At 43.8% G+C, this 68,803-nt stretch overlaps 1 protein-coding gene across 5 annotated transcripts; it reads right to left on the bottom strand.

Annotated features, from left to right (window-relative positions):
- Window positions 1–19,762: 19,762 nt before the first annotated feature.
- Window positions 19,763–60,556, bottom strand: map7d1a (MAP7 domain containing 1a). Of its 5 annotated transcripts, none has more exons than XM_076736692.1 (19): window positions 60,111–60,556; window positions 46,147–46,353; window positions 42,030–42,098; window positions 41,260–41,280; window positions 37,769–37,932; window positions 37,423–37,534; window positions 34,687–34,791; window positions 33,229–33,351; window positions 32,967–33,112; window positions 32,498–32,628; window positions 31,219–31,457; window positions 29,821–30,076; window positions 28,694–28,874; window positions 27,898–28,002; window positions 25,953–26,003; window positions 25,803–25,863; window positions 24,271–24,355; window positions 23,636–23,874; window positions 19,763–20,750 (listed from the first exon to the last, which is right to left on the bottom strand). In XM_076736692.1, the coding sequence occupies exons 1-19, from the start codon at window positions 60,178–60,180 to the stop codon at window positions 20,740–20,742; spliced, it is 2,376 nt and encodes a 791-aa protein (XP_076592807.1). In that variant the 5' UTR covers window positions 60,181–60,556; the 3' UTR covers window positions 19,763–20,739. The 5 variants fall into 5 exon arrangements, with proteins under 5 accessions (XP_076592807.1, XP_076592808.1, XP_076592810.1 ...); XM_076736693.1 differs by having other exon boundaries at window positions 23,636–23,871; XM_076736695.1 differs by lacking the exon at window positions 34,687–34,791.
- Between the last annotated feature and the right edge of the window lie 8,247 nt (window positions 60,557–68,803).

Raw genomic sequence — 68,803 nt, 5'->3', positions numbered from 1 at the left:
GGCTCAGTCCCGTTGAGGGCAGTTTGTGATCTGCCACATCAATAAAAAACATTACAAGCTCACCTCTCAGGGGCTGTTTGTGTGTGAGGTGAGAAGACGAAGACCTGACCTGCTTTCACACCTTTTTTTTCCTTTTTTTTTTTTTACAAAGATGCTAACACAGGTGCTGCATACCTTCTATCTGTGTTCTTCCATGGATAAAATTAGTACCTGTGAAAATCCACTCAACCTTTGGTGCCCTATCATCCTGAGCTGCCACTCAGTATTACAGGCTGTCATCGGTTTCGCTTACAGTTAGCGTTCCATTGGATCACTGGTAACCTGAGAACATAATCAGAAGACAGGCAGCAGAGAAAGAGGCTACATATTCCGTCATAAAACGTGCATATGGCATCCTGACACTTGAGAGGCTGCTCAGCTTTTTCTTTACCTTATTCTCACCCTGTGGTGGCGTGAGAACAGCATTTACTTGTGCTACAGAAACACGTGCATATAATAAAAAGCGTGGGTGGCAAAGAAAGCTCGAGTAGGGGCTTATGCAATCGTAGGGTTCAAATAAAGTTCAAATAAGCATATTCTAAGCTTATTCTGTTAATTCAGGATGGCATTTTTTTTTCACTTAAGGTCATTTCTAGTGCTAGAAATATATTGCTTTTACAGCTGTGAAATGTATATGGGGAAGTTGACATCATATGAATCATATTTATTTGTTGATCTTTTCCTGTCGGCATTTATGGGGCTGCATTTTTTTTTCAAAGGTCATCTCCTTAGCTGTAACTGAATCATAGCAATGAATGGATGGTGTATTTTATGTCCTAGAGGTAGAGGCTCAGGGCGTATCGCCAGGCTTGTGGTTACTTTTGCCAGCTGAGTAACAAAGTGAGTCGGGACACCGCAGTTCAAATTCATGGAGCTGAATCAAAGCTTACTTAGACTACTGGCCTCTACGTGGCCGGAGACAGACACACCAAGCAGCCCCCATGGACTTATTTACTAGAAAAGTACATTTTCAGATGAAGAGATGCAAGTAAGAAATGTGAAAACTGTTAAAATTGACTTTCATTTGATTGGACCATTTATGGCATTTACGGTTAAAATCTTGAGTGATTACAGCCTGAGTTTCTCTTCATTTTATGATGTAATATAACTACTATGCTTGTTAGTTCTTCTGGACTTGGAGAGACTTTAACTGATCATATTATTCAAAGCTGAAGAACTTTACCCCCTCTGTTCTGAAAATTACACAATACACTGTTTGAGAATAGCAGCCCTCCTGGACTGAATAAAATTGAATGGTTGGTTCATTAAGTGGAGGCAGATGCCTCCTGCAGGGGTTCATATCAACATATCAAGTCGTATCCACAAGCAGGAACAAACTACGCAGTGAAAGTAAAAACTCTTGCAAACAAAAGCAATAAATTCCAAGTAATTAAATAAACACAGAAAAATTGTGCTGCTTTTAGCTGTCTCCAAAAAAGGCATTCAGGAAATGGAGGGCAACTGAGGAATGCTTTGGAAGACCACAATGAGTCACTTTTGGTAAAAGAAAAACACCCCACCACTGCCGCTTGTGTAGAGGCAGAAAAATGTCAGTATACATCTTCCTCTGCCACATGCTGCTTGCTTTCATACATGTTAAAAATATTTGAGCACATGCACCAAAAGGCTCTGGATATTTGGCACATCAGTACCAGAGAGACTCTCACACACGAGCCGTGGTCCTGAGCTGCTGCTGCCGAACCCTGTGGATCCATTTAACTTGGGGCAGAAATGATCATAATACTTGTGGCCGGGACACGATGACTTTTCGAAAGCTCTGCCTGACAAGGCACGCTGTGTTTCTCCTCCACTGTCTGGACACAAGATGCCTCTCATTGGCCTCACAGCTATAGGAGTGGTGAACTGTAGGCCTTTACAGCCTGCTGACAAGTGCTAAATTTTTCCCACTCGACATGAAATGGCAGGATGAAAGAAGGTCAGGCTGAGAGGCTCAGCATTCACTCATTCATCATTGTGTCCGCCTCAGTTGAGCCAGGCCTTGCTTTGAGAAGTCTTTGAATTACTCAGCTAGCAGGTACTCTATCATTTACAAAACTTAACAGCTGATCCAGGCCCTTATAAGGAAGCTTCAACCACATTCCAAGCATATTTTCTCATGTACCTCTAGTAGCATCTCGTCATGCAGATATTGAAGTAAATTAAAGGATATGTTTACAAAAAACAACAACGTTAATGAGGTAAAACATGAAATATATTGTCTTTGTACTGTTTTCTATTGAGCATATTTCATAAATGTTTCGCAAATTCTGTTTTATTTGTTTTACACGGTGTGCTAACTTCTTTGGAATCGGGGTTGTAGCCTTCTGACAGTTTGGCCACTAGGAGTGCTAGTGAGCAGCGGTTTTGTGATTGGTCCCCATTGAAGTTGAAGTCACCAAATTTTTGAAGTGTCCATGGGCAATGCCCTAAACCCCAAATTTCTCCTGGTGGTCACGTCTGTGTGGTAGCTATCGGTTTGTGAGTTTTTGTGTGAATGAGCAAAAACCTTGCAAAGCACTTTGGATGAAGTTTATATGCAGGCGACATGCTGCTCATTCCTGCCGCCAGTTTGACACTGTTCCATTGATTGACAGTTGAGTGGCAGTAATGTGCCAACGAAGACGAGGAGGAAGGAGACTGCAAAGTGACAAACATGGATGTAAACAATGCACAAATTAAGGCTTTGCAAACATGTTACTAGGAAGGAAATTAATTCAACGCTTTTTCAGGCCTTTTAAATCTCTTGCCACATCAGGCCCAACTGATATCTGTTGGTCTTCTCAATCGTGGGACTCTCCAGGACACGCATATTCAAACTGTCTCACTGTCATCTTGTCTTTTGCAAAACCATATTGTAATAACCGTGGGAATTGTCTTAAATTTACATTGCGTTAGATGCTTTTGATGCAACAATTTCAAATTTCAGTTTCTGATGCTGTGAGCACCACTAATTTCCATTTACCATTGCTGTATTGGTGTGGCAGGATATCTCTCAGAATCTGGGCAGATTCATCTCTGCATGGCTTAATTTGTGTGAGCCAACCCTTTAATCCTTGTGGTTTTCTTTAGACATTCAACTTTAACATTCCCCTTTCAAAAAATCACAAATCAGAGGCTCTCCAGGAAGATGCTCTTCCTCCACAGTGTCTACCTTTGAACTTGCATTTTAGCTCAAACTCATTTCGACTTTTTCCGCTGTCATCAATAGTCTTTGGTGTTGCTGTTCCATTTGCTTTGGCTGTGTGACTGTTGCATGTGGCTGCTCAGTAAGGACAGACTGTGACCTGAAGATATAACTGAGGTTTGTTTCTGCAGTGTAGACCTCAGGAGTTATTTCACAGCCAACACAAAGTGGAATGAACAGGAAGGTATGTGCCAACTTAGCCTCTAACTCACATATTTTATACTATGTCTGCCACAGAGTTAATGAAGTTTGCCCTTTCCACTCCTGTGGAAGGAGCTTTGCAGTTTGCTCTGCACGTGTGCTCCTTTCTAGTAATGTCCTCCTTTAAATGTGCAATAACACAGAGTGATATTCAGGGACTGTCCAACAAACCCAGCCTTTGGCTTCTTCCTGCCGAGCAGCTGTACCGGTGCAGTAGAGCTCCTTTCTTAATGGTGTGTCAACAGTAGCTTGTGAAGAAGCGGAAAATTTTACTTATTCACATTTTGCACACACATTTTCAGCCAGTTTAAATATTAAAGCCAGTGACCAGCTGGTCACAAGCCCACTTCTCAAACTTTGAGGCCCTGATGGGATGCTGAACGATTTGCCAGGATATGCCAGAGCACAACTCGCAACTGAAACCACAGAGACGTTAGTTTCAGCTGACTGAATTTCTGACCCTGAGGCTGCATGTAAGCACCATGTTAGAACTGACAGAGCTCCGTCTCTGTCCCCATAAAGCCACATAATGTTGTGCAGACCACCCTCACTGATCTGAATGTGATTCTCTCGTGTCACTGGAAGACTGATGTCATTTTCTGTAGGTCGTCTAAAACATTAACCCTTTGGGTGAACTGTATTGTGCCTGTTAAACAAGGCCAGTGCCTCCATGGCTGACAACATAGCAGCTAACTGTAGGTGGAGACTGACACAAGTAAACAAAAACTAATGATCTAAAAAGAATCCATTTAGTCAGCAAAGAAAACAAAATCTGGTCTGAATAATCTCTTTGGAGGAGGTGCTCCAGTCCTGCTCCTGCTCTGTGAGGAGCAAAATGTCAGAAAAAGAATGTGAAAACTCCCATGTTGAGTGTTAAGTTAAGTGTCTCATCAACCAGCTGATATTTAAGTTGATATTTGGCTGGAGAGTACAGGAATTGATTTATTTCCTAAAGTAACTGTTGCACTCTAACTCCTCTCTGTCTCTCGAGGCCTTTCGCTGGCTGCTGATGACAGAAATCACCAACGAGGCACAAGCTGTGGTTTGTTAGGACAGAAGGAAAGCAGCGGCTTTAATTAATCTCACATGTCTGAGTGTTATTATGGAAGATCTGGCAGTGTGTATCCATGGCTGAACGGGTTTGTGGCAAATAATCCTCTACATGATTCAAGATTCTGGTGAGGCTGGACCCACATGCTCTCTAAGGAAATGTGTTTGTCAGTTGGATGGCTTCAAAGGCGTAAAACGGTTAGGTGATTCTGGTTATGCTGTACATCATTTGAAATAACAGGGCTTTTGAAGTGAAAGCAAAGTTCAAAGATGAGAAAAAAAACATTGTGGGGACGATTAAAAGACAGAGATGAAATGTTTTCCTTGTTCTTAAAATTGTGATGTTAACATCGCTTTTCACCAACAGCTGAAGGGAGTTTCTAAGTATCAGGCGTGTTACCAGAATAAGATGACCAGACTCGTAATTGTTTTTCAGCGTGTTTAACCCCAGAGGAGAGCACCACAGTTAATGAGTGAGGTCTGTGGGGAAATCAGCATATCTGCAATGTGTCACACTGTCACACAAACACCAACACTGCAGCAAGAACAAGATGTTCTTTTTGAAATCGAAATCATTGTTTGCTTGTTTTAAGCCATTCATGCCTACTTTAAGCTTCGCTTTGCGGAAAATACAGTTTTCATCCACATTTTGACATGAAGTGATTTAAGTGTAAATGTATTTTGCAAAGTCTTCTGGCCACTCTTCTTGTCGTTGTAATTATTAGGATTTTTCTGTCCTTCATGACCTTCATCAGGATGTAAATCAGTGTTTTTGGTACTATTATTAAACATGGGAAAGGGATCCATTCTTTCACTAGGCCGGGCTCAGCCTCAGTCATCATTTAGCTTATTTCTCTTGAGGAAACATATTAAATCAAATAGGTTGTGTTGTTCACTGGAGGAGCTCTTGAGATAATTGAATATCCAAACATATATCAGGATATTATCAGAGCCCAGCAGATCAAAAGACATTTTCTCAAGTGTATATCTAAAAGACGGCGGTGTGCTTTGAGGTTGTCTTTCTCGCCAAAATTCTTTTCACATTACAAAACGGAAAAATGTAAAAACTGTTCTTCAAATACTTACTTAGATAAAAAGAGTAAAAAGCAGAGTAGATGTGGACTGTGGAAGCAAAGCGAGCTCCTGTTCCTCTAACAGGAGCTCGGTTTGCTTCCAGTCTTCACATGTTCGCACCCAGAGTGGCCGCGACAATCCAGCAAGTGCGTTAACCTAATCACAGTGATGGTGGAAGGTCGTTTTAATCGAGAGCAGGCAGGGCATCTGAGAGATGTACAAAAGAGCCCAAATATTCAGTTTGGTGATCAGCTCTTTTCCTGGAGCGGCTCCAATCCATTGCAATGTGCCAGAATCCCATCTGGGTTTGATTCCCTCTCACACTGTGTTACTTAACCGAAAATAATTGTTGCCCGGAGACGTGCAGCCTTCACTGAAAGTAAATACATATGGCAAAAAAAAAAAAAAGGTACTCTTTTGCGTCAGATGTAGGGTAATTCCAAAATAATACCTATTCCTGAGTCATAATACATTGTTTTGAGACTAATTAACACCTAATTTGGCAGCTAACGATGGAACACTAGATAACCAGTGTGCAGTCAGGCTGTTTCGTGTGTTTCCTTTGCTTGGATTTAGAAATGTGTAAACTTTAAAATAAAATAGCAGCAGTCAAAAACATCCATTAAAATCTGATAGAAGTGTCTCCTGGCTGTATTACACAGTTGGATTTGACTCTTTTCTAATTATTTTCACATTTCAGTTTGGACAGAGTCTCTTGGGAAAATGGCCTAAATATATTTGTGTGGATGCAAAAGGTTTGTTTGTTTGCTGCAAGTGAGTCGGCTAACTGAACTAATGCTAATTTGATGTCTTTCATTAGTTTTTGGAGCATAAACTTAGGAAAGATGATGATGATGATGGAAAATGTCTGAAGGGAAAATGTTGAGTTAATAGGAGGAAAGACACACACCACTGTGGACATCAGCAAAAGTCTATTAATTATTGATCAAATTCAACTTCAAAGTAAACACAAAAGATCACACTGTACTGTCTTGGTATTAAGCAGCAAAACATCTACAAATATTAAAATGTAATGAAATAAAAGAGATTTGAAAGCTAGAAATATTTAAGCGTCATACCATTTGAATTTAATGTCAAGGAAAAATCCCGGTAAAAGATTTCTAACTTCATTCTGCACCTTTACCATCAATCACATAATAACTGACCTCAAACTAATTATTTTATTCATGGAGCTTGTTGCGAGCAGCGTCTGGTCTGGGACTGCACATTACGTACCTGCTGGGCTTAATTCAGGACAAAATGTCTTTTACCAGCAGACATCTGTCTACCAACTTTTACTGGAATTCCCAAGTGCTCATATTTTCCAACTCTCTCCCAATAACCAGTGCCCAGATAATGATATCAGATGAAAGCTAATTTTGTGCCTGAATTTCCTAACGTTTCCATGACCTGGAAGGTGACAAGTAGGCCTTTTGTTAAAACAAAGAGGGCATACAGATGTTCTTCCATGACCATATCTGAGTATCGGATTTAGTTTGGTGCTGAAAGCAGTCTGAGTTTCGATATTACACCCGTATTGTCTGAGTCTTTGTTGCGTATTGTTGTGATTATCTAAAGATCGGGATTTTCCCACAGTCTCAAAAATACTACAATGTGCTGGATAATAGATCACATATACACAAAAACAATGAAAAGACAAAAACACTGAAATGTCTCTGCACATTCTGATTTTTTTTTTAAATGCAATAACTCAGTCACTCTGCTTTTACTGCGTTTATTCTGCCAAGCCTGAGGCCTGTTGAAACAGGTTTGACTCATCGTGCTGTTTTGATTATGTGCTCTTTGGCACTGTGCTGTTGTGGCTGGTGAACATTTCCTTCTGAGGCAACTATACATCTGTCGTTATGCTGACGACATTTTATTGTATTTATTTAATGGTGGTAAGCCCATTCCTCATCACTGACCCTCTCAGTGTTTTTTGGGATCTTCTTTGGCTTCAATGTTACCCAACAATTCCTCCATAAAGATTATAATGTGAAAAAAGAAGAGTTCTTGCAGTCTGAGCAGCTTAAATCATATTGTGAATGGGTGCTATGACACAAACACAATGCTTTTCATGACACCTAACTAAACCAAAATGTTGCTGAAATGCTAAATAGAGTACCAGCCTTTTGCCATGGATTTTGTTAAGAGCTTAATTTAGGCTGTAGCCATTTGTTTAAAACAGTAAGTCACAAAGTGCCTTCTCATTTATTGTACAATGTGGCTGAATGTACAGTGTGCACAGTAGACATGCTCATACAACCCCCTTTCCAAAAATGTTTGGACACTGTGCAAAACATAAATAAAACAGAATGTTATAATTTCCTAATCCTTTTTGACATACACTCAACTGAAAACAGCACAAAGACAACATATTTAATATTTGACCTCACCAGCTTCGTTGATTTTTGTAAATATCTGCTCATTCTGAATTTGATGCAGCAACACGTTTCAAACAAGTTTGGACAGGAGCAACTAAAGACTAGGAAAGATGTGGAATGCTCCAAAAGCACCTGTTTGGAACATTCCACAGGTAAACAGGGTCATTGGTAACAGCTGATACTGGAACAGCAGACAGTCAGTCTGCAGCTTGTGGTTTGCATGTGAAAGCGCACGCCCACTTCCCACCACACAGCATTGTTTGAGCTACTGTTGAAGAAAGTGATGTGATCGTGGGCGTCCTCTGGAAAAGAAGAAAGGTAATGAGTAGAACTCTGAGGGGCACCAAAGCCACGTTACCTGTCAGCCTGTGCTCTGTGCCGCTGCCTGATTGCACGAAGGCGAGGCTGAGCTCCTCGCGCACACACACACACACACACACACACACACACACACACACACAAATGAACACACACAATCCACACAGTCGGTGAACAGTAGTTGAGCCCACCAACTTTACGATATATTTTACTGGAGTCAATGATGACAATGTTCATTATTCATAAGCGCAACAAAATGGACACAATATGATCAATTCATCAAACACCTGTTGATCAAACAGAAATGTGACATCTTCAACCACTCTGCCTGCAGTAACTTGTTGCACCTTCTTGAGTCACAGATATCTCAAAAGCAACCGAAGACAGTCTGTAAAATGTGCTGTCAGGCAGTGCCAATCAAGACGGGAACAAATCTTTTCCAAGACCTGAAAAGGTACCATCCCAACGACTACACCATGATTTTAATAAGTTGAAATGCACTTGGAAGGTTAACACCCTTCAGCAGAGTTTGGTTGCCCAACAAGCAGCTTTCACAAGACCACATTCTGACAGTGGCAGTGCAGGCAAACTTTGTGCTGATGTGCAACAACATGAAATCATTGAGCTGCAAAGCAATGACCTGCTAGTAGTTCTTTTCAAAGCTGACTCTTGCAAGGACTCAGTTTCACTCAAGACTGACTGACCCAAACCTGGAAAACCAGCTGGGAGTAGCATCATCATCATCATCATCATCACTCCCATCTGATATCAGCCACCTCACCAAAGAGAGGCAGCTCCAGCCATTGAATTTGTTGCATCTGGTTTATTCATCCATCCACTTATCTATGTTTGTTATTTATTAAAAGCTTTTGCGAACCACTTGTGTTTTCTGCGTGAGGAAAAGAAAATAATTTACATTCTATTCCCCCTCACATGCTAATTACCTTGAACACCTGGCAGACGATTCAGCTTGTGACTAAGATCATCGAGTATGTGAAGGTTGTGATGAGCCAGCCCACCTGTTTTCTCTCATGGGGTCAGTTTAATCAGGAAAATGTGCTTGTTAGGCTTCTTGTGTTGTAGGTTGTTTTGTTTTTTTGTTTTTTTATGAGTTCAAGCGAATTTTCTCACAGAGTTAGAAATTTGAAGTGACGTTCGTCAAGCTGGAAAGAAATTTGAAAAACAGGAGTGACAGAAGAAAGGTAGAGTAAATACAGTCAAAGTGGAATCATACTGTGCATTTATTGTTCCGCTCGTACTCTGGTGAGGGAAACGTTTCCAGTCCCCTCCACTTCCGAAAAGAAACAACTCTACGAGGAAAAAATGAGGCCCCCGTCAGCTTCAACCCAAACATATTTTTGTTTCTTGCCTTAGACCAACAGCTATACGATGAGACTTGATTGCATCCAACTATAAGACACATGAGGCTCAGCTGCTGTTTTGGAAGGTGGAAAAATGCTTTCTTCTCCACTTTCATTTCATTTTTTTCTAACATTTCTGGGATGGCAAAAAAAAAGAGTGATCTCATTTTATACCCATTCAAAGCAGTGCCAGGGAAAAATGGTTTGGTTTGAATAGAACCACTGTTCTCCTCTGTTCTGTCCTGTTAGACGCCTCTGCTGGGCTCAGGGATGCTGGATCCAGTGCTACTTTTGTGGCTTTTGGTCCCGCTCCAAGTTTCAGTTAAGCGGTATTTCCCCCTTTTCGGTCTGATCTGTGCTGCAGACACATGCGCACTTTGTACGAACACTCGCCCTCACACATAATGCAAAGAGCAGCCACAGTGTTGCACATCTTCCATCACTCACTCATGTTGACACACACAACATCTTCGAAAGACAGTTTCTTTCGCACAACAGGGGCATTGACGGTTTCCTCGCTGCTTCAGGCGAGAGGAGTGGCTGTTGGGGGGCAGAGGGAGAGGGAGCAGGCTGTCTGTCAGCATTACATCCAAGGCTGCAGGGCTCAGAAAGCTTTTGGCTTTCAGGAATAGCAATGGCGACATAGTGCACCTTTGTAAACTCGAGAGGCACTCTGAAATTGTTCCTCTCATAAACAACCTCAAGCTTTAAATGATGAAATCATATCGGGTTCATTGGAAGGGCGCAAACTTTACCTCCTCTTAAATTTTCTCAGCACTGCACCTATTAAAGGTCCAGTCTGCAAGATTTAGACAGATCTATTGGCAGAAATGGAATATAGTATTCACAGGTATGTTTTCATCAGTCTACAATCACCTGAAAATAAGAATCATTGTGTTTTCATTACCTTAGAATGAGCGGGTCCTCTTCCACAGAGTCCACTATTTTGCACCATCCTGTTTCTACAAGAACCCAAACGGACAAACCGATCACAAGACTCCAGAGAGCCCCAACATGTTTTTTGCAGCCATCATACATTCTCCCTCACAGTTGGAAAGGATGAGGCGAGAGATGTTCAGTTGGATGCAATCTGCAACCTCACCGCTAGATGAAGTAACAGTCAACTCAACTCTTCATAGGGTCCATAAGTAAAGCAGTCGAGCAGTAGTTCTATAGCAAAACTCTGGAAATCTTTGTTTTCTAGTATGTTATGTAATAGTATGTGTGAAATCACTTTTGGCCACAGCAGCCAAAACATGCAATGCCCATCTGCCCTGTGCAACATGACCGTACCATTAATCTATCACTTAAAGATGCAGCTCAGCGTGATCCTGGTCCTCCTCCAGTTCTGAGACTCGTCCCCGGGTCCCAATGAAACCCAAGATGTTGGACATCTTCTGTGTCTATACAAGCATTGTGCATGAACAGTCTTTGGGAAATGTCTTTTTATGATCATTGTGTGCAAAGATGCTTGGCTTTGCAGGGGAATTGCTATAATAAAGAAGTGCCCTGGAACTGGACCTCCAGATCTGAAATCCCATCAAACTCTTCCAGTTTTTTCATCCTCCCACAGCTCCCACAGCCTACTGAGATGTCTTTTTTTTCTTTACAGATGGTTGATTTAGTGCCTTTTTCACACCAGATGAAGAACACATGTAGAGCACTTTTGGTCCTCATGTTCCTCTTTCCATGGCTTTTTAATGGAGAAGGAAAAACAGAGGACAGTTCTCTTTTGTGCAGAAGGGTGCAACAATTTCATCATCCATTTTGAACTGGGAATACATAAACATCAATAAAGTTATTTGGACCGCTTCCTAAGAAACCCAACAGGGTGCCAAATAAAATGCCTGCGTCATTTCGAAGTCCCTCTGACTTTGATGTATGATGCCATGCAAATGTGTCAGTAATGGTTGACTCAGCTCAAAATAAATAACATTTATCATATCTGCACTTTTTATATCTACTCTGAGTCCAAACCAAAAAAAAATCCTACAACCTCTCGTAACCTATAATCAGCGTTTTTTTGTACCGTTAGTCATTTGGTTTTGTCTTTTTAAGGAGAACCCCAATGCACATGGGAACACGCTGTGCTCCACCTCTCAATCCACTGCAATGTGCATCATCAACACAAAAATCGTTTTGCGCACCACATCGCTCCCTTCAGCTCTGCTTAAGAAAGCAAAGTGCAATGCCTAATGCAACATGTATGTGTAAATATAGTGTGTATATGTGTGTGGCAGTGTCTACAAGCACCAGCTCTCTGGCTCACTGCAGATCATCTTTGACTGCACCGATTGTTTTTGGATCTGAGTTATGCAAGTTCGTGAATTAAATCAAGTCCAAAGCAATTTTAAAGTAACCAGGACCAGCTTACTCTCCTTCATGCCAACCACACGGCTTTATTGATGCCAACCACTGGCAAGTATATCCGTGTTTGGCAATATCAGTGGGAGGACAAAAACTTCTGCAGGACTCTGTAAACCTAAGCCGTCTGGAGCCTCTTGAAGTGATTAGGTAATATGCAACATGACACCACTTTACTACGCAAATGGGGCCCTTTGGCTTATATGTGGCAGCACAGGAGAGGTAGACTTCTGTGGACTTTAGGTCAGCAGCCATATTTAAGAAAAAAACCCTCTGAAGTGAGAGTCTGACACCGCAGGGCAGAGAGGCGGGGGGCTGACAGGCAGGGAGCAAATAAATGACTTCAGGTCAGAACCCTGCTGTGGGGGTTGCTTGTGATGTTTCTGTGAAAGTACAGGCCTCTACTAGTTTCTTTCAAATCCGCAATGATGCTGCAGGCATTTTGTGTCCTTAATGATGCTAGAAATGGATCCTGTGGCCCCCAGGAACCATGGGGCTGGGGGGTGTCCTGCAGCTGCTGTTTATTTTTAATTAGTGCTGGTCTGAGAGGATGGAGGAGAAAAGTTGCCTCAGGTGTCTCTGAGAGAGGAGCTTGTCTGAACTGAAGAGCCTGAACTGTTCTAACTGCTTATCCAGAGATGGCAATGTGATTCTGCCGGTCCAATATCGCACTTATCTGATTGGTTACCTTGACTTTTTGTACAGACATTTATGGTTCCCAGATGATGAATCCTCCTCACTTTGGTGATACTCTACTACCACCACATCACATTTGTGGTTTCATAGTCAATTTTATTTATATCACATGCCACACATGACTGCTCATGTGGCGTCATCAGGTCCAAAATGTAAATTTGTAAAAACCAATGACATCCCCATGAGACATTGTGCTTTGTGTTCATTAGCAAATGTCACTATGCTGACATGCAAAATTGGCACGGTCATCACAGTAAGCATTAAACCCGCTAACCAGCCTGTTAATGTCAGCACGCAAACATGCTGACATTAACATAACATGTTTAGCCACCGCTGTGCCTAAATACAGTCTCGCAGAGCTATGAGCATTGCTGTAGGTCCTTCATCTTGTTTTAAATTCCTATGCCAGAGGTCTAAGGGAAGAGCACATGTAGCTGGGATAAAAATACACAAAGACAGTACAGCTTATATGTTGCATGTCTCTGTGATCAGCAGGATGTGCTCATGCTAAGTTTCTATATTGTGCCCATCTGTCCTGTATATTCACAATATGTTTGGGGCAGCTGGAGTTCTAATAATACCATTGTTTCTCATCTCAAAGGTGTTCTTGGTTAAGGCTTCAAACGCCATATCTTATCTGGATTTCCTCCCTTTTTCCCGTTTCTAAACCCAAAGACATGCTGTAAGGCAACATGCAGGGTGAAGGCACACAGGGCAGGAGGAATGCATGTACTGCATCTGTTTCAAGTTAAACTTCAACTGCAGTCCTAACTTGAAATTATTATTATAGGCTTACATCTGAGATACATAAACACAATGCTGCTGAAGAAACCAGTCCAGAGTTTTCTGTCCCTGTGAGAGAAGCCTTTGACATTTGAAAGACTGTGGATCAGTGGCAGGCATCTCCAGAAACCAGCATCCATCTGCAGGCAAATTTGCAGAAAAAGGCCCGGCCACGTCACACCCAGCAGCACCAAAGCAAAGACACAGACAGCTGACACTGCTGGCGAGACTACATCCGCTCACTTGTGAAAAGGAACAGATCAAGAAACCGAAAAAAGGGATGCGCATGATGATGCTCAAAACGGGACTTCCCACTTCTGAGAGAGAGAACCAGCTGTGCCTGACATCCCCACATGGGAGCATGGAGAGAAAATGTCCAATAAATCAGGACAGTGATCGGTTTCATCTCAGCTCAGTGGAATAAAAACACTGATTCCAAGTTAGTCTCAATATTTGCTAGCAACAACACACAAATGATTAAAGGATAATTCAGTGTTAGTTAGAAATGTGTGCATATTGACTGGCTCAAACTTGCCATGTCGCCATTCACTGGCTGCAGTTGAATTCTGCACACAGGTACACATACTCATTTTATATTAGTCTCACAGCAACACAGCTGGGAGCTGTTTCCTGTGTTTTCAGAGCTTACTGTGAAGAATGAAGGAAAATATCAATAAGCTCCTTCATAGCACTGAGCTCCTTAATCTTCTCCCTCAGAAGAGTTCATAAAGCAAATCTCAGCAGCTACACTTAACCTTTACAGCAAAAAATAACAACTATAACTCACAGTGGAACTCAGAAGTGTTATTCTAGATGTTTGAGTTCTGGACTCTATGTACTTAGATTTTTGTTTGCTTACCTTCTGTCACCCTCAGTAAAATTTATGAATAAGTGCAGCTGTTTTTAAATCATAGACTTATAATAACCAAGCCAAAATGTTTACAGAAAACACCTCAGAATGCATAATGTGTCAGTTTTGGAGAGAAACGTTTGGAACCTCACGATATGAAATAACACGAAAACAGCATGTGTGCATTTCTGCTAAGAAATACAAATTTTTGATGAAGTCGTAGTACTTTTATTGAGAATAAGATAACCTGCATGCACACTCCCGCTTTTAATCACATTCAGCGCTGCTAAAAGGTCATTATGTTTTTGGATCCCATTGAGAACAAACTATGAAAACAAATGGATCAAACCCGACTTGAACAGAAGATCACAAGGAAAAGAGAAAAGTGTGGAAAGAATTTGGTTATATTGGCTCGTTAAATTGTGTTTTCCTTGTTCAAGAGCATTCAAAAGTCAAATGCAGGTGTTACTTTGTTTTTTCGTCTCGACATCAGTCACTGCTCACCTGGCGTTTCACGGCAGTTTATGTAAATTTCTGTACATTTTCAGTCTCTTCTCACACTCCCACGGTTTTTTCTGAGCAGGCTTGATCTTTGTTCCAGTGTGGTGTGAAACAGAAATGTGTCACTGTTTTTTTTTTTTGTTTTTTTTTAAACTTTCCTTCCACGACCTGAATGCTTTCACTCTGACGGTGTTGACAACTCAGGGCTGCTGTCGCTGGGCGGATGGTAGTTTCAGCCCCCCTCTTCTCTCCTCTGCTCTCCAGGGTCCCGGACGGCTGCTCTCATGTGTCATTCGGACACACTCACTTGCCACACACCCACATACATGCACACTCCCACACTTTCAGTTTGTGCACGTACACATAAATCCATGTACTGTACAAACAGAACTGTGGGAATGCAAACACAAATTCACACACATTCTCTCTTTGTGTTTATTTCTCACACATGCACAAACAGCCACACAGATAGACGCCTGCATACCTTATCAGCCCCTCAAACAATAAATGAATGCATCCTAAAATGGCAAGCCCTCCTTGTAGTTCCCTGCATTGAGAAAAATAAAGAACAGCAAAGTTTAGTGTTTCATGGCCAAAACTTGCTGAGGCTTGAGTCATCGTTTTCAAACATCATTTTATGTTCTTGTTGTGAGGGTTCTAACTTTTGTGGAGCAGAAAATGTGAGAGAACAAATCCAAAGCTACTTTAAATTTGAGAAAATTCCCCAACATTAAATCAGACGGATAGAAAATTCCCAGTGGAAAAAAAACGAGTCCATGCGGCTTCATCTGATTCCTCCTTTTGGTTGTGATGTTCCACAGTGTCACAGCAACCAAGACACAACACGTTAGTGCAGTGAAGATATAGTACAGAGAGACACGAGACACTGCAGGTGGTGCCAGTCGAGCAGTCAGAGAAATAATCTATAGGGGTTCCACTTTACGGAGCCAATACTAACACAGGCCGACACCCGAGAGGATCCCCTTTCTACCCTACACAGCTTTGGCTTCTGTTACTGCTCATGAGCCCCCGTTTTAGAGTTTTCATTCCAAATGGAACAAAAAGAAAACTGAGCGTGCCAAAGGCCCTCGCAGAAGTTGGCAGCAAGTGTGCAACAGGGATTAATTCTCAGTTATCCCACGAACTGAAAATAACCAAGTCTGCAAGCTGGCAAAATTGAAGCCGCTTGTCCTCCGTGTGCTGATTGGCGGTGATGCTGTAAAACTGTCAGACGAAGACGAAGAGATAACAGATCTTTGAAATCAAAACTGTGTCGCTGTCTAAATGTGAAACCTCTGGGGTTTAGTTTGTTAAACTGCCTTTTAGCCATGAGCCATGGTAGCATCGTTGCTCTAGGGACAATGTTGGTTGGTCGGTTGGTTGGTTGGTCGGTCCACCAGTTTGATCCAGACTGAAATATCCTCATGACTGTCAGATGAGTTGCCCTGGCATTTTGTACAGACATTCATGGTCCCCAAAGGATGAAGCTGACTGATGCTGGTGATCCCCTGACTGTAGCACCACCATGAGGTTGACATGTTTGTTTTTTAGTTAAGTTCTCCAGCAAAATATGGCAACATGTATTGGTGTAACATTGTGCACAAAAATTGATGCTTCCCAGACGATGTTTCCTAATGACGTGCTTTTAAGGGACATGTCTCAGTATCTGTTGGACTGAGTGTTGTTAAATGTGGTCCAGACACTCATGTTCCCCTCAGGATGAATTCTGATAACTTTGGTGTCCCTTACATGAGGCCCCATTGTCAGGTCAAAATCTCAGCTTGTCCAGCGCTTTGGTTCATGACTGACATTCCCATCAGCCTCTGCTGCACTTTAATGGTGGTGAACATGGTAAACAGCATACCAGCCAAATTCAAACATGGTAGCATTATTGTTGCTGTTAGCTTGTTAGCATATTGACGTTAGCATTTCACTCAAAGCACTGCTGTGTTTAAGTTCAGCCTCACAGAGTTTCTGGCACGGTTGTGGACTGTATCATGTTTTTGAAGTGCAAACTTTCTGGACATTCTCATCTTTTTCATATTCCTACAACAGTTTTTACAAAGAATGCATCTCTTTCATCTGCTCCATAACACAAGGTGGTTTGTTTTTTTGAAGAGTTTGAAAGCAGGAGGCAGGCAATTAGCAGAGAGTAGTCCATCAATCTTTTTATTTTATGTGATCATAAAGTATTTGCTGCAGATCCAACGTTTGTTAGCAACACAGGTATCCAGTCCTACATGCTACTACCGCTGTTAACAAAGGAATCTCAATACCAATCAACCTCCAAGCAGATGCACCTATGAAGTGAATGTCTACTTGACCAATAAATCTGTTCCCACTTTCTCAGTGCACGTTTTTATTCACATGTACCCTGCGTGCCCTCAGCTCACAATAATGTGAATGCACAGTGTGTCGCTAAGGTCAGACTCCTTAAATACTTGAGGTATGGTGGGACACCACACACCCAGGACGGACCTCATCAAAGAATATCCGACAGGTTTGACAATGATCCAGCAGCTGCCTGTTTAAACTCAGCTGCAGCCTGTCCCTGGTGTCCACCCCTGATGGGATGTTAGGCCTTAGGTTCCCTGTGCAGCCTCCGAGGGCAGCTCCAGGTCTTGAGGCCCAGTGGGGATCTGATGATGGAGGTGGTGGTGGTAGGGGGGGCATGCTTAAATCTTGACATCTCCCTTCAAAATAGCTGAGAGGTTGCCCTGCTCTGACAGACGGGGATCAAGAAACAGGCTGGCTGTGAGTGCTGGCCGTTCTGTGGCCTTTCATTAATGTACTGCCATCCGAGAGCAGCTGTGTGAAGAGAGCCTGTTGCTGAGCAGATAAAGACAGTTCAGCGTGAGAGGGGGAGGGGGCGTGAGCATAAACACTCAACACAACTTGGGCCATGGGCTTTGATGGTTGTGGTGTATGAATAACTGTAGCAGCGGTGGTCTTATCTGGAGTGGGACTCTGAGGTGTGATGCAGCACTGATCCCCCTATCTTGTTTAAAATGGAGGCCGTGCGGGCATGCTCGCCACTCTGCAACATTTGCGAGATTCCTCACAGTCCTCAAGTGCAGAGATTTATGTCTGAAACAACAGTGAGCTCATGGTCAGAAGTAGCCTGCCAGGGAGCAGCTTCAACACAAAGGTTTGACAGCGTGCCAGTAAAGTCCTCACACGCGACAGGATGTGGTTAGTTCTTTTTTTTCCATAATGAGTGAGGAGGAGAATAAAAATACAATCATGGAGAGTGACACCCCTAGCGCACCCATCAGCACACTTGCTTGCTGAGGAGATGATGTCCTCATCAATCAAAGTGGCACTGCCATGCCAGATAGCAAGGTTATTCCAGGACCATCCAACTCGCCGCCACTCACCTTAACAAGCAGAACGCACCTTTATTCACTGACCATTAGTGGCTTTTGGATCACAAATTCTACTCCTTTATTGTTTTGTTTTTTCCAATCCTCATTCTGTGTGAATTTATTCAGAGACTTGGCACTGCTCAGCCTGTAACTGTGCACTGCCTTGCTGACACCTCCCTAAAAATAGTGCCCACTAATCCTCCAGTCCCTGCTGAGAAGTACTACACATTACCAAGGACTGACTAGCATAGCGACTGCGTGCAAAACAGCACAGAGATTATGAATTTTCAATAAATCTCTGCAGTTTTATTAAGCAGTCATTGAGATTTGCCATGCGAGCAATTTCCATGCTGACACACTGTTGTATCAAACTTAAGAGCAGGCATGAATCCAGAGAAGTATGTCGTCTATCACCTCCTTGCTGCAGTGCTCCACCCTCTGGTGGGGTTGACGAATGCAGTTTTTCAGAGCAGACTCATGGACAGCTGCTGCATGTTGAAGTAGTGAAATTGTGTTATAAAATGTACACTTTTTGTTTCCTAATCCTTCTTTGTGTATGTTACGTAAAAAAAAATCAAAGACGTGATGCAGTAAATCAAGCTGGAGTCTGATTGAAGAACCATTCGGAGGAATACTGTTTACACACACTGAGCACTGATTGGAACGAAAACTGCCATGTTTCATTATGTTAAAAAAAAACAGCCCTCACTTTATTTAAATCTTGGTCATATGCATGTTAGGTCTCCTTAACAATGAATCATAGCTCGTTTCATCTTTTCCATCTTTGGGTTTCTGTTTCACTTTGAAACCGTCCGTCTACAAGTCGGTTAAAATAGAGTTTGGATGCATTGCTCGAGCTTTCCACTGCATGCTTATCAAATATTGTGAAGCCCACTGGGATGTAAAAAGCTCATCTGCGCATCACAGGTTCAAGTTAACAAACTGCAGTCCCTCGCTCTGCAGGGGCTCCACTGCAGTTGTATTTCACAAGCGAGTATACTAGTCATTTAAACCACATAAGTTCTACATGATGATCTGTGTGGCGTGTCTTCACGTTTGACAGAGGGTGACAAATCATGACAGTAACGCACTTCAGCTGCCTAGAAGGCTGGAAACATTGTGCCAGGCCTCCCACTGGCTACCTGAATATAGTGAAATGGGGTAGCAGATAGAGCGGCATGTACCCCCTGTGGGGATTTTGTAAAAGGAGACCCAAACTGAAATGGACAGCTGAGCCAACCCACATGCCTTGTACATATCAACTGTAAGGCCCTCTGGTACCATCCTAATTCTGTGTTCCTGTGGTTAGCGTGCACTCTGTCTGCTGTGACTCTCAGTGGGAAATGGTATTTCCCCTTGAAAGTCAAAATACATTTGAGCCTCAGGAATAAACAAGCCAAAGAACAAAACGTTTGAAAACTGTCAAATTAATAACAAATGATGATCAACCTCTATGCCTGGTTTAGATGATGAACGTGAGAATCTTCAGCACTGAAATCAAAACATTTGCAACATCTTTGCTCTTCCCACAAATAATGTCAGAATTCATCGAAACCTGCTGTTATTTATGACAAACAGATGAAAAGACCACAGACTGGACAGCTCGTCTTTAATAAGACTTAAGATGCTCCCACTGACCTTGTAACGCACATCAAAATAATTATAGCATATACACGCACCGGCATTTCAAACACAGATGAGTCCACGGCATCTCGATGCAAATGAGGAAAAACTGAGCCATGCTTGCACATGTGAAATAAAAACAGCTTTAACTGTAATATAGTGGAGCAAATCCCTAGTTTTAGGGATGTGACCGTGGATAACGTCTGGTTTCTTAATCATTAAGGTTGCACACTCATTACATCCAGTTCTGCGTACAATCAATCAAAGCTGAGACAGACGGCGTGTTCACACAGTAAGAAGCTGTTGCATTTGAACGTACATTTCAAATCTCCTTCCAGATTTCTCAGTTGATCTTTACAAAAACTGTCACAGGTAGCTTTATACAGACCAGGGCGTGTACTACCTGGCTTTCACTTAGAAGGTCTACTTAGAGCAAAGTAGCTTAAAATGAATCCCTTTCATACAGCTTTAATTCACAGACCCACCCCTCCTTTGTCCGTCACACAAAGTTAATTTACATTATTCACAAAAATGTACCCAGTCTTTTATATTTCTCTTTCAGTTAAATAACTAAAGAACAAAGAAAACAAACACTGCAGCTTCTTGTAATAATTACTCAGCTGTACTGTAATGTACAAAGGATGATACTGTCGAGTATTAAGGTGCATGGAATCGTCGCCACAGAGATCTTTACAAATTTTAACACTGATGCACCTGTGTTGCACGTAGCAACACCTTTCATCCTGTTTTGTCTTTCGCTCGTGTCCTGATGCTTGGTCGTCAACTTCCGTGGCCCACGTCATCTTCAGAGAGAAGCATGTTTGCTTTCAGAGGCTCAGGAAAAGGTTGTTGATTGGCACAGGTCACAGGGCTCCCCGTGCGAGCGTTGACGGGGCTGGCAAAGGTCAGTGGCCTGAGGCGACGAGCACTTCAACACTAGGACATGTCACAGGACCTCTGTGAGGGAGGCAGAGGGCGAGGGGTTAAGGGTCAGCAGCCACTGAGGATTCATCAACACATGCTAACAGACGAAACAATGCAGAGTCAACGTCTTTAATCTGAGTAATGACATGAGCTGGGCTTGTATCAAATTTTAACGGAATTTCAAGAAAATAAATGCTCGTTTCCCTCTACTGCTGTTTAGATTAGCAATAGAAGGCACCGTCTAGTCAGGAAACCATGATATCAAGCAAGCAAGTCGAACCTTGAACAGTGAAAGAAAAGTTTGTTTGTTTCATGTGCTTACATAAAGAATGTTAGTGCATTAATCTCTCACACATCTATCACAGGGTAACAGATCAATGAACCATAAGTTGTAGTGGGACTCTTGCCAAAGACAAGTGAAAACATCTTTTCCCTGGAGAAAAGCCTTCAGTGCTTCCTTTGCTCCTCTTTCAATGAAGAAATGCTCTATACATACTCTCTAATATAACTGATGCTACAGCAGCATCTATGCTAACGTCTTTAGGAGCCGCCATTGTTTTCCAAAGACAATAACAGCTGCCCTTATTGCCAGTAGTTCCTCATCGGACGCTAGGCAACGTGAACTTGAACTTGAAGGCAACGTGGATTCTCGGATTGCATGATCTCGAAAATTCAGCTGCCTTGCAAGTTGAAAAACCACCTCCACCTTCAACCATTTCTCAAGTAATTCTTCAAAATGCACAGAAAAAAATGTTGATGGAAACATGGCTGGTGTCTGTAAACCTCTGGCCTGGTGGCAATGTTAAATGCAAAAGATGTTGACAATGTTGCAGAAGGCATGAACCCATAAACCTTTACTGTCTTGTGTACGTAGGGGTAACGGAAAGGCCTCAACTCAAGTGAGAGACGTTTTACGGTCAAATGCAGCCAACATGTGAAATGAGTTGGTAATTGATGCAACACTGACTTATCTGACTGACAAGGCCACATGTCAGTTGAGGAAGGGCCCTACTCTCAACAAGTATGATTCAAATAAACCCTGGAGGCATGCCTCAAAATAAATTGATCCCCTATGAAATTACATTGTAACACTCAATCAGTCTCGCATATCAATACTCCCAATCGTAGCCCTCATCACGCATGCCATGCCAAGTCGAAGGCGCCTCGAGTGTCCACATTAACAAGAGTGAAAAATTTTACATGACTGAGTTAAAAGCAGGAGGCGTTGGAAGATGAAGGAGGTCTTCATTAAACTGTGATTTCACGCAAGAGGTCAGAGGGCTGGCAAAGGTAATCGTCTTCTGTTTGCTTTACATAGTATTTATAACTGCTAGCTTGTTTTCGGCTATCGGTTGAAGGTTAAAATTTAGCAAGAGGGAGTACGCAGGGTGCTGCTGACGTTGCCACTGGCAGGGGGTTGAGCTCGGGGTGATATGGTGCTTAATTGCTTTCGGGGTCCTGTTTCTAACCCCTGGCAGTGAAGCACTTGTGGATAGAGTCTCCTCATCGCCTTGGCCATTCTAAGAATTCCTCACTGGGCCCGAGTCAGTGGGGCTGCTGAATAAAAGCTGTCATCAGTATAAAGATACCCTGCTCCTCTTCGCCCTTCCCCACACTATTTCTTCCATATCCCATCTCCACCCCTTTGTGAGTGTAAGAGGATTCTCCCTGCCACACCATCCTCTCCTCAGGGGTTACTCGCTCTCACCAGGGTGATGACCTGCATGTTAGATCAAGTTCAGGTTCAGGTTCAGGTTCGTGGCTGCTTCCTGCCTGACTATGGTACCTTGTACTACAGTCTTTATTGGATAATGTGAATTTGGTCAAGTGGAAAACCAGATCAGTACAAGTAAGCACACAAGCTTGTTGCAAGTAAACCACGGCTCTGTCTGCTGCTACTTTTTATTGGGAACAGATGAGAAAACAAACCGAACTGGAAAACTGGCGGTCCTGGCTTAACCAGACCCTTTCACTCAAAATATGGCTGTTTGGCTACTAATATTGGATTATAGCCAAAATTACACCCTTTCTAAACTACACCAACCTTGAGAACAGCATGTCTTCATTTCTTTAGAGACTACTAAAAGCATGTCATTCACAGCTCAGTGATGTTCCTCCAGGTCATCCACAATGCTTCATCTAGATTTTTAGCTAATAACAAGAGAGTCTCTGGTCTGCTTTGAGTTGAGGATAAACACACATTTTGTTTCAAAGTACATTGCTATTATGGGAGATGAGTGTTTTTGCCATAAGTAAGGTGAGAAAACTGATACTCAAACATAAACATAAACAAAAACAGCTGCTTAGCTTAGCATAAAGACTGACAGCAGGGGTTGCCTGGGGTAAAAAATCCACTGGCCAGCACCTCTAAATCTGACTTAACACACCACATCTTATTTGTTTGAACCACAAATAAAAAAAATGTTGTTGTTTTACAGGGAGTTATGTGCTGGAGCTATCTCTCTCGGATGCAGTGGCTTCCTGAAGTCCTGCCCGGGCAACACATTGTTCCAGCACATATCTCCCCTGTAAACCCACAACTTGTCATTTTTACATTTCTGTTTTTGTTTGGATTAAACAAACAAGGTCTAATGTGTGGAACAGTGAGCATTAAAAGTGCTGGCAGTCTAGCTATTTCCCCCTGCTTCCAGTCTTTATGCTAAGCTCGGTTAATCAACTGCTGGCTGCAGCTTCATATTTACTGCACAGGCGTGAGAGTGGAGTCTCCTGCTCGTTCCACCACCTCCTATCATTAGAAGGACTGAGCAGACCTTTTCCACATCTGCTCGCCTCTTGTGGAACTCACTGCTTGAACTCGTTGGTATGATTCATAGTTTTTATCTTTCCTTTCTGCGACCACCTTTATGCTTTCACTGTTAGCTTACTTTAGCCTTTGACATCCTGCTTGCATTGTGTACCTGCAACATGCTGAGGCTTCATGGGGCCCGCCTTCTTCATGAACGAATCCTCGCTTTCAAACGCGAGGATCGGCTCGGTGGCCATGGTGGTCTCAGTCTTATCCCGTGCTCCGTTGGTGGTGTTGCCGTGATTGGCGAGATGGATGATGTCTCCGAAGTGGGCAGTGTCTCCTTTAGTGGACAGACCGTTTTCATGTCTCACTGGCTGGACCCCATTGACCACTTGGACCGAGGGGCTGCTGGGGAGGGGAGACAGAGCAGAATATGGTTATAGTTATGACGGGTCAGAGTGAGTCATTCAACAATGAGTCACCTCACTGCCGTCCAATTAAAGGAGTCTGTTAAAATCTACCCCAAGAAACAAAGAAATGTGTTCAAATTAAAAAAAAAACATTTCAAGAAACCAAATCATTCCCCCAGTATTGAAACTGTTTACTGCGGGTCTGAATCGTGTGGCTGCTTGTGTTTTCAGTTGAGGTTTATAACAATAACACTCAACTCCCGGTTTATTTTTCTGGCACACAAGTCTTACACTGTTCATGGTGGTCCTGCATCGATATGAGCACAAAGAAACTATCAAATTAAACTAAATTATCGATGTTAAAAAAAAAAAAAAAAAGGAGCATTATGTTTACCTTTCTTTGACATTGACCTGTCCATTTTCCGTCATGTTGTTGGGCTGCAGGTTGACCTCTGGCTTTGGCTGATATTCAGCAGATGCTGGAGGAAACAAAATAAAACAGCCGTTTATCCAGTGTAAACCATGCACACCAACATGATCGCATTGTTCGGCATCCAACCTTACCCTGCAGTGCATGCTCGACCACAGGGTGACAAACACCATTAATGGTGTAACAGCAGCGCGGTGGCTCAGTGGTTAGCACTGTCACCTCACAGCGCTGCCCTCTGTGCTGGATTCCCGGCCAGTGTGAGGCCTTTCACATTTTGTCTGGTGCTCCAGTTTCCATTAAAAACATGTATGTTAGTTTAATTCTCCCGTCCACTGGGCTAGAACTGGAGTGGGTCCCCGGGTGCTGCCCTGTGGCCGCCCACTGTTCCTAACACAGCATGGGTTAATGCAAAAAATGAATTTCGCTATGGGAATCAATCAGGGATAAATTAACGTCATCCTTATGAAGTGTGTCACGCTAAATTTGATAGGCAGGAAAGCCAGATTTCCTGGGGCATCTTTCCTAGTCCAGATCCTCCTAACTCAGCTCTGCTGAGGACACGGCTGTGGTCGAGACAGCTCTCCACTCCTCTGACTAGAATGGAGTCATGCCTGCCAGGCCTCCAACCACATCAGTGGCTGGCTAATGTCTTCCTGCATCTGAGAACTTTTCCACAAACAGCCTTTCTCCACATTGATCCCCCTTCATCTTACTCATCTACTGTATGTGACGTGGAAGCTTAGATGCTTCTTAATATACAGTTCTTGTGTTAAGAACAGAATTTCCCCATACTAAGAAGCTGTAGGAATAGTGGATACGACTAAGGCCTCTGCAACATCACATGAATCCTTATATTATTTCTTCTGTAAATGTCCGATAACTGCTGCAGGCTGTTGCCATGAGCCCACTCTTCCTCTCTAACTCCCGCGTTCCCAGAGCTTGGACAACATGTAAGCACACATGGGTCCTATTGCACAGAGAAGAAGAACTCAAACTGCAGCTGTGCAGGATATGAGACAGAAATATAATCTAATAACCCTTTGATACAAAGTGCTTCGCTGTGAAGCTGGCTCACATGGGAAATGAGAAGAAGAGTACAACAAATACCCCATGGTTTCATTTATTCAAACATATGGAAGAGGTATAAGAAGTAAAGGAGCGATGGTGCAGCGTCAGCCTAAAGGTGGGATACGTAACCCGAGTTTATGTCCCATAACATGAGGCAGATACTGTCTACTATGTAGTTCATGTGGTTGCTAAGTGAAGCAGGAAGAGTTAGAAATCCACTTCTATGTGGATTCCTGAAAACAGCTGGTCACACAGTATCCACTTTGTTTTAACTCCCTCCACAGATAACACATTAACAGGAGATCAATTAAGACAATTACCCTAAACGATTCCTGCAGATTAAAGGCTTGTCGCGTGTAATGATTTTCCTGCATCACTTGAGGATGTTTAGTGAAAGGCAGCCTCGCTCAGACTGCTGTTCCGCTTACCTTTGCTGCTCTCTGCCTCTTTGTCATTGACGTGTGCAACAGGGGAGGGCTTTGTCTCTTTCTGCGAACATGGGAAATGTTTTCAGTCATTTTCAACCGGACAGTTACAGTTTGGCTCATTGTTTCGGTTAAACTGAAGAGCAGATGTACCTTGTCGCCTCCATCTGTCTTACGTGTCCTCTTCATGATTTCATCCAGACGCTGAGAAGAGAAAGAGGAATAAGACAAGGAATGCCAAGACAGTGAGTGATCAGGGCAGATGTGTTTAGAAAGTTAAGAAATAAAGGACTCAGTTTTCAAAACACCAATCAAATGTGGATGTTATTAATGCATCATTCACAAAAAAACTGCACTGTTTAACTCTGGTAGGGTTTGGTTGAGTGGGCTGGACTGAGCCCACACACCTTGTTTTTCTAGAAACTGAGGTTTCACATTTTGCTTCACCAGTAAAAAAAAAAATTTCCTGTGTCTTGTATCCTGTCCATTTTGTTTGAAGTGAATGCACAGAGTCAAACTGAGGCCATTATGTCTCCAGGTGGAGGGCTGTGTGAATAATGATGAAGCAGCACTTGTGTATTCAGCTGGAACACCAGCGTAGGACGGTCGAACAGTTAACAGTATGATCGAGGAGAGACGATCAGTCTGTACTGTACTAAAATACAAACCATTCTGTGTGGCTAATTTTCATGCACAGAATGAAGATGTTGGATACAAGATGCGACCTTCATCTGAGGACACAGCTATCCTGAGATAGTGGGACTGTAACTGCAGCTGTCACTCATAAAAGCGAAGCGTTTGGAAGATCCAAGATTATTCACGGACAGCTCACACACTCATGGCTTTGGCCTCTGGTTTGGCTGCAGAACTTCTGTCTCAGGACTGAAGATTATTGTTTGTCTACTACACAGCTGTGTCGCCCCTCAGGAGTCTTTTAACCTGTGCTTACTGACCACAAACTTCTCTTTGTTGAGGTGATAATAACGGTGGGCTAGTCAGTTTTGGTAGAAGCCAGTGTAAACAGCTGAGTCTCACATAGCCAGACCTATCTCCTCAAAGGTCAGCTGTACCTATTATCATACTGGCTTGGTTGTATTTCTTTAAACCAGTCACAAGTGTCTTGAAAATTTGCATGTGGGAAGGTGAACCCTGGCATTAAAATGGCTAAATCCTTGCAAAAGAAAAGATAACGGCTGCTAGCTTGTTTACGTTCTCACTGTTAGCGACCAGGTTAGAGTAACTTTGCACTTTCAGCATAGATCAACGTGTAGGTTGCCAGCTCGGAGGTTATTGTTGTTTTCCATTGCGATGGGGATTTTGAGAACGGTAACATGCAGATAGCAGAAAGGGCGGCCAATGGCAGGCTCATACCCACAGGCTACATCCGGTGAATCAGACTAGTACCCGTGTGTTGTATGCTGTGACTAAGCGGTGAGTCTTTGGGGAATAGGACATGCTGTTCTTGTGGGCTAATTCCAGCAAGGAGGCAGGCCTGGCATGCTTAGATAAGAGCCTTTAACACATGGAGAAAAGATGAGAAGAGGGGAAGAAATGCTTAGCTAGCATACAGAGGCGTGAGCTTAATGAACATGTGGGTGGTGTACATGAGTAGATGGCTATTGTCACACACACACACATATCAGCACACATGTGCAGAGATCTACACAAATCTACACACAGATGACTGGCACAGCCAGGTCTCCATTATTATTAGTGTTTATATATAGCTTCATGCTCACACACAGCCTAAGCTCTATTAAATGGTGGCATGAAGACAGCCAATCCAGGATAAGCCAAAAACATCATTCATCTTGGTTTCAGGGCCTCGACTGTCAAGCCTGCTTTTGTCATGTCAAAACGCAGACCACAGAGTGAGCGTACCCCAGAATGTAAAACCTCCAGTGAGCGATGAGAGCTTATTATAAAGTCAGTACAGAACGGGCATCTCTGAGGTGTACGCAGTTGAGAGCAGACGCCCAGAACATCTATGAATGGATTTCCAGAAAATCCTCTTTATGGTCCATTAAGACTTCTGTTGTGAAATGGGTGACTTTAAAAGCTGAAAGGACAATGATGCTTGGACAGATGTTTGCCCTACCCTTTTCCTCTCCAGCCTCTCCTGCTCCTCCTTCTGGAAGTGCTTCTCCCTCTCCAGACGCTGCTTCTCCGCCTCCTCCCGGGCTTTAGCCTCAGCCTCTTCTTTCTGAAACACACGCAGGCGAGAATCCAACCACAGTTTTAATGCCGGCAGAAGGGGGAAAAAAAACTCAGCCAAAATAACATGCCTTTTACGTAACAGGGGTGTGGTTGCTCTCTGCAATTATTGTTTACAGCCACAAAAGGGATATTTTCCTGTACCTTTGAGCCAAAACGATCTATTTTCAACATTTACGGCCTCATGAGGATCATTCAAAGCGAAATACAATACTTCAGAATTTGCATAATTATATTGGCTCGTGTTTAACCACAAATGCCACTTCTGTGAATGACCACGAGGGGGTGGCAAAGCGTAAGCGCCGGTCAACAGACAGTTCACAGAGATAAGAGCTGATCAGGTTAGGGGTCTGCAGATAAACAAATACTGTAATGAATAGCAACATTTCCACATTTATCGGAAACCTGTTCCTACTAATCAAGCGTCAGGGCAAGAACATCCAAGCGATGTCAGGAACACTGGACTGTGGTTTTGGATGTTACCAGAAAAGGTCAGTGTGAGGTGAGCAGCTGAGCTCAAACAGTAAACAAGTGACACTGAAAAACTGCAGAGATAGGAGAGTGTAAAGGTTTGTGGTGCCTGGGAATAATCAGACCCATCCACTGCACCACATTAACACCCACCCTCACTTCCACGTCAGGTGCCTTCCCTGCATGCTGGCTGGTGGCAGTGAGCGTACCTGTTTCTGAAGGCGTAGGTTCTCCTCCTGCTCGGCTTTGGCTCTCTCTTGAGCCTCCTTCTCGTCCTGCAGGCGCTGGGCTTCGTCCCTCCGCCGCTGCTCCTCAGCCATGGCGCGGGCCTCCTCCTCCCTGCGTTGCCTTTCCTCCGCCTCCCTTGCGATTCGCTCCTCTCTCAGGATCCTAAAGAGATTGGGCATAAGTCTGAGGATAAGCATTTTCCACAAAATCATGTGCCAGAAACTCGATGCGGTAAATAACTGAAATAATTCTAGTGACAGGACATTTCCTCTGTCATTTCTGCTATTTCTGCTGAGCTGCACGAGCAATGAGAAAGCAAACTATTTAAGGAAATGGAAACAATTAGAAGTATGAGTGCCAACAAGAGATCACAAGCAGGCTGCCTGAATGCTAAAACACACCACGGCCAGAGCAGAATGACATCTCATTCAGACATGCATGTACTTTGATAATGCAATCCTGTTCAGTTTTACGCATTTCTTTTTCATTTATTACATGAGAACTAGCTTAATGTCCTCAGTGATGTTTGTTTTGCAGCATAAAACCAGCGATAGCACAATATTCTAGACAACCCATGCTATACTTCAGCATTTGTTCAAATGGCCGAGGGTGACATTGCAAATGTGACTTTTAATAATGTAATGATAATTTAATAAGGGTTCATCTAGTCTCCTTTGTGACCTTCTGTACAATTCTTGAGAAGGCTGACAGGGATAAAAAAGAAAGTAATGGGTAGTTAGAGGTATAATGTGTAAGAATTAGCCATCTGTCAATGGTTCCTCCACACATGTCACCAGAGTAACCACTAACTGCTGCTCATTATACTCCTTGCTGTAGCTATGAGCTGCCATTACATAGTTAGCTCAGTTAGCCATGCAGCTAGCAGACCTATTAGCTGACAGGAGTTGGTGGTTGTTGTAACAGTGGAACGATGGGACGGTTTTGGTTATACTATTGGACAATCACCTCTTGAGGTACAAAGTGGTAGAAGACTGCATGGGATGCAGCTAGCATAATGTTACTTTATTTAACATTTGAAACTGACATTGTGGCCTCATCTTCCAAATTGTACCGTTTGAAATAACCATTAAACTCCAAACCCTCTGACCTCTCCTTCTCCTCCTGCTCGCGGCGCTCCTGCTCCTCCCTCTCCCTCTGCTCTCGGGCCTGCCGGCGTTTCTCTGCCAGGATGCGAGCCGCCTCCTCCGGGTCATTGGTGCCCGCCATGGGCTTGGCTGATGGAGAGGGCGCAGGTGACGGAGCTGAATGGGCCGGCTCAGGTGAGGGGGGGGCTGCAGTGGTTGTAACTGGGGTGCTTGATGCAGCGGTGGAGGACACATGGATGGCAGGAACCACAGGGGAGCCTAAAGCAGGGAAAACATGTGTCAAACAAGAGACAATAACACAGTGATCTTGTGCTTTTATACAATTATTTATGCTTCCCCACAAATAACGAGTTTGAACGCCCCGTCTGAGGATCATTATTAACGACACATTCAACCGCAGCGTTTTCTCTTCACATGCACTGTGAAACATTCTGTCCCCAGCAACTGCAAATTATAAACAGCCGTGGCTTCAGCCTAAGAACTTGGTAATTACATAATTAAGGCTGATTAGTGCAGCCTCTTAGTGCTGTGTGTGAGCAGACACAGGCCGTGGAGCTGTGTGTGGCTCACTAACTACATTCCCTTTGTTTTCATGGTTAATTTAGCCTGATGGTAATCTCTGTCTGTTGCTTCTTACAGACTTTCCAGGCTTGTTCACTTTTTCCATTTTGTCCATTCTTCTGGCCAAGAAGAGACCAAGTCAGACAGAAGAACTCTTTGGGAATAATAATTAATAAAAAAAAAATAGTACAGTATGACTCAGTTTTGGAGGGAAGCTAAATCCAGATGTGTTGTATCATAGTGTTGGGCAAACAGGACAGTTGATCGCTGCGGAGATGAGAAATTGCAACAAAAGGCAGATTATTGAGCCGTATACTCTTCTACAGAAGAAATCCAGAATAATTTTTACTTGAGGTCGCTCAGTGGTCAACACATGATTATGAACACTTGATAGTAGGTGGTCAACCACGGTAGCATCCTCTCTGTGTCTGCTGCTGAAGCTAACGAGATGAGGATGAAAGCTCCGGAAAGAACTAGTAAAGTGGATCTTGAATTAAGACTTTTTGACAAACTACTATTTCCAATGTCATGCATGAACTTTTGCACTTCATGCTCCAGAAAAAAGGCTAAATATAGTTAATGTTGTCGCTGTTGTGGCTCAGATTTGTAACGATAATGACTTGGACAAACTGAGCTACATTTTTACTGCCTTCAGAGTAGAGACCTCCAAACAGGAACTACATTTTGTCCCTGCTACTTCCAGTCAAAACGAAACTTTAGTTCCTGAGTGTTTCTGCAATGGAAAAGTATAATGAACAGCAACTCTAGACTGATGCTCATTGACCTTTTCAGTGCAGCCCAGTCAGAAATAATCACCATCCAAACTTTTCTGCACTCACTCTTTCTCTCCTCGGGTGTGGCGGGCCTGCGGGGCTCCTTCACTCTTTCAAGGGGGGCAGGGGAGGAGGTACGGTGGTCTATCCTGGCCGGGGTCCTGGCTCTTTTGGGCCGACCTTTAGGAGTCGACGGGCTTCCACGTGTGGATGAAGGCTTCGGAGAGGCAGCGGGGCTGGGAGAGGCGGTTCTGCCCTTAGGCGTGGCCGGGGACGACGGCCGTTGTCTTGATAAAGGACTGGGACTGAAAGACAAAAAATGATGTCAGCGCACACTAAGTTGGCCACATTATTCTCTCAGACCTGGGCTGAAATGACACATGTCCTGAAGAAACCTGACTTCAGCACTCAAACATTGCATCAGCCTTAAAGTGCATCCCAGCTACACACAGGCAATGCAACACTTGGGAAACATCCATTATGCTGAAGAGGAAGTTTTTTCCCTCCGGCTCTGACAGCTCTGCCAAGCTCTTTGCTGCCTTTTTGTTGAGTCAAAAGACCTCTTTTCTCCTATTCCATCCCTTCTGTCATGGACGTCATGTATTTCAGCAGCCTGGGGGTAAGAGGGGAAGTGACCACTCGTCCTGGGATCTTTCACTCGGAGCCTTGGCTCAAACAGAGCATGAAATGTGCGGTCATTATCGTGCAGACGTAAACACGGTCGCTCTGGCTAACCCAGCCGCTGACCAGAAACAAGCTGCGGGTCGAGGGGATGTGAGGTTAACTTGGTTTACAACATGGTCAGAGTGAATGTCCCAATATCAGATTATCATATGTCTGATTATTCAAATGGTTCTCAGCATCTGTAAAGTCATATTTCTTTGAAGTTGGGACAGTGGCTTTAGATTAGAAGCCTTAGATGAGGTTTGTTGGGCCTTTTTTAGTTGGAGCTTTCATACTTAGATATATATCTATTCATATATTCACTGTGTTCAGTTGTTATAGATATCTGATTAACGAGAGAGAAGAGCAGCAGTGGATTGATTTTCATAATAGTGTCTGATTCATTTCCTGTTAATCAGCCGACATATTAATCAGCTAATTCTTTCAGCTCAACTGTGATTACATGTAGCACTCGTAGGATTGCTTGATTAACTGATTGACTGACTGACAGAAGGATTAATCCTTTGTCGTTCTTGAATAGGGTATGAAATTGAGAGTTACATTCAATCAAAGGAGAGGAAGGTGACTGCAGTTCATGTCAGGAGGAAGCTGTTGTTGACTTGATCTCATCCAATATGACACAAACAACTGAGATAAATAAAGAGAAGTGGAAATGCTTTACCTTGGATCAGGCCTGTGTCTCATGCTGGGTAGAGACTGCCTCTTCTTAAGCACCTTGTCTTTAGCGAGGGCACTCTTCTCCTTCTCATTCTCCCGTTCCTTGTCTTTCTTTTCTTTCTTGTTTTTATCCATCTGTATGAAAAAATAAGACAAGATATGCTCTGGGTTGTTATACATTAAGTACAGGAAACGGGGAAGTCTGGTCAGGGGCCATGACTTGCTTTCTTGGCAGCAGTTCAGTCCAACAGTAACACCATTAAATGTTCAGTCAGTTTCGGGTGAATGGTAAACGCGTTCGTAGAAACAGACTCAGCTGTTCTGAATTTCATGGCTGTTTGGCAACGCTCTTCTTCTGGAGAACAGCTTCCTCTTGATAAAGTCTAACCCTGCTGCAACTGTCCAAAGGCTGTGGCTGCAATTGAGTGTCGGAGAAGACGATGACAGGGCAGAGGCTCATTAGGCAGACTTACAGGCGTGGAGCTCCGTCTGTGTTGGCGCTGGGTGATGTCGGGTGTGCTGGACGTCACTCTCCAGCGGTCGGAGCAGCGGTGGTGGGGCTGGTGGGCGCACAAGGTGAGGGGACTGGCTGAAGCCGAACGGGGACAGAGAGGAGAGTCTGAGGAGGAAAGTGATTCTACATTTAAAGCTCGTCGACACTCATACGGCGGCGTAATTTAATGGATTTACTGTGACACAAACTTGTTTATCCGTCTTTTTTTTTTTTCAACTTACGACCATCTTTGCTATTGTTGAGGACACTTGCTGCACTGCGGCTCCTAGCGAGGAAAGACAGCGTTGGCGTCATCAGCCGGTCGACTATGCTGCTCTCCCATGGACTCAGTGCAAGGCTACGGGCTGCAGGCCGGAGAAACAGATCAATAAATGTATGTTTTTCTATTAACTTCAAAGATATGTCTTAAATCGATGTCCTCACTTGAACCAGAACTTTGCTGTAAGTACATCATCCCCAAAATGTGGTTAAACCTGAAGTATTAGAGGAGGCTGAGCCCACTGAAAATCAATCTTTGAAGAGTTGTCTCCTTCATTACCCACAGACTCTATTAAAATAAAGTCTAAAATTTGTCACAAAAAGGGAAATTTAAAGAAACAGCGATTCAGGTTAAGGCTCACATGCCTGCAAGCCACAAAGACCCAATCAAATACACAAAACCCCAAAAACCCACCTCAGTGCCGCCCATTGAGATTAGACGAGACAGAAAATGAGCTTAGTAAATGTGTCTCCTATAACCTTGGGCTGTCGTGGTACCACCCAGGAGAGAGAGAGTTATTTGAAAAGCTCGTCTAGACAGTGAGTCAGTTATTTATAACCACAGCCTTGAGCATACAAGCAGAGAAGAAGAGGAGCGGAGACTCATCAGTATTTATTTGGGGGAGACACCTTCTTTTTGGCTTCAAGGTGCAGCATGTGGACGGTGTTGCAGTGAATATTCGCAGACAGGGTGTGTAATTGAGTTTGGATGAGACGAGAGCGACAGGAGGGATAGAGTTGTTACCTCTCTATTTTTTCCAGCAGCACACAGGAACAGTACCTGCTCCGAGGGAGTTTTCAGAATACATTATCTCCTGAAAAATGCTGAATCACTCACTAACTTTACAAACTCAGAAGTTTCTCCCTGTATGCCGGAGTACACCGTGACCTGGTTATCTTTCCAGCTGCACTCATCCAAAGCATGGAGAAAGGCTGATTCAAAGAAATATTTGTCATTTCTAAACCACACCCACCTCCATGTCATCACTCAGCAATGCATTCAACACAGTAAAAGACATCCCTTCTCCAGTATGTTATGATGAAAATGAGCACAAAAGGATCCAATCAACTGTGCAAACATATGAAATGGCACCAACACAATGAACCAACCAAAGGAGAGTAAAAAGACAGCAAAACATGAACACAGTACATAACCCACATTAACATACGGGCATGCAGAGCATGTCAAACTAAACACCCACCCAAATTCTGAGGAGGTGGGGAAAAAAAAGAACTCAGTGGTTTTGGAAGATGGAAATGGGTCAGCTGTCAACCATCAAGCACAAGAGAGGGACTGAAATCAGAGAGGGGAAGAACTGAAAAAATAGAGGACAATGATGGACGGGTTCAGAGGTGTTGGCGGTGGCAGAGTGATGGACACAGTTAAACGGGAGGAGGGGGCATTCCAGATGTTGCCTTACTTCTGCTGGGGGAGTTCCAGAGCGTGGCGGAGGACTTGGACAGTCGCTTGTTTATAACAGAGTCCACGTGTTTGGGCAGGTTGACCGTTGACACAGAGCATCTGCCTAAGAAGCCAAGAGAGCGCCACACAGATGTTCACACAGGTCACATGGTTGAGAGGGAGAATGGGAACGTCTGTGGCGTCATGTGTTACGCTCGAATGATGCCTCTACAAACATACACCCACACGCTGTAAAAGAACGTGTTTGTAAGGTGAGCAACCCCCATTAAAGCAGATTCCTGTGCGCTGACCGTGTGTATAACAACATCCACTGCTTTACGGTACAAGCACGCACACAGGACGCCATATGTTCGCCTCAGCGAGCCTTCGGGTGAGCAGGCCGGCATCAGAAATGATTTATTGTTTCTTTCCAGACACAGTGTCACTATTACTCTTGATAATCCACACAATGCACTGTTAGCATTTCAGCCCACTGAAAACTGCAAGCAGTGAGGTTTGTGGATTATCCGGAGTAACCAGGACATTATGTTGTAGTCAATGAATATTTAAAATGTCATTTTTAATGCTGTGAGCACAGCTCCAGTTCCATTCAACTCCACTGAGTTAAGTGGGAAAATAAGTTTGCTTTTTTGGGGAATTTGGGTGAAATGACCCTTTAAGGTTCTCAAAATTCCACTTCAACGTAGGTTTATACATACTTCACAATGATACCAATACCAAAAAACATGTCAACCACACTTAGTAAAGCTACCAACAGAACTGATGAACAAGAAGCGACAACTCAAAACAACCATGACCACCAAACAGTGATGGAAAGAGGCTGCTGAGAAACAAACGAATTTCATTTCATGACGTGAACCAGGACTTCAGAAAAGGGCAAAACCTTGAATCCTTGAGACCATCTGCATACAAGTCCGTTTACTACACTGCAAGCAAATGAACACTCTTTATCTCGCTTTATCCAAACGTCACCAGACATGATTCAGACAGGCGACAGGAACCGTATTAAAGTAGGCCTGTACCAAAACATTGCTAATCCTTTTTAAAATAGAGCTCAATTGAAAACAGTACAAAGACTATATATTTAATGCTTTAGCTCGTCAACTTCATTGATTCTGAATTTGATGCAGCAACACAATTCAAACAAGTTCCAAAAACACCTGTTTGGATCATTCCACAGGTAAACAGGTTGATTGGTAACAGGTGATAGCATCATGATTGGGTCTGAAAGGGGCATCCTGAAAGGCTCAGTCATTCACAAGCAGGGATGGAGCGAGGTTCACCACTTTGTGAACACATGATTGGATAAGGGATATTACTACATGAGCTTAGGAATAATCCTTAAAGCCGTTGTTGGTAAACACAGTTCGTTTGCAAATAATTGTTTTGGTTTTTTTTTTAATCAGGGTTGCAAATAGTGGGCAAGGCAGTGTCCTTCTTGACAGAAGCCAGGACGAGAACTTTATGTATTTCCTAAATGACATCCCAAACTCTCAGCCTTTCCACTGCACCCTGTTTACGCTTGTTTACTCCCATCATCTGACAGGCTGGTGAGGGAGGAGGGAAGGCAGAGATTGATTAGAGAGTCAATAATTCCCCTGGCATATGGCAGAGGCGATTACACGACATAAGATAGACTCGGGACTCTTCAGATTCAGAGCCTGAAGTTGGGAGGATGGCACAGAAGCATCCATCAAGCTGTTGTCAAAACACCATTTCTAAAGTTTTACCTTGCCTCTGCAGCCAATGCAGACTCTGATCTGCTGTTGGACAGTCAGGACACTTATCAGTTAAAATGAGGCATCATTCGACATCATACTGTGGCTCGTCAATAGAACGCTGCTTACTGCAACTGCTGCAATAAAGCAGCTGAATACACTTCGACTTTGTGCGATCAATACAGTCTGGTCATGATCAAGGGCTATTGATCCCGAACTAATGTGTAAACAGCCTGCTAGCACAGAGCTGCAGTGGCTGAGACGTCAGAGGAATTGGTGTGTTAAGGTGGAGGAGTGTGACTGATGCAGCGAAGACACATCAAATATGACAAGACAAAACCTCTGGAGCAGTCCAGATCTGCCTGGGCAACATTTGTGGCTGTGCACCTGCCAATGTCTTATGTAACCCCAGCGCTGAGCATGAAACACGGTACAAGTGACGAGGCCATTTGCGTCGTCTTTCTTCTCCCTAAATTCATCAAAATTCAGTTTTGACAACTGATTCATTTTTTCAAGGCATTTATCAAGCAAAGAACAGAACATCTGCTGGTGTTAGCTTCTCAAATGTTAAGTTTTCTTGTTTTTCAGTTCAAGATTTTGGGGGTTTTGGTCAGTTGGTTGGACAAAAGCTGGCAAATGTCCCTTCAAAGACATCAGGCAGCTGTCAGTCAATGAAAGAAAATAGTGTCAGAGTCAGGTCTGCTTCTGATTTCAAAGGTGTTTCTACTAAAATAAAAAAATATATATACATCCAAAATAATGATTTTCAGTGAAAACAATGAGCTGTATGAAGAAGACTGGTGCTAAAATAATCCTCTAATGGATTTAATTGGTTAATGGCACTGAAACATGAGCCAATAACGGTGAATAAAAACCTCACAGACAGACAGAATCTATAGCCATTAAAAGTGGGTGTACATTGCACTGATGCCACATTCCAGCAGGATAACAAAAAGTGAGTCCTGCGGGTTTAATTTCAGGGAGGATGTGTATCAAGATTGAATCAGCGTACTCACTTTCTTTCTGGCTGGAGTTCTGGCTTAGCGCGCCGGCCCAGGACCATCTTTGCTGGCGGATTTCTGCCCACGTCTTCTTGGTTGACCTATGGATGGCTGCCTCGTAGCGCTCCTGGAAAGGATACAGGAACAGATATCAGTTGTTTAAATGCCCAATGCAACAAAGTCAATATGCAGCACTGGGATGCACGGTGCGTCCTCCACCTGAAAAGCCTGGATTCAAACACCCGGCCTGCAAGTGGAAGAGCGTTAAAATTTCCCTTCTGGGTATCAATGCAGAAGTCCAACACCATCACATGTTGAACAGGTTATTTTTAACATAGCCAGTGTGCTCGTCCAAACGTACTTTATTCTTCTCCAGTTTCTGTTTCTGTCTCTCCTCCAGGGCGGCTCGTCGCTTTTCCGCCTTAATCCGCTGTTCCTCGAGTTTCCTGCGGCGCTCCTCCAGCTGCTGCTCCCTCAGCTGCCGTGCCTTCTCCTCCTTTTCCAGCCACTGGGTCTTTTTAGCAGCTGAGATGGGACAGAAAACACGGTCAAGAGAGTAACACTTTAGCAAAGGAGCTTTGGACAAAGCAGCCCTCGCTCTCTTCGCTGCCCTTTCAAAATAATGTTTGCATTTTCTTTGAAAGTTTTATCAGTATTGACTTAAAAGAGCAATGTGATATCTGCTGAGACCTACTATTTGACACATCTTTTGATGGGTAGGGGATTTTCAATGAAAATCCTGCTTGAAGCTTGAAGAAATATCCAAAAAGTCAACCCTCTCTAATGTTTACTTCACATCTAAAGCCGTCTTTGAATAAAACACGATGCCCTTCACCTCACTCGTACTTTGTGTTTGGAAAAATAAATTCAATTACTTGACTCCTTCAGAGAATACCGCATAATGCCGGGACAGATACAGTACTTCTTAAGTGACACTTTCATACCACACTAATCGCATCAAGCCTCCACGTCAGCTTCAATAAACCACACACTTTGATATGGAAATCGTCTCCTTGTCCCTGGGCCATTCAAAGAGGGCGTAAAGAAGCCTTTCGCAGCTGCCTCTCTGTGTACACAACTCACCATATTTCTTTCAACTCCAAAGCAAAACCTCCATGAAGAATCAGCCTCTGCAAAGAGGCGAAGCTTAGTTCTCTAAAGCACTTGATGCAACAAAAGCAACTGGTTGTGGGTTTCAGATTATGGTGACGGATCATTGCAGAGATGCCGCAGGCTGGAGGGGTTAAAATTTATTGGGAGGCACACACTTCGGCTTTTCTCTGAGAGGGGGACAAAAGGCTGAGTTATACCGAGGCCTCGCTTGCCAGCTCCTTGCGGCAGAGAAAATATCTGCTGCAGTGCGTATCTCAGCTCATCACAACTTGATGGCCTCGATTTGAGAGAAGCCACGGCTTTACCTTCCAGTGATACAGACCTGTACTACAACGGAAACTGCTTCATAATTCATCCAATGTGCTGTGATGAGAACAGAGGGGGGAGTCAACTGCTGAAAGTGCCATGTTTCAGGCTTGCTTAGATAGATTAGATCCACATCCATAACATTCCCACATCCTCACAAGGGAAACCTTTAGGTCACAGACTTCATATGTAAAAAGACTGGACCCACTCTTAGCAGGCAAATCAAGTCTGTGAGAGTGTGTGACACTCGCTGATTGAATATTTGACTCATTCAACAGAAGCGTTCCAGTGGTTTTCCAGCCGGGGGCTTTAAGTGACACACAGATGTCCAATTCTGAATATCTTAACCTTGACATTGCTTTAAAATACATTCCACAGCTCCCTGCTGACAGTGATCAGCGCTGACAAGCAGTGCTGGGACCAACTATAGTAAGATCATTAAAAAATAATAGACAGCGTGCTGCTCTAACCTGGTACATGAAGTATTTATACCATCCCACCAAAGACAGACAAGGCAGGAGAGCAGCTTCTGTGCGGCCAATTCCCTGATGCAAGACTTTCACATAACAAGGAATCAATGAGATACAAGCTCGGATGTGCAGGGATTCTCTAATTGTGCCCCTTTTACTACTAAACTAGTGATACTGCTGGGCAGGGTTGATAAGATCTCTTTTAAGCTGGTCTTGTAAACACACGCTTGGGCAGGATCTCATCTTTTATCCAGGTCTGACAGAGTATTAGATCAGAGCTGTACCATCTGGCGTGCCCCAGTGATCGCCCAATTAAACCGATCCACGCTATGCAGTGTGTCAAAGTCATCTTACACACAGCTGGATCAGACGACACAGCACGACTGAGAGTACGAGTATGATGGTTTCAAGAAATCAGTGTCATGTGAGGACATATGTCATGAATTCATTCTTTCTGTGTCCATTTGTGTCCAAATGTCATAAAGGTAATGTTGCCTGAAGCTAGCTTTAAGAAGACTGAATGGAACCAGGGCCAATATAACATACCCAGACTCTAATATACCTGTGTCTACGTCGAAGATAATGAACACAGGCTGCGTGAGATTCCCTTTATACCATTCAGCTCTGTATCTAAACAAGCGAACGCTAATTTCCATATTTTCTATTTCAGGAACTGTGTGATTTTGTGTTTGGCCATATTAAGTTGTTTAGATGTAAATTCGCAGCCAAGACAGACTGGCTGCAAGCATCTCTGAAACCTCCAACTTCTCCACTCAGATGATAATCATAGTAGTTTTGCGGCATGTGGTTCAAACATGCTATCTGAGGAGCTCTGTGGTGCAGTTGGAATATGTGGATGAGCAAAGTTCAAACTCGGGGCATGTTGCATCTTATACGTGAACCGAGAAAGAACCAATAGTGAATTCTACTTGCAGATAAATGATTGGTTAAGAGATCAGATTATGCCTACGTTATTTTTACGAAAGACACACATTTTGATGATGTTCAGAGAGAGAAAAGGTTAAAATTAGTTGAAATTTCTGTGATGAAAAAATAAAACAACCATGACATGATCCACAGGGATTAAATGAATGAAACCACTACAGGGCTGGGCAATATGACCGAAACTCTGCATACTTTACAAACTGACAATTAAGTTTCTGTTATGTTTTCCCTTCAGTCAGGGCTCCCTGATACTGACAAGTCTACAATATATCTTCTGAAAGGGACAATAGGATTGGTGCTTTTATTTTGTAACACTAATTCAAAACATAAATAAAACCGAATGTGATCATTTTCTGATCTTTTTTACTCTTTGACAAACAATATATGTAATGATTTTTGTAAATATCTGCTTATTCTGAATTTGATGCAGCAGCATGTTTCAAACAAGTTGGGACAGGAGCAACTAAAGACTGAGAAAGATGTGGAACGCTCCAAAAACACCTGTTTGGATCATTCCACAGGTAAACAGGTTGATTTGTAACAGGCGATAGCATCATGATTGGGTATGAAAGGGGCATCCTGGAAAGGCTCAGTCGTTCACAAGCGAGGATGGAGCCAGGTTCACCACTTTGTGAACGCATGATTGGATAATGGAGATTAATACATGAGCTCAGGAACACCGCTGTTGGTTCGTTTGTGAATATCTGAATTCGGTTTTTATTTACGTTTTAAAGAACGTCCCAATTTTTTGGGAATCAGGTTTTGGCAAACTGCTCTGTTATAAAATAAGAGCTGGATGAGAAGCCTGTGACTCATGTTTTTTAGGGGATGGTTCTTGAAGCCATACATGAAGGAGAGACTGTCTGCATATTGGTGCGTTTTCAGGTTATTGCCCAACTCTAGTTAAAACTACTGAACTTCATTAAGTTGAGACATCCAAATGAAACAGAAAGCTCGAAACGGGACATCACCACCACCACCACCACCACCACCACATACACATAGGTGAGTGGCTTACCTTGTAACATGCTGAGCTCTTCTGCAAGGGGAAGGAGTGAGAGAGAAGACAGAGGCAACTGTCAATCATGCAAAGCAGTGTATGACCAGCGTGTAGCCAAGTGACAATGTGACGGCCGCGTGTTAAAGGAAAAATAAAGCCAAAGAGATGCAATATCAGCTGACACAGAGGGTACAGCCGTGTCAGCTGTTATGACGCCCAAGGGGAAGGCACGCGGGAAATTTGGCATCAGTTGGTCAAACAACATCAATTCAAGTTGGGAAAGACTACACTGGAGGGTTTGCCTGCTTTTATTTCAAATAAAGTTGTTAGAGATATTCATCACACTGCAAAAAAGCTGCTAACTTGCCAAAACAGTTAACTTTATGGACACATGAGGGTAAAACATGAGGCTTGTCCGATGTGAAGAATATCCCTGCCTACCTCAGACTGTACATACAGTACCTACATTTCAGTGCAGAGGTGAGCTGAAGCGCTGATGAGTCAAACAAACGTTTTGTTCATTTCAGCATGCTTGTGGAAAACGAAAGCTCGCTCGTCTTTGGTAAAATGGTGGCTTGACTTTTGCTGACTGCAGACACGTTTGTGCTCAAACATCCCTTTTATCCTCCCTGTGCCACAGTACACATGCATGCCATCTGCAGCCCACAGCCAACCCAGCAGCGACACAAGTGACACAAGGTACAACAGCAACCTCTTTCGCCCCAACACTAGGGGGAGCTCTCTTCCTGTGTAGTCAGCTTGTCCTCCCACCCCTTGTTTCCACTTACCCAGATATTTGGCCTTTTCCTCTCTGCGCTCCTTGGCAAGCTTCTGCCTCTCCTCTGACTTCATGAGGTCTGGGGTGAGAAAATACAGAGAAGATGTAGTGAGAGGTGTCATTTTGTAAACTTTCATCAACTCCAATCCTTGATTCAGCCCCACCAGATCTTGGTCACCTCGCATTTTTCTCAGGTTCATAAATCTTGACGTTTCTTCATGTTCCCTCGCAGGTAAAAACAAACACAACATCCTTTGATCTGTAAGACCTGCACAGCCTGAGAGAAATTTAATATCTGACAGTGTTTGGCTGCGAATATCACCGAGTGAGATTCATGACATACTTCCATACAAATGACCAATTACGGTTAAAAAGCTCTTACTAAGAACTTAATTAAAACCGGTACGTCGAGCTCACCGGAGCTGGAATCCTTGAGGGCTAATTGTGTTGTGCAGAGAACATATAATTTAGTCAATTTCCATCATACTACATATCTACTATAGGGTGAAAAGAGCACAGAGTGACTCTTAGCATATCTAAAACAGTATTTCGTTAACAAGGCACTTAAGTTACTGGGGATACCTTAAGTTCAAAATGCTGTAAATGTGCAGTTATGTCTTTTGTGCCATCCATCATAACCGTTACCTTTCTGCCCTCCCTCAACCCAAATCTGATCTGAGGCAACAATGATGCGCCTCCCTCTGATTAACATAAATATCACAAGTCACTGTTTTCTTCACTGCTGCACAGTCAGCGCTGCAGAGGCCTTTAACTTTAAAATGTCACCACGAGGAAATGCATGCCACGAGACAATGACAGGAAACTCGCAGCGTCAACATTTCAGCACTGATGCTCACAGACGGCCGAGGCCGACGTCTAAAGAAAAAACATAAAGAATAAATGTCTGAAGAAAAAACCTTCGAGGAAGCCGAACTTGCAGCTGCAGCGTGCTGCGGCAGGCTCTCATGCCATCTGGATGTGGGTGTATGTTTGATTGTGATCCCTTATGACAACAGGGGAGCGCTTACATACGTGTCCTCTCCGTGAGACAGCTCTGACATGTCTCTCTCACATGTGACATTCCTTCCAAATACCTCAGGGGAAAAGTGGTGAGGGGAAAAGAAATGCAAGCAAACACTGAACTCAGCCATTTCAAGAATTCAAACTGCATCCTTTCTGGAGAACTGGCTCTCCACCCTGAGGACAAATACTTCACCCTGACTTGCCAAAAGCACCCTTTACCCTCATATGTCCTCCAAAGAATATGCCATTGAAAATATTTCCCCACAGAGCAACAATTACTGCATGCAATTCACCAATTAGTTGACAAGTAGAAAAAGTCTGCAGCTATTCTTGTAAATGATTAATTGTTGGAGTGATTTTTTTCAGCAATCACTGTTTGCAGCCTCTCAAATGTATTTGCTGTTATCTGAAAAGAATAAGACGTCACTGTGGACTTGTGATGGGCTTTTTTTTTTGTGCTTTTTGCTGACATGCTATAAACCAATGCAGTGCCAAAGCAGTGTGTACATTAATTAACAATGAATATAATCATTTGCTGCAGCCCTGTTTACAACACAAATATGATTACAGCAAATTATTTCATGCTTTGTCATTGCTGAGTGATTTCATTAAACAGAATTGCAGCTGGACAACATAATCTAGAACTTCTGACTGCAATCCCACATAGGTGTCATTGCTTTTGCAGAAATCATGGGATGTTTTCATGACAGTGTTTCTCTATATAACATATTTGTGCAGCCCATCCAAATAAATTAGCTTGAATTCTGCATTAAACAAAACACCTGCCATGTGAAATCATATATATATATACATTCGTTGTTTGTACAACCACAAATAGCTTGTCCACCACCAGGAAGCACTGGTTCAGGCTGCAGTCTTCACACCACATCATCCCCCTTCAGACTTCACAGACCAGATGTTCAATGTCAAACACAAAGGAACTCATCCTTCAGCAATGTCTAATAGGGGGAGGCGTGAATCATAAACACGAAAACAATCTGCCATGCAGCCTTCCCTAAGAACAACCCCTGACCCACTTTGATATTTATAGGACTATGGAAAGCCCATGTGCAGGCTTGGTCAGTGTGACATGCTGCTGTTTGCAACTCACCACCATGTTAATCATAACGTCACATGCACAAAGCTTCCGAGACAAAAACAGACTGGCCTAGAAAACGCTGCGAGGTGCAGTGTTTAGCCTCCAGACGGTACACACAGACACTCTGGCATCTTCTCAAAATGTCAGCTCTGTGTTATCTTGCCTCTAAACTGGGGTACAACAGGAGCAGTGCAGGGTATACGGGACAGCGTAAGGTGCAACCCTCATTGTCCAATTTCAGCCGACACGTGCGGAGACAGCGAATGACCTCGGTCAAGGCCAATAGCCCGCTCTACTGTGATATGCAAATCTGCAAGGACAGCCACTGTGTATGTCTGGATATATTTCCAAACTTTTAGAATTTCACATCTGGATGTAACACAGAGTACAATTAGCTGCATGACGTGTTTACTTAGCCACACTGTAGTTTCGATGTTAAAACTGCACTGAGTTGTCCGTAACAACTGCTTTTTGTATGAGGATTGAGCAACGACGTGTCGGCTGCCCCAGAGGATTACTGGTACTCAGAGAATGTGGATTGTCATACGGAGTCATTTCTGCAACTGGCTGTGTTCATGTCATCTACTCTCTACTTTAAGGTCGGGCCAGGGCCAAATACTCTATCTCGCAATGTTAACGAAAAAGAAAATAATTTGTGCATCCACTCCACAATTTAATGGGGTCTTCCTTGGACCATGCTACACCCGTCCACCAAGTTTCATTAAAATCGGGCCTGTAGTTTCTCCATACTCCTGCTGACAAACAAGAAAACAGAGTGAAACAAACAAACTGAAGTGGAGGAAGTAACAAGAAATAACCAGCACGGTTCTCTTCTGACTCGACAGTCAATCATAACTGCACAACATAACACCTCCTGTTTGGGAGGCTCTCTCAGACAGAACAGGAAAATGTTTGAGATATGACAAAATACAAGCGGGGAGACCATTACCAGAAGCGACGGCTCCCAACTGAATTACAAGCCTCATCATTTCATTTTACTAATTAAGGAGCCACAGAGTGCTTTTCATCTTCATTATACCCCTCTGGGCAGTTCAAAACCTCACAAGTAATGAGCTTTACAAAACCAGGAAAGACTTGAAGGACAGAACGGAAGCGTGGGTCAATTTTGGAACTAGGAGTCGAAGATCACAACTACATATTTCACTAAAATACAGCAAATATTGGCAAGTAAACAGAATACCATAAGTGTCTTGATAAAACTGATGTGGCTACGCTCATAACAAGGGATTTAAACTGGAAGTATTGTTACAGATTTGGGAGCAGTTTGGGGCTTTGGGGGGGGGGGGGGGGTGTATCCCCATCACCTCACGCTAAGGGAATAAAGACCATGACCACAGTGAATGGATTAATGGATAAAGACTAAAGGGGAGAGAGAAAAGAGGCTTATGCTCCAAAAACCCTCAAACATGTTCCTTGGAGTCTGCATGTGCTGTTAGCCGGTGGCTGCCAGGATTTCAAGTGGCGGCATTGTGGAAATATCTGCGGTGCCAGGAGGTCAATCTAAATGCTGTGTTGGCATCGCTCACTGAAATGTGATTCCTGTTCACGTTCCTTTTACCTTCCTTTCATTAGGGACCAGCGCACGGCCGTGATCAGCATCCACTTACCTAAAAAGCTCATTTGTCCACATTTTCACCGAGATATTTTCTCTACTAATTCAATTCCGCCGTAAACCTTTGAGCCCAAAGCTGAGATGTTCTCACACAGCGGCTTCTGTTCCATGCTTGTTCCAACACTTAAAGACAAACTGAGGCAGCTCTATTGGATTTAGCTTCACGTCTGAGAGCATGTGGTCACTATTGCTCAGATACTGAAGCATTACTTCGCCTCAAGAGAGCTGACCTAACTCCAGCACACGTAATTGCACCATTATAAGAGCTGCTTCATGTCAGGCCAAATTCAGCTTCCATTATAGGTTTCCCCTTCAAGACACTGAACTCTATACATGCAGCACTTTACAGGTGAAAAGCATATTTTCCTTTACCTTCCTTCCTTTTCGACCTGGGGACAGGTGATGCAGGTGACCCAGGTGATCGAGGGATGGCATCAGATTTTGTGGGGGTAGCCAACCTCCGGTCCGTATCCTTCTTAGCTGGAGACTCCATTTTCTGGGTGTTGTCCGTCTTCGGGGGGCTGCTCTCCCCCTCGGGGTCAGGCCTCGTGTGGTTTGTGTTCAGATCTGAGCGGGGAGCTGGTCGAAAAGGACGGAAAGACAGAACAAAAACAAGTGAGTAAATGACAGTGGAGAAGGTAAAACAAGCACACAGATGGAACTCAACCAGTTGGGCTTCATTCCTGTCCCTGCTGGGCCTATGAAGGAGCTCACTGTGGATGACGTAAACTTCCTCCAGAGCTGCATATATCATGTGTGAGGGGTGGAGTCCATGGCTATAAGGAGATGACTCTTTTCTCTGAGAAACTCTTCAAGTCCATAACTCAATTATCAGCACTGTAACAACATAATGACACAGAAACTATCTAAGCTCCTCTGTTTCTGTGCCACGTTTCTTTCAGTTGTTGAGCAACATTATCTGCTGCAGAGATTACACCCTTTGCTCAGAAGCACAATAGGTCTAAAGATTGGCCCTTCTGACTCGGCGCCCGATACCATTTCTGCTCTGCCTGACTGATTTATCGACAGGCCGGCCTGAGAAAATGGCCCGACTCCCTGGCAGGAAAAAAAAACAACACAGTAATTGCTTTTTGGCATCCTGATGATTCTATTGAGGTGAAGTGAACTGCTCAGGAAACCAGCATCAGAGTGATCACCTTCCCAGTAGTCCCCAGGTCCCCAGGAAGAGCTCAAGCTTGTTTTTGATGAAAACTCCTCGATAGGAGCCAGCGTCAGCTCATGAGTCATCTTTACTCTGAGGTTTCAAAAGTTTTTTGCTAAAAGAAAAGGCTGGGCCGGTTTGTCGGGACAGTAGCTTCACTCACAGCACCATGACTCACATTTGGCAGGCTGCTGCTTGAATCTCCTACTCAAACATTAGTTTGCCCAGGCTTTGACGGCCAAACAAAGACCCTCATGGGAGGGACACTTGGCTTTGTCCACTCAGCACTGCACCCCTGCGCTCTCTGTGGAACCATGTTGGAGCACAGTTTCTTCTGCACCGTCTCTGAAGGTAAACACTGGGGCAACATGCTATAAATTATTCAGACTTGGGCTAAAAACAACACAGGCAGCAGGGGGCTGTCACACTGAGACAGTGGATTCACTGAAGATTTACTCTACAAATGCTGCGCTATTCAACAGTTTGCACAGAGGAGCACCAATGAGCGGCGAGACTAATGCTGTGCGACTTCACAGAGAGCTGATTACAGCTTTCTATGGAGTATGCAACTGTACACGCTGTGCTCCTTAAACCATTAACATCTCCTCCAAAACAAGCCATATAACTTTTTCTTCAAACACACTGCTCCCTTGTGAGTGAAACTCTCATTATTATTAAACCTAAGAGGCACAGAGGCTGCCTGAGCTCTGCTGGGCACATGGAAAGGCTACGTCACCAGTTTGGGAAATGGAGGCTGTTATCCTGGAGGCAGGATGAAGCCTGATAGCCTGAGAGAACAGCAGCATGAGTCTATGAAAGAGTTCAGCTGGGAGACAAGACATTGTGTTTCCCCCTGTCGAAGCATGTCACTATTAAATAAGCATTCCTCGGGCAGCGATGTGCTCTGACAGAGAGGGGCCATTGTTGTGGTCTCTTCATGGCAACGGGACAGCAGCCAAAACACTGCAATGACAGCGAGAGGAGAGGGGAAGGAGGGGGAATGGTAGTGAGATAAACTGAAAGTAGAAGATGAAGAGAGTGGTGCAACTTTACTGGAGGAAAAATGCTAAGAGCCGTAGCCAGTGATGTGTTCAGGGCTGATTTTAAAATAAAAAAAAATGCAGCATCCAGAGCTTACAACTGGCTGAAATTTAGTAAAACTGCCTCTCTTGGCTTTTCCTCCTCCATTCACCATATTAAGGAAAAATCCTTACACAGAAGACTTTACGTGATGTGCAATTATCAACAAAATCCCAGCATCCCAACAAATGCTGTAACACAACCCCGAGCTTTCCACTGTGACCATCTCTGAATTCATCTTCTCACATCATTTTCTTTCAAATCCCTAAGGGAAATTATGACAGCTGAGCCACCACAGGTGACAGGAGCAAGAGCAGCTGTGACAGACGGGTATTGTACTGCCTCATATCCTGTGAAAGTTCCCCATACACCTGAGAGCTGGAGCCACAAAGAATTGGCTGACTGACAAGACTGTGGACGACCGGTCAGACAATCACTGGGATCTATACCGTCAGTGATGAAGAGAATGAGAACCTAACACACTCTGGTATGTTGGTGGCACCGACAATGAATACCAATGAAACGTGAAGCTCTGGAGGAAAATGGGATGGGAGCTGAGGGAGAGGATTGCTGCTGCGTAGCAAGGGACTGGAACAAGGGCTGATTGATGCAGCACTCTGACTGTCTGTGCTACCAGACCACTGGGAGAACAGAGTGTGCGATAGATGGCCGAAAGTTAATGGAAAAACACACAGAATGTAAGATGAAGTTTGAACTGTGGCTGCGTTGAATAATTATTTTCATTATTGATCAGTTGATTCATTGTTAAGTCTATAAAGTGTTTTTAAAAAAAAAGAGTAAAATGTTCATCAAAAGTTTCCAGAGCCCCAAGGTGACTTCTTCAAACTGCTTTCTATCCGACCTACAGTCAAACACCTAAAAAATTTAATCTTCTATGATATAAAACTGTCAAAAGCAGCAAATCATCACCTTGCCTGAACCCGCAGATGTTTGGTAGCATTGCCTGAAGTAGTCATTAACTGACTATCAGAGTAGTTCTTTCACTCAAATAATTAATCCACTAATCATTTCACAAGTAGTTACAAGTGCAATTAATCTTAAATTCATACTTTAAGGTAGCCTGTGTGTTTATGACCAATGACCAATGGAGGTGCAGTGAGGTACAAAGAAGCTCTACAGTACAGCAACAAAGGCAATGAAGAAGAAGACTGGATGTTTGCAAATGGATGTAAACAGTGCACAATTTCAAATGTAAAAAGACACATTTTCAGGCCTCAAACATACACATGATGCTCAATCTGGGAAGTTTAGCGACTGCATTTCAGGGACTTCTGCCTGCTCTGTGCTGACAGTGACGTGTATTTGGAAAACTGTTTACACAGTGACCCCTCACTGCAAACAAGATTGGGACACTCGTGCGGGGCTTTGACGAGAACGCTTAAGTAATATTTGCACAGATGTACTGAATGCAACAGCAAAATGTGTTCAGCATTTCATGAACTCTGTGTTCTGCCTGTTTGCTGTCACAGACCAAAAAAACATGACTTGAACGAAGCTAATCACATTGTCCGGTTCTCATGTGGTGTTTTTATTTGTGAAATCATTGCAGAAACAGGAATATCAGTCTAAGTCTATTATTATTTTTATACAACCCATACTACGGAAGAATCTATCAGTGAAGCACTCATATCACCTGAGCATCTGCCTCCTTACAATATTTACATTCCAGCTTCTCAGAGGCACCGCACCCAGGGGACGACTCCAGCCGAGAGCTATTAGACCACCCTCTATGGACATTTACATTATTCATATTCATAAATCAATGCCCACCAACTTCCTGTGAGATGCTGAAGCCCTGAACACGGAAAAACACTTTGGTGGAGTTTATTACTGGATGGCACACAGAACATATTGAAGGCTTTGGGGTGCACCATCAGTCCTTATTTAGATGTCATGAGACGCTTCTTACAATAAACACTGGGATCCAACGTGTTTTTTTGCAAGATTTCTGCATTTCTGTTTTGTTTGTGCTCTTCACATTGGTCTGTAGCTGAGAAGAAATAGTTTTGAAACCAAGTTTTTAGAACATTTTTAACAGATATGTTAAGGATATGATAATCCAAAATCTTCTTAGAGAACGCTTTTAAGTATTACTGCCACTATAATTAGCATACAATTTGCCATATTAGCATAGTCTGTCACTTATCTGATGGTTCACAAGTTCACAAATGTAAAAGCAGTGATGTCATGGCTTTGTTTTCCCCTACAACGGAGCAGCAAATGGGACTTTGACAGCTATGAGAGCCTATAAAGTGAGTCAGAGGAGGTTCAGAGATCTGCTGCATGCTGCGCGTGATCATTGGTTGATCACGCGCAGCGCACCGTCACCTTGCACCACGGCTCAGTTGGCCCCATCCTGTCTGCCTATGGGGCCTCTCTAGCTTTCAGGTGTCAAACAAAGCTTCAGGCACTCACATGAACCCATTTACACGCAAAAGCGATACAATGGAATAAGATATCTGTAAAACTCAGCAGAAATAGTGAAGGAACCCCTGCAGAAGTGGGTGTATGCATGCATGCATGCATGAGCACAGTGTGGGAGCAGAGTGGCAGGTTGCGAATCAGCAGGTAATTAGCACAGACTCAGTGCCATTTCCCAGTTTTAGAGGCATGTTAGCTTGGACAGAATATACAGCGTGTTTGGAAAAATGCAGCACAGGCTCTGCAAAGCTCACTCTACATTCACTCCCAACGTGCAATCACGAAGGAATTTCATTACAGTTTGGCTGGTGACACTGGGAGTGCAGAGCCAAGTTAAAACTGGGACAACTGGTAATACTGACACACAAAATGTGATTAAGCAGAAATCCAATTTCACAGCATATTATTTTGTTAGCGCATGTTATAAATACCTGCAAAGCCTGCTTCTTCATGTAGTGCTGCCCCGGTGCCACTTAAATCGACTTAGTCACCTCCAAAACTGCAGGGCGCAAGAGCCCTTCCAGTTGAATTATTTTAATAACAGAGTGAAGAATATGAATATTTATGTAAAAGCAGTAAGAATGCCATCATAAAAACACATAAGGCGAGAGAAGATAGTTCTTCCCAACCTCGAACTGAAGCTCTTTTATCGCCACATAGCTATCCAGGCTATAGGACCTGACAGGCAGCTGTACTAAGCACAGGGTTGAGACAATATACTGCACTGCTATTTTTCTACTTGCTCATCAACCTCACAGGAGACCCGTGAATCAGGGTAAAAAAAAAAAAAAAAAAGCTTGTGTCCTCAACAGCACAGCAAAACACATGACTCACCGTATGACAGAATCCGCAAACTATGACAGCACATTCTTATGACAGTGTTTGCTCATGAGCAGCTCGGGGAGGGACACTTTCGGTGGAGAAGAGCAGTGACAAGAAATATGAATGTGAAACTGCCTGATACTCAAACAAGCCGACGTTCCTCGTGTTAAACAAATACAAAGAAGAGCACGCATTAAAGGGATATTTCTAACATCACAGTGACCAGTCATGATTAATACAACTTAAAACCGCTGCTCATTCCCGATGCAACATCCAGAGCAACGCCAATGTCTTGCCAAGATATTGTGCAGATTAAAAATATAGGGCAAGACCTGGAATATTTATGAAGCCAAGAGCTTCACTCTTAAGCACAACCTTCTGTCGCCTGATGAGAAAAGGAGAGGCTGCACTGTCAGACCACCAACAGGAGTGGCTAAACGTTTATAATACAAGGATGCAGATTAGTTACAAAATCTACATATGCCTAATCCGACAGAAAACACTTGATAAATGAGGTGGAAATGCAGCACATTCTCTTGAAAAATGGAAATGAGGCAAACAAGAGACGAGGAAACAGTACTGAGAGCCGGAGTGTGAAATCAAAAGGCTGGAAAGGGAAAAGGGCGGCAACACAAAAAAAAGAAAAGAGGAACTCAGGAAACACACGGAGAATGGATCTGCATCTCATTTGGGATGGGCCAGGGGACTAATGAACTACCTCATCGCTTACCCCCCTAACCCGTCGCCCCTTCACCCTGTTGTGTCCCTCCTGCGCCGAATAGGGTGATGTAAGAGGGCAAGGGGGCCCAGACACACAGGAAGCGCAGAGTAAACAACAAGCACGGACTCCATGCCAAACCAGGCCCTGCGTGTGTGTTCGCAGAGCAAAGTTTTTCATTAGACGCGCTTACAGCTGAGGACTATCGTTTTAAATGGGAACCCAGATTAACATCATTAAAGTCGTCATTAAATTCCACCAGGATTACTGGGGCATTCATCATTTTAATGATCAATCACTTTATTAATTGTGTTTTAAATTAATCTTTAAAGGTCCAGAGTGGAGGATTGAGTGGCATCTAGCAGTGAGGTTTCGGATTGTAACCAACCGGAAACGCTCCCTTTCCAAGCATTTTCGACTGATAAACAACTTAAATGTTTAATTGTTAATCAAAATTCATGTTGATTTTATGTTGACTGTGATCAGAAAACAAGGACTGAGTTAAAGATGCAACTAACAACTATTTTAATCATTCATCCACCTGCCAACTTATGTATTTGATTAATTCATAGACATTTAGCCTGTAAAATGCCAGAAAATACTGAAAAATGGCCTCAGTTTTCCTTCACACGTACTTATTTCACATGAGTTTTAGACTGACACTCACAGACACAAAAAAGCAGGTCAAATATATCTGATGCAGACTGATGTGCCCACTCATCAGGCTACAGCTGGTGTCTGCCTAATAAAGGACAAAAGGGCTCCTGCATACCGATCGAGAAGGCTGAAGACAAGACAGCAAACCCTCACGGCATGTCAATCAGGGACTGCAACAGGTTTCATCCCACCTGGGCCAGGCGGAGGACAATGCCCGGTATTTAGCTGCTGCTGCTGCTCTCTCCTGCACCAGCGTATGCCCCAAAGCCACCGCGCTGATGAAAGGCTCCGCTTATCCGAACTAGCAGCAGCCCCCTGGGGACCCTGCATCTGCTGCTGCCACCGCCATGCTCCAACATAAACGGATAAGTAACCTAGACGGTCTGACCAGCGGTGGAGTAGAGTGTCGCAAACCACCAAACTCGAGTCTTTCTCAATGACATCAGAGGACAAGAAGGGATTTCTGGGCCGCACAAGCTGCCATTCATAACTGGAAGCAGCATACAGGCATGCCATGCAGTCGCTCCTGGCAACCTGCTCCACATCCCTTTTGGGGGGTTGGGAAGTGACAGCATGATCTAACTCTCACTTGTCTCAGTGACAGCGTTTTTTCGTCCCCTGTCACAGCCGACGACCGGCTTTAGTCAGAATAGAATTTAAACTTTTTGACCAGATGAACGACGCTTTACAGAACCTTTAAGAGCAACATGGTGGAGATTTATAACTGTCAAGCTTCATGGTTCATTGAGAAGGAGATGGGAAGTTTGCACTGAATATTCATAACAGGTTAGAAACACATAGAATGGGCTTGCCTGTGGTGGATCTATTGGTAGAGTCTGCCATGTTTCTACAGTAGCCCAGAACAGACAAACCAAACACTGGCTCTGGAGAGGGCCATTTTTAATACCCACTGTAGGTTCTTATAAAAGCTTTGAAAAGAAGCAGTGAGGCCAGGGCTATTCAGTCAGCGACAATATACAACCGCACAGCTAGGTGCCTCTAAATCCTACACACTGGTCCTTTAAGCACTCACCAGCTCTCTGTCTCACTGGTCATTAATCCCACTGCAAAGATCTCAGGTGCAGTACCTGTAATCCCCTCTAGGGATTTCTCATCTCCTGCGTGTGACTGTTTAATTTCCATTTTTGCACAAAACTACAGAACTTAATACAATGCTGATGAAAATATTACGAACAGTGATGCAGTGGAGAGACTGAAGTGATTCCTCTTTGCTCCTGAAGCAGCACAAGGACCATTTAACAGATACAGGCAGTATAACTACTGACATTTTACTGACTACATTGCTGACATTTTGGAAGAGCTGTGACTGTGTGTGTCCTTCTCTGAGGGAGCTGACAGAACTGTTGTTTGCCATTTTCTCCCAATAATGGTTATTTTCGTAAACATTACCTAAAGCAGAACTCAGACCCGAGCAGTAATCTCGTGCCTGTTCAACATGCAATTACACCCAACAGTTATCATTAACTGGATTTTTGTATCCCCACACAAAAACACAGAACTTTTCGGCTGGCAACAGGGTCCAATCATGGGTTTTATAATCACAGGTAACGAATGTTCACTCCCACTCCTTCAGTATCGAGGTTCAAACCCTCAAAAACACGAAACGGCAACGATTTCACCATTTCCGGAACACAAGGCACAAGGACTAAAATAATCGTGGAAATGCGTCAAATAATGGCTCCAGATGACATACGATACACCTGCCAGATGTGGAGGGAGATCAAGATGTGTTTTCAGTATAAGATGCATGCCCTTTAGCTGAACACAGGCTGGTCTAATATTAGCAGACAGGTCTGGTGACTGGAACTTTCAGATGACCAGAGAGCGCAGAGGAGCCCGTCTGGGATATTTTCAGACGTGGTGGAGGTGGAAGGAACCAGCGGCAGTGTCCAAATCAAGACTTCCCTCCCCTTGTCCTTCCTTAGTGTCCCAGGGAGAAGGGAAGTACAGCTAACTGATGATAAATTTAGGCGACAACGCTGCGGCATCGGCCTTCTTGCTGCATGTCACAGTCGTGACTGAAAAGAAAGAAAGGGCTTAGGAAAAGCTGATGCTTTCCAAATGGCACATGTGAATGTTTCATGGGCTTCTCGTGCTTATAAAGCGAAGGGGCTCGCAGCAAGAACGGCATGTTTCTTTGGCATTCAGTCACTTTCTTACTATCCAGCTGCTGCAGCTGTGCAGCATCTAGGACCAAACTTAGGCCTTTTAATTTTTGTCTTGTTGTCTTCAACTGTGTTTTATTTGAAAGTTATATAAATGCATTGAGTAGAGCACATTTAACTGTCTTTGTGCATTGAAGGGACTAAATAAATTTGATCAGTCTGTTGGTGATAAGTGCTGTCTACCCATTTTTTTATTATTAAAGGAATAGTTCATCATTTTGGGACATATGTTATTCACTTGCTTGCTGAGAGTTGGTTTAGCTTGGCATGAAGACTGGACAGGTCTTAACAGCTCTGTGTTACGGAAACCAAATCCGCCAACCATCACCACAAAAGCTCACTAACACTTTATAATCTCATATCCGTACACAAAACAAACAAAAAAGGCACTGTTCCTTTAACCACCCTCATGCAGTTCGACCTAAATGGGGAGTTGTTTTGCACCAAATAATTCTCCTGTATTCTGTAGTAACACACACTTCTTAACACACCTTCTCATCGCCAAATAATGTCTAGCTCTGCTCCCTGCTATTAGTCCTTCAGCTCAAAGTCATCTCAGGTGGTCCCTGACAAGTCGAAGCTCTCTCGATGATCAACTGTATTACATATCAAAGGGTCTTGTTATAAGGAAAAGACCAAAGGAGCTGAGGAGGTGAGGACAGGTTAGACATCATAAAGTCAGCCTTCAAACACATTCTCTAAAAACCAGATGCCCTCTTGGGCCAAAATGTGAAGTTACAAGTATCTTTGGCCCATTTTTAAGGCTGATCTACCAAAACTGTAGCCCCCAGTCATTTTAAATGTGACTAATGACACGAGTAATGGGGCTATGGAAAATGAGTGAATTACTCAGTCATCATCGCAATGCAATATGCACAAAGCATAGAAAACACGAGCTGGTATCATTTATCATGTATTGAGTATCATGAGTCACAATGTGGATGTGCAATCAGACAATTTATTTACAAAGTGAGAGCACACAAACATTCTTCGTCATATTTAAGCTCCCTTGTGGTTTCGGTTGTTTGGAGGTGGTTAAAGGGTAAGCAAGTTCAACTCTAATCCCATCTAATCCCACCTTAATCCATGTTTTCAGAGTAAACACTAATAAATTTTGAATGTGCGGTCCAAAATTAGAGCACCTCACACGCTTCAGAAGCTCAATTAGGTTGTGTCTGTCATTCACAAAAACAACATGAAATGTGGCCGAATGCATGTGTTGACCGCTGTTTGTAGCCACGTCCTGGTAGATCTCTGCAGGAGCTGACAGTTGACACACACTGAGTGCTGTAAATGGGAGGCTTTTACATTATCTGCCTTTCCAGAGGGCACGGTTAGACATCCACCTCCATTCCCTTATGAGAGGTCAGTGTCTGGACGGTGTGATTTACACCATCTGGGTGCTACAGAGTGGACCGGCACTGACGTGATGCCTCGTCTATGTGGGGAGTAGAAATCTGTAGAGGCAGTTTTTTTCTATCACATTACTGCATGTCTTTCTGTCCTGTGATCTCTGTCTGTCTTCACTTTGTAGCTTCAGTTGCCTCTCTGTTTTGACTTCTTATTTACTGGGACGTAACTGTCTGGCACCAACAGCCTCACACCCTGTTCATAGACACAAATACAAAAGCTTGCAAATATATGCATGACGCATTAAGAGCTCCTATCTAATAGAGAATCAACTCCCTCTCATTGTTAGCGCAGAGGTAGTATCAACATACTCAACTCCAGTATTTGGACAATGACACAGTTTTTGGCTCTGCACTCCAGCACATTGGAGTCGAAATCAAACAGTGACTGTGCACCTTGAGTGCCAGCTTTGAGCTTGAAACCAAAAGTGTTTACATCCATACAGCCCATAAATTGCAGCCCCATCACAGTCATGCTGAACTTGCAGAAGCCCGGGGGGGTTATGTCTAAAAAAAAAAAAAAAAAAGTCTATGATCCCAACAATGTTCAATGTGATGTGAACACTCTTAAAGCTGTAACTGAGCTCTTGAACCCCAGTCGCTGTTTCATTTTTAATCCAATGTGCTGGAGCACAGAGGAGCCAAAAAGGCAGAAAATGTGTCAGTGTCTAAAAACTGCACTGCAGTTTCAAAAGCAGACCTCAACGCCACAGAGCTGGCATGACTTCAGTCGGTTCTGTGGGACTCAGATGTTTCTGTTCTTTTCCCTTCTCTCCCCAAACTTCAGAGGGACAGGGGCTGAGTCCCCTGTATGAAAACCGCTTTGAACATATCTACATATGTCAGAACCGGGAAGCCCCCAGTCTTCTACACCAACTGCCTGAAGCAGCTTTAAAGGAACAATCAATCAGTCTATACACAGATTAAAAAGTTCTATCTTGTGAAAGAATGTAAAGGACACTAATTCTGAATTTGCTGCTTTAATCCTTTTAGCCCCGCATGCCTGGGAAAAGCCCTTTGATTGACAAAGAAAATCTGTGATTGCATGCACATACACTGAATTAAATGGATTATGCAGGATGGAGCCAACACAAGGGTTGGTACCCTTTGTGTACACCACCCAGTGATATGAGATTAAAAAACAGCAGGAGCAGCATTATAAAAATAATGCTGTGCTGTCATTTTAGCCTTCTAATAAAGAAATGTCACTGCATAAACGACTTGAGCCCTCAAATATCTCAGCTCACAGGACACATTTCAAGAAGATACTGCAATCAACAAGCCTGTTGCTTCACCCATACAGGAAGATTCATATCTATATAAAGCTACAGTAGCACGCAACATTACTGCACACCTGAAAATACATACAATTACTCCACTCATATTCACAAATAATCATAACTATCTGTATTTCTACATGGTGGAGGATGTGGATGTTGCATGAGGCTAACCCGTCAGAGTCAAACATCTCTCCTGCAGAACGTGCAAACACCTCATTATGGCGCACACTTCACCACTGCGCACACTTCACCACTGCACTGCAAACACAATGTCGCGTCCCGTCGTTAACTGGCTCCATTATTAGGCAGTGAGTCTCGGAGGGCCCGTGGGATCCTGCCCGCTGCTAATTTACAAAGGCACTAAAGCAGCAATCTCTCCAAAAATGGGACGTGGTCGCATGTATTCCCCTGATTACGTAACAACTCCTGCTGCTGAAGATGTGTAGCTCACTGATCCTGTTCACTACAGTACAGGATTGACAGCCAAAGCTGGTCGATTCTCCCATATTACACCACAGACAAGGACTAGACTGTGATCCGTCTCCCCGTCAGTCCGTCGAGGCCCTGTATCCTCAGTATGGCTGCTTGTCTTTATTTGCTTGAAACAAAGTTTGCATAATGGGCTCATTAACGATTTGCACAGTAGATTGTGTGCCGACAGTAAGAACTTTAAAGAAACCAGCAGTCACACTCACCTGAAATGTCTGCGATATGCTACAAAAAGCTAATCTTAAAAGGAAAATAAAAGCTTCTCTTCATCTCAGCTGGTCATAGCTTAGATGTTCAGGTACGGGGATTAAAGAGGACGACCAAACAGAGCCGACTGTCAAAGAGTGGCAGAGAGAAGAAAGCCTGCATAAAGAAAAGAGGGATTAGAAGATCCTCCCCAAAAGTCCTGACAGCAGGCTTCCACAGTGCTGGGCCCGGCTTTCAATAGCTCGAGTCCAAGGCCTAGTTTTCAAGCAGGACAGATCAAGTCAGCTTTCTTTAGGGACCGTAAAGGAGTCTTTTCCTATTGTTCTACTGCTTCCAGGTGTTGTTGCTCAAGGGCGTTTTACATGTGCGGCACACATTCTTGAGAGCTGACATGTCAAGAAAACATCAGAGATTTTGAGAGATGGACGTACTCTCCCGTCTCCTCAAAAGAGCAACGCTGTGAAGCTGTGAGTGATATTCACAACTGCATCCTTATCTGACAGAGTAGCTGGAGACGAATATGGCACTTTGAGCTGGAGTTACTGTGTGCATGACGAGTGCTGGAGCTCTGGTGACCATTTGACCACTGATGACTTATTAGAGACAGCTGGGAAAACAACTTTTGGTCATTCTCAGTAAGCACGGGAAGCATAACAGCCCGGCTGACAGACTGTACGTCACATGAAGCAAGAAGCCTGATGTCAGCGCGTCTGCCGTGAGTCACAACACATATGACGACGGCCCCTCCAGGCTTTATGCTCATATGTGCACGGTCTAAAGACCCTTCAGTCTACTGGTCAATATTCCCACGATCAGGGTGGAGCACGTCTCTCCTCCTGCTTGATGCAGCGCCAAAACAAGCTGACCTCCCTCCGTGAAGCCCCCCTGTCAGCAGGAAGGAAGTTTTCTGTTGTCAGAAGGAGGAAGGTCACATTGTGTGTCCCATTCCAGAAACAGGCAACATGTCAGTACACAATGCCTTGGCACGGAGACTCAAACGTTCGACCAATGCCGGGGTGTCTTGCAAGACCAACTTCAAACATTTATTGTAGCCGAGAGAGCAGACGTGACACTAGCCTTGAACTGCATGATCACGGGACCACAGAGTTTGTAATTGCACATATAAAGCAGTGTGATGTGGACTCTTTGCCCCGGCACTTTGGCTTTAAACTGAGCCTCTCTTCAACATTTTCAGGAGTTTGCTGATGCATCTCTGCACCAGCAGACAATGACTGCACCTGTGCATGCAACAGCTACTGCCTGTATGTGGAAATCATCCTGTGGCAGGAGCCGCAGCGAAGAGGAGATAAGAAGGGATGCCTGTGACTGCATCATGTTAGTAGTGAGCTAAACATAACATACGGAGGGGGATGGGGTGGGACTAGTCAGATTACCTCATCTAGCGCAAATTGTGTTGTTATAACCCTGTCGGCTGAGCTCTGTGTCAAAGCAATGGCAACATATTCCTTAAGAGACAGCCATCAGCAGTCAGTGAGGATCACACCGGCGTTTTGTCTTCATCATCAGAAAGGTTTGCAAATTGGCAAATCATCTCATTTATGGTCACTCAGATTAAGATCTGTCTTGAGGTTTAGGTGTTAAGATTGCGGACATCAACAAGACAGCGTCAGCTTCAGGGTTTGAGGACTGTCTGTGTCCGCACCTCCTAATGGATTTTTCATTATTCATCAGACAAATTTATTCCACGGTCTCTGCAGCTTTACCTGAACTGCAGCAGTTTGTCAGCCCCTAAACGAGGGCAGAGGACCGCAAAGTTAACAGCACCGACACAACGTCTCAACTCATTTTGTGAAGACGTGACAAAGGACGTGAATGACAAAGCACGCGTGCAGGACAGACTCAGGTAGACTGAACTGGACTTACATGTTGCTCCTGGCAGAGTATTTTCCTCCATTTCGGCGGCAATACCCTCGCTTTCTGTCCTTTTGTTCATTCAGTCATGCGAGTTTCGGCTCTTCCTCTCCGGCAGTCCTCTCATTCCTCAGGCAGAATGGGGTGTGGGGGGTTGGGGAGGTGGGGGGGGGGGAAACTTGGTCGAGTCACTCCAGTTGCACCCGATGTCCTGAACGAACCGGGCAGGAAACCCTCCTGATAGCGTCCTAAAATAAATAAATAAATAAAAACCTGTCCAGTACCCGCCTGTTCTCTGGCGCACCGGCGGCCGCGTCCGCTCCCGGGAGAAGTTCCGGAAAAAGGTGTCTGAGAGATTTTAGGGAGAGAAAACAGGGAGGAGGAGTGAGAGAAGTTTCTCACTCTCCAACACAATTCAGCTGATGCTCTGCTCGTGCGGATGGTCCCTCGCTGGCCTCCGGACGGGCTGTACCATTACCAAGAGGGGTGTGCGGCTGCTGCATGAGTATCGTCCTTAGCTGGACAAGCCGGACTTAACGTCATGGAAGACAGATACAATTAAATATGCTGTGTATTTATTTATAATAATACAACCTTAAAGCTAGACTTACGGTTGTGAAGATAATACTTACTCCCCCCTCTATTCTTATTGGCTCTTCCACCCACGAAACTACAACCCTCGCGCAGCCAGGTCACAGTTCACATTCAATATAAACGTTTTCATTGGAAAACCTTTGACCAGCGCTCTTGTATTTTTTTTTTTTTTTTTTTTTTTTGTCATGGCCTAGTTACCTAAAGTACTCTTAAACATCAAAGGTTTATCAGTTTCTTTAACTTTTCACTGCAGTTAACAAAATGCATGAGCAAAGTAGGATTCCACATGTTTCCATGTAAATACATTTCATTTACTCTGCATAGTTCTTTTGCATTTTTAAAAAAATATTTAAAATCAATATACATTTATGTTTCTCCAACTGCACATCCAAGTCTAAGTGAGTACATTTGCAGGAAAAAAGCAGCATTAAATTAAAATGAAAAGGAGAGGTAGCCCACACACTGAATGTTGCAGTATTCTTATTTTCAGTGTGCAGATCACCTCAGCTTTCTCACTGTCTACAGCTGAAAGCCAGCCATATGTAGGCCAACTGCTCATAATTTGTTGGGGTAAATTGGTTGTACATGCATGTAATTTCAGTGTAAAGAGAGCACTAGATTTTCCTGTCAGCCTGGTTTTTTTGTTTTAATGATGGATGATTGACATGTTAAACAAGTTACTCCACCCAAGATAGAGCTACTGTCATGTATTTAGACTTTTTTCAAAGTCAGAGGCAGCATGATCCATTTTTAAAACATCAAACTCTAAAAAGACGTCTGTTACGTAACAGTTTTAAGTTCTGCAGAGTGTCTTCCCGTCTGCCACCTGTGGATCTCTCAGAGCATCTGCCAAGGTGGGGGCTGGGTCAGGGGCTGATCGGCACGCTTGAGAGGGGACACCCCGTCAAAAGAACCCCAGTGGGGCTCTTTTGTGCAGCTGTTGAGTCGTGATCACCCAAACCCCCAAGAGCCACCTGTCACTGCAACTGGAAAGTGGGGGATGTTGAAAGAGGTGGGGGTTGGGCGCGCTGCAGAGAGTGTGGCTGATTTTCAGAATTAAAGCAGAGGGAATGATTGTTTAATGCCTGCATGTCTCAACATCTGCTTGTGCTTGTCGGCATTCCTCTTAATCGTCCTTGATGAATTCACACTATGACTCGAATAAATGGTGTTGTCAACCATCCCAGTCCCCCTGAAGTCATTACAGTCTGTTGATTCAAGAACTATCTGTAATTGAATCACAGATAAGTATGTGTGTTTCATTTACTGAAAAAAAAAGTAGTTTCCACTCCTTTCAAGTCAAGGGATGAATGAAGGAGAGCAGGAAAAGTCTTTGAGTGCTAATGAAGGATCAATGCTTCATCCATCAGTCAAAACTCAGGATTTGCAGAATACAGGAGCCATGCTTCTTTCTGCTTGGTAGGTTTAGGCTTCTGCGTCGCGGCGACGCCGTACCTACGCCGTCGACGCAGACCCCTACGCGGACCCTACGCCGTAGCCTGACGCGCACCTCCAAAAAATCCTGACTACGCGTCGCGTCGACGCGTAGTGACGTGAACGTCGAGGACTGTGATTGGTCCGTTCAGAACGTAATTTTCGGTTCAGTCGCAGCCCTATGGTCGCAGCACAACAACACCGCCATTTTCAAAGTTTCTGTGGTGAGAGCTACAAGAAAAAGTGGACCAAGCCGAAGAAAGAATTATCGAGGAGGTACGCAAGTACGACCACCTCTACAACTGCTCTTCGCGGCAGCAAGAGCCCCCGAAACCATACAAAGACACAGCCGCACCCCCCTAGCGGCTTGGCGGTGAATTGCGGAGCAACGCGTTCCGTCGACGCAGAACTACGAATGCTCAGTGACGGCGTAGGGTGTACGCCGTAGGTACGGCGTCGCCGCGACGCAGAAGCCTAAACCAAGCTCGGCGTCGCGGCGACGCCGTACCTACGGCGTACACCCTACGCCGTCACTGAGCATTCGTAGTTCTGCGTCGAGGGAACGCGTTGCTCCGCAATTCACCGCCAAGCCGCTAGGGGGGTGCGGCTGTGTCTTTGTATGGTTTCGGGGGGGTCTTGCTGCCGCGAAGAGGAGTTGTAGAGGTGGTCGTACTTGCGTACCTCCTCGATAATTCTTTCTTCGGCTTGGTCCAGTTTTTCTTGTAGCTCTCACCACAGAAACTTTGAAAATGGCGGTGTTGTTGTGCTGCGACCATAGGGCTGCGACTGAACCGAAAATTACGTTCTGAACGGACCAATCACAGTCCTCGACGTTGACGTCACTACGCGTCGACGCGACGCGTAGTCAGGATTTTTTGGAGGTGCGCGTCAGGCTACGGCGTAGGGTCCGCGTAGGGGTCTGCGTCGACGGCGTAGGTACGGCGTCGCCGCGACGCAGAAGCCTAAACCAAGCTTACACCACCTTTGCTCTTAGCCACCTGGAGCCGTGTGGCTTACACAGATTACTGAGGCTTTATTACACTCTTTCATGTGATAGTACAAACTCAGCTAGTGCAACAGTGTGCCTCATCAAAGGAAAATAACAGAAGAAATTGGAATATCTTGGACAAATAAATACATCTTCTGTGGTATTGTGCTGAGTATAAACTCTTTAACATCATCAATTTATTCTGTTTAAGACCATTGTCACAAAAGAGTCCATTCTGAATATTAAGTACAGTAGAGTACACCGAATCTCAAAGGATGATTTATTCCTTCCTTATGGATTGTGGCCTTATAATATTATGAGAAACATAAACAAAATGCTCCAGAAGTCTCATCAACTCTGCTTTTAAACTGCTCTGCAGATGCATGTTTTCATATCTATTGTGCTCCCTCTGTAGCCAGCGTCTTGAAACCCTCCAATCCTTTCATCCATTCATTCCCATCTCTTGAACCAACACGTGTGCACCCTCACACACACACACACACACCTGCGCACACAAAAGACTTTTCTTTAGAATAAAAGTTATTTTGAATCAAGTATACATCATCCCTGATTTCTGCAGGAAAAAGACGTACTGAGTATTGTGTTAAGTGTTTTGTTGAGAAATAGGAGTTCAAATATGAAGAAATACACTGACCCCCTTGTATTTCTGAGCAGTAAGGATCTAACTCAGGATACCTACTTTTCACAGTTTGATTTTGAAACTTTAATATGAAAATGGAATAGATTTCAATTTATTGTTGAGTGAATATGACAAATACCAAACTTAACACTTTTTTCTGTAACATATTTTCCAAGAAGTTCAGCATCTATAATTTAAATGGGTTTCCTAATACTTAATATCTTACCAAAAACAAAATAACCTTCAGGAACACGTGGCAATGTTACAAATCAACTAAACTACATAAACTGTTACTATTCAGCCTTTCACTCTAGACAGCGGACCAGGTGCTCGAGCCAACAGTCTGATAGGAAAATTAAAGGGTTCAGGATGAAAGCATACCTCAGAGTCAGGGGGCGTGTGTCCATTTATCGCACATCACTGTACCGTGCTGTGCAAATGAGCCATTCAAAGTAAGGTGGAGCAGATAGCACAAAATAGCACAGTTGGTCCCCATTAGCTGCATTTTAGATGTGCTGAAATGTTGCATGTCTTTTTAACGTTCTGCAGACTGAAACAGTGACTGATGAAGATGCCATAAGTGCACTCTCGTGCTTTCATCTGTCTTTCTACTCTCACTTATTGTTTTGAATTCATGCCAAGTTCTGTGTGCAACCTGTGAACTTGCGTCGCCTTCATTTGTGAACCACTTGTGTGACCTCATTGCACACAGGAAGTGGAGGATCCCCTCCTCCTCTATCCATCCCTCAATGCTCAAGAAAGGACTTGATTTTGGAGCTGCAGCTGCACTCCTCACTTAACACACAGAGAAACCCCCCCCCCCCCCCCCCCCCCCACACACACACACACACACGCACACACACACACACACACACACACACACACACACACACACACACACACACACACACATCTCATTAAACTGCGACTGATCGCCGTAAGCAGTGCATGCCCTGAAAAAAAGGCAGTTAACGGAGAACACTGGGGATAAGAGAGTAAACAAAAGTCATTACTACTGAGAGGATGTGATTGCATCAGTAAATACACATCCCGAAAACAAGGGGAGCCAATTGGAGAGATAAGAACGCAGAAGTGAAAAGCTTAAAAGAAAAGAAAGAGTGAGGTGGGATCCAGTGACAGACTCTACGGGGCAACTGGTGCCACAGAAGAAAACAGAACTGCTGATGAAGGCTTATCTTTGTGAAGGTAGTACTCTGATGATGATGATGATTTGTCACATATTTGAGCACTGTGTTGTTTGAGCAGGAACCAACAGGAAGACGGTACAGTCTAACAGTATGAACTGAACAAATACCTGTGTGAATCTCAGGTGTTCTGGAGTGGAAAGAGTGCAACATCCTGCTCAAGTGGAAGTAATGTTACTTGATTTGAATATCACAGTAGTAAGCTTGCTTCTCTTGACACAGTACAAATGTGTGTGTTACAAGCAGTCACTTTGTCACTGTGAATGCTCGCAGTCAGCTGGAGCACATCATCTCAGAGATGCTGTTGAGTGGTGATCATCTTTTCAACTTCTGCCGTTTACATTATGGGGGAAAGACCCTCAAAGCCAACTTATGTTAAGCATCATAACTCTCTTTAGCATGTTAGCGTGCCATAATTTGCTATTAGCAAATAGCCAATAATTGGGACAGACTGTAGCTGTGGTTATGACCATAGCCGTGGGATGACATTGCTTTGGGTATTGCTGTGGCTGTGATTGTGGCTGTAGACATGACTGTGCTTTGGTTGTTATGATTATGGCTGTGAGACATTCATTTTCGGTGGGTGTAACACAAACTACATGCAGGGGTTGTATGTGTGCAGCGAATCCATGTTGTTGAGCCGTCTCAGTGTTGTATTGAAGCAACTGAAGCTTCAGAAAACAAACATCAGATCCTGTTTAGCTGAAGGATGCTTCCTTGGCTAATGGTAATGGGAGCAATTGGATGCTCCTTTTAGAATGCACAAAAATTGTTGGGTTGTAACAACCAAAACATTTTTTTGCACCATCACTTTGGCAAAAGCAAGAGCGCCTATTGTTCGTATTCCAAGGAACATGGTCACCACCAGCACCGCCAGTCAGTCTAGAGGTCAGCCACTGTGAATGGCAAGGGTAACCCTCAGCCTGGTAATGAAACAACAATAGCAGGAATGTTCAGAATGTCCCCAGAGAACATAGACCCAGCCTATGGTATAGACTACTGAATACACTATCTCTGCCTTCAGCAAATGGTAGGGAGCGTGGAAGCAGCAGGGGTGGAGCAGCATAAGGGAAGGGTGGATATGAGGCCAATTAACTATGATGGATTTACTGCTGAAATGTGTTTGTTTGCCCTTGCTTAGTCTATTATACCAAAGATTCAGTAGTTTTGCACTCAACATCTGAATGATGTCGTCACTAGAGTTGGACTTAATGTATAGTTGGTGGTTCAGGATTCAGAAAGCTCACATAGTGTCTGAAGCCAGCAGGGTCAAAGGTCACCTGCACCTGTAGGGGGCCTGCAGACTCAAATAATTTACGACCGTGTTGTCTTTTGTTTCCTGTAGTGTGATTTAATCAGGCACTACATCACATGCCACTCTGGAAAAAATGTGTGTGTACGCAGAGACGGAGAGGTAGGGAGAGATAGAGTGTGGGAGAGTTCCCTGTTTCTTTGTGTTTCTCAATAGGGTGCTGGGAAAAAGAGCACCGTTTGGTCTGAATCATCTGAATTTAGTCTGCGTCTCATGGCGGGCTGGGACTTTGACTTGAGGTGGGAGGTACTGATGTATTGTTCGTTTAACATCCAACTCACTTGATGTACTTGACACATCCCTAGCATGGGTCAAGCTCCAAAAACACTGGATCTTTCATTTTCAATGAGGTAACAATGATAACTGTGGTGACATCATCAGGGTTACTTTTCAGACTTGGAAGAGCTCCCACAATAGCCGAAGGAGACATTATACAGCTGTCTTTATAGGCTAAATAATTCTTGAAGTGACACATAAACTGACATTAATGTGTACAAACAGCCGAGTTCCCCTTTAAAAAAAAAAAACTGTCTCATCAGCATTAAAGCAAATAAATGATTCTGGCATCAGGCACAGTGTGTGCACTTTGACAAATCCAAAACTGCCAACTAAAGAGCAGCAAGCACTTGCTGTGTCCAAGGTCAAGCAATAAATAACATAACCAGTCTTTGTTTTCACGTTAAATTGCTTTAAACAGTTCTCCGTACGGTCTACAGACGGCCCACCGCGGCTCATAAACGCCTCTTGTGCTGATCTTCCTTGACAAGTTTTTCCTGGCCTCTCCAACAACAGGTGCCATTACCAGCGGCTCATTCCGCCTTCTTCCATGAGGAATGTGATTCCACAGCAGTGCGTCTCAAACAGCCGAGAGCCTGGCAGACCATGACGTAATGGTCTAAAACGTGCTATCGGTTAGAAGCAGGGCCAAAACACGTGGAGTTGGCTCCTCTCTCCGCTCGCCCCCGGGGCCCCTCTCTATTCTCCTTTTCCTCGTCTCTCTCTCCATCACCCCCAGCCCCTCCACCTCCCTTCTGCTCCACCGCACTCTCTGTTTATGAGTGCATGAATCGCTCCATTTCACTATACCCAACTCCCAGCCCACTACCAATCCCACAACTGCTTCAATAATAGAAGCCCCCCCACCCCCCCGTGCTTTCATTTCCATGACAACCCACAATGAGGAGAGAGGGAGAGAGAGACAGAGGAAAATAGCGGAGGCAGGAAAATACGTGAATGAGAGAGTGGGAGTGCCTTTCCTTGACCCCTGGTTCCATTTGTGAGGAGGGAAGCCTCGACTAGAACAGCCTGAGTTTCACTGAGGTTAAACTGGCCAATCAAGAGGGCACCAGCAGCACTGCTCTGTCAGCATGCAAGGTGTCTTTTGAGCAAGCAAATTAACTTAATTTTGTATAGCGCTTACCAAAAAAGAAGCTAGAAAGTGTGTTTCAGGAAAAGTAAAGGAAAAAGAGAAACGAGCAGCTGAGTGAGGCCAAAACGAAGGCAGCTAAATGCCAATGTCAGTGTGCTAACATGCACACAGTGGCAATGCTAACATTCTTATATTTAGCAGAGATAATGTTCAACCGCCTTAAACGTCATAGCTTAGCATACTAACACGCTATCACAGTATAGCTGAAGCCATTGGTCATTGGTTTTGCAGGTATTTGACCCAATGATGGTGCAAGATGGAAAATTAGAGATCACCAAAAACAAAAAGTGCCGACCTCATGGTGGCGCTAGAGGAAATGCGAGAGGCTCATCAAAGTCAGTAGTGTTCATCATCTGGTGATCATGAATGCCTATTCAAAAACTCATATCTATGCATTCAATAGCTGTTGAGATATTTCCATCTGGACCAAATGTCGGACTGGTTTTAGCTGCTAATGTGGCTACAAACAAGGAGACAAGGACGAACCGCTGAATATAGTTATAAAATCTAGAAAAAGACAAAAAAAAAAAGTGAGGTTAAAATGTTTTTTTAAAATAAATATGATTTGTAATGTATTAGAACAGAGAAGATTTTACTTTGCAAAAGATTTCAAATCGCATTTTATTTCATACGCACAAAAAGATAGACTGTACCTCCACCTTTCACAACATTAGTGCAAATTCATTAATTTCCATTGTCACCTCTGGAAAGGTCTCATTAATACTAAAAAGTCACAAGGTCACTCCTGTGTGATACAGATCACTGAATCAGTGTCATGCGGATGGGCCTTCAGAGTGACAAACACAGCAGAGATAAACAAAGGGTGAGAGGTCTTGAGGTCAAGCCCCAGTGAAGCTTTGTCACACACACACACACATGCTCATACACATGTGTATGCACGCGCACACACATACGTATAAGATTAGTTGTTTTAATTCAACTCCCTGGATTATAGCCAGGATTAATTATATATGCCTCACACTGGTGAGGGAATATTTCTGTTCAGCTGGAACCATCATAGCTGTCAATCAGCTGTGGCAGAGTTGTGTCTGGGCTGCACTAACAGCAGCTTCTACTTATAGGCTATTCTTTTCCCAAATGAG

The sequence above is a fragment of the Chaetodon auriga genome, chromosome 8 (assembly GCF_051107435.1).
Source record: "Chaetodon auriga isolate fChaAug3 chromosome 8, fChaAug3.hap1, whole genome shotgun sequence".
Lineage (NCBI taxonomy): Eukaryota > Metazoa > Chordata > Actinopteri > Chaetodontiformes > Chaetodontidae > Chaetodon > Chaetodon auriga.
Note: the sequence above shows the minus strand (reverse complement) of the source record. Positions and strands in the feature narration are given on the sequence as shown.

Bases quoted from the DNA above. Each gene is read 5' to 3' on its own strand.
- map7d1a (XM_076736692.1), bottom strand. From the start codon at position 60,180: ATGAACAAAAGGACAGAAAGCGAGGGTATTGCCGCCGAAATGGAGGAA. The intron at 31,458-32,497 runs GTAAAGCATTTC...TTTGTCTTTCAG, and splicing joins AGACACAGGCCTGATCCAAG to TCCCAGTCCTTTATCAAGAC. The intron at 30,077-31,218 runs GTGAGTGCAGAA...TCCCTGCTTTAG, and splicing joins CACACCCGAGGAGAGAAAGA to GCTCCCCTGTGGTTCCTGCC.